Raw genomic sequence first — 72,089 nt, 5'->3', positions numbered from 1 at the left:
CCAACTAAAGGCGGGCGTGGAGTCAATGAAGTTAACAGAGGCACGGAGGAAATGAAACCAACGGAAAATTTTCTTGGAAAGCGTGCACCCAGAAGGCGGGAAGATCTTTTTGCGATGGGTGGACTCGCACAGCGATCAGCAGCACGACCACATATTTGCGATCGCTATTTCTGCCTGAAGAATGATAAATGTGTGAGTATTATGGGAACGCCTACTGTATGAGCGTTGTGCAAGAAATGGTCATCAAAACTTCTGGAAATGATGAAACAAAAAAAATACACTGGCTATTCTAGATATACTTTATATTTTCATGCCCAAAATTACGCCCACCTCCCCTCGTGGGAACCCTGGTGTGATGCGACGCTAAGGGGGGTTCAAGCGCATCCGGAGAGCAACCGTCGACCGAAAGACCGGCGGAGAGCGGCACACCGGTTATATCCGCAGCGCGGCCGAAGGAGAGGAGACTGCGGAAGAGGGAGTACTGCACATGCGCCGGCGCCAGTGTGTCTACCGCGGCTATGACACAACACAATCCAACACAATCCACTTTAATCCAATCCAATCCAATCTAAGCCAACCAAGCCAAGCCAAGCCAAGCCAAGCCAAGCCAATCGAATCCAAACCGATGCCCCTCGCGAGAGAGTGTTCGCTATCGCAGAGAGGGGGTGAGTGGCGGAGAGCGCAGCTGGCGCGGCGAGGAGAATGGGGGCAGGGCGGACGCCCACAACGCCGGATGGATGCAGGACAAGGCGAGTGAATGAGATGCGTTCGCATCTAAAAGCACTGCGGTTGTGGTCGAGTGCTGTGATGTACTTCACTGAACTGAGGGTGTCGCTATTAGCAATTTCGACTTACCGGCAGAAGTTGTTTGTTTTCTGGGTATGCGTTTTTGAAATCAGGTCATATTTTGTATACAACAGCTGTACACAAAATAAAGTACCTGCTGTATTGCTCCCGAGAAAAATATCAACGTTGCCACACTAAAAGACACAAATCGTTTATAAAAACGTTGCTGAACGATGCTGTGTTATCCGATCTCTGGGAAACTGAAGTAATGAATTAGGAAGACTGTGACTGAAGACAATAATCTTGCCGGTAGCCAAAATACACTTTCGAAGGGCGTAATATTTTCTATTATAAAGGTCCCCATTAGAAGTTCACATATTCTTAATCAGTAATAAGCAATTTTTAACTTTTGCAGTTTTCCCCCACACAGCCGTGGGGCGAAATGGTGAATTATGTATTTTAGGAGGGACGATGAGGCCGAACAAAGACGTTCAATATTCCTTTTCCGGATGAGCACACATGGCGTAAAAGCACAGATGTTGCAAGAACAAACTTTCTTGTGCGTCACATTTTTTTGCGGTAACGTTGGTTCAATCAATACCAACCGCCTTTGTGTTTGCTCTGCTTTTAATTTGATTTCACCGTGCGGGCTATTTTTTGCCGAATTTATTGATTCACAAGGCTTAACGAGTCACTAACAGAATGTTCGAAAATTTTATAATCCCTTAAGGTAAATATGAGCACTTTCATTAAGGAAATGTCTCCTGCTTCCCAAGGTGGGGTCCGCGTCAGCAAGGACCCCAAATATAATTTTGCCCCGTACGCGTAATTATAATCCCCGTCAGCATTTTCCTCTTTTCAACTCCCTTTCCTTTTTCCCTTCATGTTTCAGGGCCAAGATACTTACACGAGCTACCTCAATCAAAGTAAATGTTTTGTCACAAAATCGGCTGCGATTGAATAACCGAAAATAAATTGGGGCTTTATTTACGGTGCACGCGAAAAAAAATTCAAATTGTTTTTATAACGAATAAATTTTCCAGGGTGCTGAAAACATTCTTTTACTATTTCATGGTACTGTTTTTCTCCAAATAGAAGCACCAAATAGAAGCACTAAAAAAGTGGCTCAAAAATATGGTGTAAACATGGTTTTCTCGGCTCCCCGCAAACTTTCTGGTCTGTGCCCCCAAATCTCGGGTGGGAAGAGGCAAGCTGACACTTGCAAAACTAACCACCAGACGAGGTTCACCATGTGCGCAGTGGGGGTGGTTTATTCTATCCCATTGTCCTGTGGAAAAATATACATTGGGCAGACTGGCGGGTGCCTAAATGAACGTCTGAGGCAGCACCGAGGTACCTTAGGCTCGGGCACGGGAAGCAATCTAGCTTTGCATGTAAAAGATTGCCAGGATTGTGCCCCACGGTTGCACCTCGCTAGCACTATCGGTCGTGGGAAAACGAGACGTGAGCGCGAACTGCTAGAAGCGTATTTTATAAGAAAGAATAAACAGAGTTGCGTTAGTGTTCCTTCGGTCGTTATCACAGAAAAGGAATTTGAATTCTTATCTTTTTAGTTCAGCTCTCCTCGTTGTTCAAAAGTGTGCGCGCGCGCAGGTTTTGGTGTATAAATGGGATGTGTTTCTGCCGAATAAACCAGTTGTTAGTCCAGCGGTGTTGTGTGTGTGCCTCCTCCTCTTGTCCTGCGTTCTGCTCGCTGGTTTCCCCTTTTCTGAACATTATGAACCAACTAGCCCACCAATTCACTCTCTTCAACAAAGTAAACTTTAAATGGAGTGTATGTATGCGAACATTACATTTAGCAACGCTGTGGGCAGCATTAAAAAGTAATCTGAAAGCTTCAGTGTCGTGCGATTTGACAGTGCTCTTGCATCTTCAGCGTGGGCGAATACCTACTGAAGATTATTCCCAACTCACATCCCCGCAGCAGATGTGCTTGAAAAAGAGAGAGAACCGAGGCTGCAGCAGCGATAAACGCTGCACCTCTCTGAAAAATACCACCAGGACGTTCTACCAGCTTCCTACGCAAGGAGCCTGTCACAAACATCAATCGAATAATACACGTCTCTATGCACCGTGTTACCGCTAGCGACAGCGCGTAGAATATAGCAACGGCTGTAGATCGCACATTCATCATAGATCTTAAGCCTAATAGCAGGTTCATATCGAAACCTGAAGCTCCCAGTATCGCCTAAGGAACTCGGATGCACGCAGTGCGGGAGACATGATCAGCTGTTTTGCGATACCCAACATGGCCATCACACTGCTAGGTCACTCTGGTACAACCGTTGCAGATGGCTGGTAATTTGGGACGGTCAATGCTCAGCCAGAAGTAAATGCTGTGAGCACTATGTACTCAGCTGTTTTTTTTCTTCTGGAGACTGCGAAGCTACGAGAGAACCAGTTGCTTCTTGAGAACTTCTGGTGCTTCGAATTGGTGGGTTGGTTGCTTGACTTTCCTTTTGACTTCTCTCTCAGTCCCTTTGTCATGTGCCAATAGAACGTTGCTAATTTTCTGTTCCTCACAATATACACATCACGCGTGCAACTTTGGGTCAGATATTCTAGCGAATGGAGCTAATTTTGAACCGTGTCATTGATTTGAAGGGCACAATTGTACTGTACCTTTATTTTTTGTTCACTGCAAATGAGGTGGCAAAAAACTCACCGGATAATAGAGTGTGACACTCAAATCTACGCAAAGAGCAATGATAGTGAAGAATGTTGAAGCGATCGTTTGGTTTTGTAGCGTATTGCTTTTTCGCCTCTAGAAAGCTCAAATACCTTTTCTTTTGCAGAACAGGACACACAAGAGGAAGCCTCGACTGCGCGTAAGAAGCGAGGTTATCGCATTCACACCCTTGCTGAAACGCACTCCGCATGGGTTGAGACCTCACTTCAGTTTGGCAGATTAGGGCCCTGTAATGAGTGTCACGTCCTGAAGTGTACTCGAGCCTAATAAATTAAGCTGGTTCGTTCTTTTAAAGAACTGGTTTAGTGTCGCTGGCTATTTTTTTCTACAAAAAAATCACTGCAAATGCAAGAAGGTACAAAGTTAAGCAAACGCGTCACCAGAATAAATTATTCACCATAACCGAACTAAGGCAAAAAGATGTTACATACATTACCAAGCAGCCCTCGAAGCTTGATCACACAGCTTCGCAGCGATTACAGTGTTTGCGATAATCCATAAACATACAATTACATTGTTCCACTCCATCCAATCTTCCTCGAGAAAGAAAATGGGTTCTGGAAAAAACAGACCTTTAATAAAACGTTTTAACCTGCTATTTATGTGGTTGGCGTATACTCGCGGTAAAATATTTTATTCTCGGATGTCTTTAGATTTCCCGGAGAGTACTTCGATTCACAGAAACGTTTCGCATAGAATTGGATATTTTCCGCCAGAATTGTTGTTTTGTTCCTGTCAAGAACGAAAGTTTCGCTTGACATTTAGGTTCAGAATCTTTGTTACGAGGTATGTAGGCCGACTTGAACAATTTATTGAGCTTCTATTGGATACAATTCATGCTCTTTCTGAATGATACTGGATGCACCTACGCTTTTTTCTCGGGTTATTCGGAGGGCATTTGAAAAGAGTTTTGATTTTCTTTCTGTGCTCGCGTGGCTCCCGAAAGAACGTTTACTTCACCTGTAGCGCGAAATACTGCACATTAAACTAACGGAGAAAGCGTTTTCGCTTGGCGTACGTAGCAGTTCATGTAGACAACTGTCTTTTTTATCAAAATAAATGTCATGCTCCAAAAGCAAATATACAGGTAAACTTTTCCAGAAACAAACAAAACAACAGTTGAAATTATTGCAGTAGTTTTTGTACTCACAATGCCAGAACAAAATTAAGGTAATGAATTCTGGCAGGCGAGACATGTCTATCATAAGGTAGGTAAAGGTAGTGTATTCTTGACTCCTTTTTTTGTATTTAATCGTATTACTACTCTCTCCATTTTGGGGATGTCTTGCACTGTGCCGGAAATGGTATTGATTACTGTGAGAAAATGAAGCTGGCACCAACCAGTTAACACGTGTGTAACCGAGCACAATGGGTGGTCTAAAAAGGCAGCATCGTATAGACCCTGCAGCCGCCATTTGTTTAGACCGAACAACAGTTTATTACGAAATATTACGGTTTAAGGAGCAAACATGTACAAAACCTTATGTGCACTGATGTACTTTCAATTCGAGGTTACCGGTGTTGTTACATACACACATACAAACTCAGTCGAAGTGCCGTGCATGAAGAGCAAAAGCTGAGAGCCGCAAGAATTTTAACAGCATGTATTCAGAGACTGTCATGCGTTTGAGGAACCTTGCTGCACCTAATTACCGATACTTAAAGAAAAAAAAGTCCACAAATCTGGAAACTGCTGATGTAATGCCGGAGTTTTAAGAAGATTGCAAGCATACGTTTGCGACTACGTATTAGTGGCTGCAGTTGTTGGAATTGGGTGATTCAGTGAATAAGTAACACACCGCCCGCCTATATTTACCCTAATTGCAATTTATTATCTCTACAATCCATTGCAACATAATAAAATTGCATTTCACTGATTACGCCGCAAGGTTGGTTATACTTATTTTAATGTGTTGCTTGACGGAGTCCCTCCACGGCTCAGTGTATGACTAGAAGAAGACTAAGCACGCATTGTGCCTCTGATAGCTGTGTACCTGAAAACAAAATGGTGACAGGAATACTTCTTTGACCACCACGAGAATGAGCTGCGTTAACAGGCGCTCTTTTTTGGAACAGTGCTCAGTCATGCTTACGTGGAAATAGGCGTGAAAGCTCTGAACTTTTATATCTTCCGCACCACTGCTGGACACCAAGAAAACGTACCTTCGCAGAACGTTTCTCTGGTCATTAAAATTTTATTTTATCTCAACGTTTTGTTGACTAGTCGGTAGTGATCTTACGTGTTTTGTTGATGTTATTTCCTTCGTCTTACTAAACTGTAGGAGCCATTAAAGAGCAAGGCCTCACGCTTGTGGAGCCGGTCGCCTGCGGGACGTGAAATCAAACTGTACTGCTCGAAGCCAACGTGGGGTCAAAAGACATAATAAATACTTTACTCTTTACCTTAAGGTAGAACAAACCTTGCGTTCCCGTCATATTCGGTGAGCTCTAAAGAAAAAACAAAAAGAAACCTTTTCTCGCTCTTACCGAGCAACCCCTATGAAACAGGGCATTGTTTGGTACCTAACGTACTTTAAAAACTGTGTGTATTATGCCAGTTAACATCAGTGATTTGCATGTAGGGTGCCCGCTTTTTTGAAATACCACGGGTTACGCAGGATGCTAGAATGAGGAAGCGGGTTTGTGAAGAGTAAACACTTTATATACGCACTTTGAAAGCCTGCGAGGGTGGCATCTCTTTTGAGGCACTCGTCGTCACCGCGAGCTTCGCGTGGCCGGACATTGCTAACGTGCGGTTTCTGAAATGTCAACGCCAAGCAGACGTATTTTTTGTCTTTCACAGCAGTATAATAATATAACCACGCAATATGTCCCGCTATCGGGAATATAAGAGCAAATTCCTGACATAGAATAAATTGGTGCGCTAAAGCATTGTCCGGTAGGTAAATGCAATTTCGATATTTTTGCAGCGGTACAGAAAAGGTCATGGCCTAAGAAAGACAAAGGCTTCAGCGAGCCAAGATTGGTTTGTGTAATATCTTGTACATTGGGGAAGAAGCTTGGGTACACTCCGTGTTTACAGAAAAAGAAAAGCAGCTACTCACCTACTGAATTCGCTCAACTAATTTGAGGAAGATGAAGAATAACCGATAAACCCAACGTGTGTTTTTAGCTCCCGAATTGATTTTTCCTAATCGTACTTTGAAACGATGCTATGTAACCGGCAATTTAACGCCCGTGGTCAGAGAAAATTGCACAAAACACATATTAAAATTTCTAAATTGGTACTCAGCAACCATTTTATATTTTACCCTCATTGTTTATGTAACTTTCCCCAAATAAACAAATATTTAAGTAAAGAATACCGTTTTGGTTAGCTCTGCTGCGGGATATATCGGTTTGTTTTAAGACGTAACAGCGTTTTATAATGTTTATTGAAAACAAAACGAGTGTAGCCTGCGAGGCCGCTATTGGAAAACACGTCAGCAGAGGAGGCCAGAAAGCAACCTCGCACAATAAAAAGGAGGAAAGGATGAAAGTAGCCTTAACTTACAAAGAGCGCAGTTTGACGAATACACATCAGGAAGCAAAAAACGGACGCGGCGCCATATTTGCTTTTTACTTAACTTCGCGTATTTTCTACTTTGCTATAGTTTAAATCCGGGTAACACCGACACGTCCGAGTTTCTGGTCATGTCATCTAAACCAGTCCCAAAACAACAATGAACCAGCCTTGCTTTGAAGATGTTTTTTTTTCACTCCCGAACGGCCTTTAACACAGTAGACAATGTCTATGTACGATTTCGTGTACAAAAAGTATTCACTAGCGCGGATTCCGTTCTTCAGCGCGTGACACATGTCCGATGGAGTGGTCCGATGCGATGCACGATTGGGCGGCAATATGGCGTCCGCGACTAGCCGCACACGTGTATTTGAGACACAAGCTCCGCTGTGTCGGTGCGGTGCGTCGTCGGCGTCGCTCCGCCCACTGTTTTTGCCCCGCGGTCGCCTTCATATTTATGTGCATGTCGGCTGATTTAGATATGTGCAAGAGAAATGGCTGGATGAGAAGAAAAGATTGATCAACATGCAGTAAAAATAATTAGTTCTATTACGCTTAACACGGCATTTGATATGTAAAGCAAAGCAATGTGGAAACGACAAGGATTCTGCTCGACAATACTGTTGCTGCCGCTGGCAACATGTGTCTACCAGGTGCCTGGGTTGTCGCTGTTCATACATTACACGTAACGCGTTATCACTCTTTTCAATTCTACATGTCGGCGTCCGCTGGAGCTCTTTGTCACCGCCAGCTTTGTTCAGCCATGAGCCATCAAACCCACCAAGAAAAACAACTTCGGAAAAAAATTGGCCGCGTATCTGCTGCTTTCGTTGCAAACATCGACGCACGACGAGAGTCGACTGACGCCCCTGGCAAGTGATGCACCCCTTCTCTTTCCCGCTCAACTCTCATGCTGTTCCTCTGCCGTCTCGTCCGTTCCAATATAACACGCTAGAGGTTTGGTCAAGAAAATTTAGATTCACCGCGTTCCACTGCTCCAAGTCAGGCTCCTCGATGCCACCGCCGCAGTTCGGCGGAGCAGCACGTGAATCGAGGCGCCCTACTACAACGTTTATAAAACCACGTGGACCTAACGCACGAGTGTTCCAAGCAGAACGCCAAACCTATCCAGTGAAACCTTTAGTTGCTGTGGCAATTTGATTTTTTTATAATTCCGCGTGGTAGCACGGGCAATGGGCAGGCAACGGTTTTCTGAAGTTGATTTAGTATTTTATTTGCTATCGCAAAAAGCGAGCATCTGAAATATTGAACAAAGGAACAATCCAACTATCACGCATGTAATATTTTTGGCCCTATTTTTGCGTAATCTCCTGTTCTTGTTCAACAATGTTGACAAGTATGAAAATTAACACCAGATTTAGACGCTTGGATTTGGCTCTGACATTATAAGACTATTGCGCAGCATGTTTCACTTGGCCGGATAGCTGAATCGAGTGACTGACAAATAGACATACAAACAGACAGACCAAACTTTTCCCGTTCAAGTAGCTCAAGAACGACTATCATCTTTAAAAAAGTGATGGGACAAGAAAAATACGCTGCTGCGACTGGTGGTAAGAGCCCCGTCTTCCTACTCATGAGCGAGTGAGCGGACAGCATCCCCCACGCTCCTCCCCTCAGAACACTCGGAACTGCAACTGCTCCTACGAGCACCCCTTCATGGTCTACTACGAAGATTACGCCGGGACGGCATTGTGACGTGCGGCCTCTCATCATGCCTCCATTGACTGTGGACGCAGGACGGTCCTATGAGGAGAGTGACCGTAAATGACGCCACTGGGACATCGTGAGGCTCGTACGACTAGCTCACAACTATTGAAAACCGGTTCTGTGCTACCGTAGTCACGACCAGTCACATGCCAATCGCACGCTCTTTGCGCTGTTGAGTATCGTGCTCTTCGCTGCTCAGGATACCCATAATACATTAGCTAAGTAAGCATACGTGTCATGTTTTGCCATTCTCGTGTATAAACTGAGCATATTATAACGAGCCCAGAGAGGTAATAAAAAAATCAGAATATTTCTGGTATAGTTGCGACCGGGATTTTGCAAGACTACTGAAGAAGGGAAATCTGAATTCATTTCCTGCACCTGGGGAACTCGAACAGCTACGCCTAGAAGTAGAAAACTCAAAAGCAGAAACATGTGACGTGCCAAGTGTATTTTGTGCACTCCTAACTCTGGCCGTTTCCGCCCGAAATTCCTGCTGAATAGGCCTAGGGCAGTTTTACGGTATTGTGCACGGGCGATGCTCCGCTAGGCTTTCTCCATCGTATACAGGGCCAAATAAGACGTCCCATATTAAGGCGGGCTACTCGACTAGCTTCTGCAACACGCAGATGTCGAAGAAATTGAAGAAAATGGTGGAACACCAGGAGCCGTCTGGTAATTCACAGATGTGGTGCGCAGTGCGCAAAACAGTGCGCAATAAAGATACGTTTCGCTAAGAAAACCTCAAAGCTTTCCTATTCAAGCCCTGCCAGCATGCTCAAGTGACATAGGCAAGGTTGAATGCACAAACTATCAGAAGCTCCAAAGACATAACAAAACATTTTTCACCTTCCCGCACAAATATTTGTGAAGTAATCATAAGGGCATGCAAAATTGGATTGCCTAAGAGAGACTGGGCTTTTTTTGTAATCAAAGACCGGCTGTACGGAAATCAAGTTTGAGAAACATTGTACCCGCGAACTGACAGTCAATCGTTGCTGTTGGAAATGCTGAATTTTTGAAATACAAATGAAAACCTATCTCAGCGCAAGCAGTAGGTGTTCGTTTAGTTTATATTTCATTGGAATTGTCCTATGCTGAATTTTTGAAATACAAATGAAAACCTATCTCAGCGCAAGCAGTAGGTTTTCCTTTAGTTTATATTTCATTGGAATTGTCCGCATTGCCATGAAAGCACACGCAGAACTCACGTATATATAACCTGTTGCTATACAATACGTGCTTACCGGTTAGCGCAGTTTTTGTACGCGTGTATATCTCAAAATTTAGACGAAAGCTAAAGCAGGGCCACGGATACCATCCCCTGTCCCTGGCGTCATCGTTCGCATATTTTTTGAAATTTTGGGCTTTACACGTTTCTGTGGAATACGACTTGTCAGCATTATTCAGCGAAATTTATGTCAAAACGATCCGACATACGAGATTCGAGCGCGATCGATCATCTACTCTGAAAGAAGAGCAGACATCTTTGTTGTATACAGTGCCCGTTATTTCTGTTCCTTTGAATATTTTTATTTCGTACCTTAGTTTAGTTTTTGTTATGATAATAATAATTCTCGCCATGGTAACTTCCCCGCCTGCCGAATATTTGCAAGTAAAATAAACGCCCCTGTAACTAATCTGAGCTTTTCCCTAAGTGCCTTGTCCATTAAGTAAGGGTGATAAAATGCAATGAAATAAATTTACTGCAACCATAACGTGGGCAGAAGCATTGAGACATGAAGTGATCCCCCCGCGTCTTTTCTTGCAGTAAATGTGACTATATTTTCTGCACTAGTAATTTGGTAGGGAAAATTTGCTAAAGCCACGAATATGTTTTACGTAAATAAGCACAACAAAAGCATATCTTCCAGTAGAAAAATCGTTCACCGTAACTAAGTATACAAAGAGTTTTCCGGACAATAAACTTGTAACCACTGTATCATACACAAAAAAATGGCAGAGGCTTAGCTGAGCTAACCTTGGATATGCAAAGCAAAAGTTTGGCGTAGTCTGGTTTGCCCTTTGTTTCGCTTGGTTAAACCTTTGATTTAGCTGCACTGCCGACCACATCTCAAGCCGTTCGGTTCCGTCCAACGCTCACGGAAGGAGGCAGGGCGAACGTGGCGGCCGCCATGACGCGAAACCAGTCACGTTGCCCGAAACGACCCAGCGCCGCATGCATGGGAGGCTGCTTGGGTGGTTGGCTGCCTCAGCCGCAGCGGCGGTGGCGACCGCTGTCGGCGCCCGCAGGCGCCAACAGAGGGCCCGGCGGATCACGCGATGCGCTACGAGGGGTGCGTCGGCGGGGGTGTGTCTCCGGTCAAAAGGTCATTTCTGCACTCTCCACAAAATCGCTGGATGAAAGCGGTAAAGCTTTGTTTTAAAAATCAATAACAACAAAGCTTGTACAGGCAATGACGTAGTTTTGTGGCGTAATGCTTTGGCGCCGCCTGAAAAGCGCCAACTCTTCAGCCTGCATAAAACACTTCCGCGAGGCTTGATTACGCACCGGGAGTAACGCGATCACAGATTTGATTAAACGCACTCCAGAGGATCGGTATTCCCGAGCAAGCGTTGACAGGTTGAGGGTGTGAAATGGGTGTCCCGTGTTCGGACGTTTACTCGAACCAAAGCCATGTATTGTTTGGCTGGTTTTCGAGTACAGGTTTTTATATCGCTAGAAAAAAGCAAGCCGGTAAAATGCTGTAAAAATTTGGAGCGAAATTCGATTCAGTGGGATTTGCTAGCCTGAACATGTAAAACACAAAAAATGCCCCGTGCATAATGAGGAGCCCTTGAAGCTTGCTCCCGGTATTTTGTCATTAGCTTTTACGGGAGAACTCAGCTGGAATCCAGGAATAATATGTATAAGACTTTGCCGCGCTCTCCAATATTTCTCCTGAATAAGATTACTCTGTAAATGTGAATTTTACAGGAAATTAAGCTTTTAATTAAAAGTCTGAGTCAACGCCTCGGGTGGATGGTGCTCTCCCGATAAAACCAATTTTGTTTTTAAGTGGCTCGCCTTTTAGTAGTGTATTTTACTTGTGCAGAAAACGTGCGCCCCATCGATGCGATCTTCCCGGCGTTGCTTAATTTTTAATGCGTAATTTAAAAGTATAATATCACCCTGAGAGGCTTCATTTCTGACTCTGTTGTACTATAGTACAAGTGCGTTGAGTTTATAGAATTTGGAGATGGTAGTGCGCAGATGTAACGTTTTTTATTTTTGATTGTTGCTGCAGCTACACTGTTTTCTTCTGCTATTGGGAAGACATTTTCAAATTTTGTAAGAGCGGAAGCTTCGGCGACTAGGTAAAACGTTGCATTGGTGGGAAGCACGAACGATCTGTGTCGCGAGCGCTTCGCGTCGTGAACGTTTTTATTGTCTTCTCTTGCCCCACTGTAAGCTTGCGGCTCCCACCACGGCTCTTGAAAGCACTGAAATTTTTTCTTGGTCTGCTTGGTGTCTACGTGGAGATTTTTCTTTTCTTGGGTACGCAAAAATCTCATCCATCTAAAAGCTTTTGGTTCATGTACGTAGCAGTTCCTGTGGACACGGATATTCTTTTCTGAAATGAATATTGGTACGTGAGGCAGGAAAATGAAGAGGCGACAGATGGGTGTTTATGAAGTGATGTATTTACGAGGTTACACAATCGCCGCGCACTCGCAAGCTCCCCGCTACAAAGCTTCGTTCTCTTTGGACGTTTGGAATATGGCACCATGTTCCGGCTCGGGTCATGGTCATCATCTTCTGGCATAGCCCCGCCGTCAAGAGTGAGCGTACAGGTGGTGGCCGTAGTAGCTGGGCGAGTGTGATGAGTATGAAACACACCATGAGAAAATACAGTGAAGCCGTCATTGGCGCCACAGATGAGGACAGCGAAAACTGCGAACAGCGACCACAGAATCCTGGCCAAAGGCAGGTCCGAAGCCCCTGAAGAGGCACGGGATAACAGGCCAGGGGCACGGCATCGTCGCCTGCTCTTGTTGCTGCGGGTCGAGACTCGGCTCATATCGGCCGATGGAGGGCAGGAGACATGGGGGTTGGCAATGGTCATGTACATGACTCACGTCGGCTGGGGCATGCCGACACAATCCAAGGACCTTGAAATGACCGCTTCAGGCGACGTGACGGGGAGAAGCTGTGAGGCAAGGATGTGAACCAAGACCGCACCTTACCAAAGACGTTACATGGCAGCAGGACAATGATGAAGCGAACAATGGGTACTTGTGAGGACAGGCATTTACAAGATGCCGCGGATAGCAGCACGTGCAGAAGCCATGCCCCACACACAGCTTGCTTTTCTTTGACGGTTGAAACATGACACCACGTTCCACCTGCGTCGTCGTCCTTGTCTTGTGACAATATCATGCACTAAACGCATATAAACATGTACCAATTCCTAAAAAACAAAACAAGATATAGCGCATTTCAACAATTGCTTTCCTTCAGAGAATATTATAAAAAATAATGTCAATTTTATTCGGACAAGAGGGAATTTGCGTATGTTATAATAGAAAAGTTACTGTATTACTAGACCTTTTATTTTTTTCCTTATACGGAGAGCTCATGTTGAGTATGGGCTTGCAGCGAGTCGTAATACTTGTTATTTACGGTTGTAAAAGTGATTTTGGCCCCAATTAGTTACAAATGTGTAGTTTATGGGCACACCAGTTTGAACTGGTGTGCCCCTAATGAACACCATTAATTAATTTATTCAAAATCATCCCCACATCATCCCCACCTACATCATCCCCACTAAACCTACATCATCCCCACTAAAATTAGTGTTGAGGAGGGGAAGCCAAGAGTGTTCCAAACGTACAAACGCAGTGGTCATACCGACCGTTTGCGTTCATAAATATGAATCAAAAGCGGCGGAGAGCCAGATGTACTGTTTAGATACAACACACCAGAAAATGAAAGTAAGGAAAAGAGTAGAAAAGCACAAAACGACAACAAGTACCATAGCAGAGATAACAAGATGGCCAGAGCAATAAACAAAAGGAAGGAGCAGACGGCATGTTATTATTCAAATGTAATTTTTCAATACGGGGATGGTGGGTGGGAGATACGGACTATTTTCTCTGGCACAGTATTTCATTCTTGAATTGCTGTTATGAAAGAAAGCGTGCTTACATCGTAATCCTAGAGTGTTTTTTCAGAATTTGTATTCAATAATTGGTACCAGGGGTGTTGGCCCTTTGGCTGTTTAAAGATATGTCTTTGTTGGTGCCAGGTCATGAGTTCTGTTTATTAAAAATAACTGGTTTTAAATATTTACGCCTGCGTGTGAGTAGAGGTCACCCCTATCCCCTGTAGATTAAAGCTGATTTTTCAAAAAAAATCCTGGTTGGCCATCACAAAGCAGGATGTGAAAGTATGTATTTGTTCAATTACATCAACATTTCTCTTTGTGTAGGGGTCCCATACACTCGTTGCGTATTTCCAAAATGCGAAGCGCACAAGATACATTCAAATTCTCAATGACAGTATGACAGTTGGGCTAGTTGGTTTATGGATGATGGGCACATTGCAATAGCGTTAAGGGCGAAACCAAGAATAAAGCAAAACACAGGACGAATGCTAGATATGTCCGAGGATATCTAAAATTGCATTTTCAAAAATTAGGCAGACGACTAGCTTCTATTAAAAAATAAGAAAGTAATGATTTCCGGATAGGTTTACCGAAATAAAATTTCCAGGAGTTTGTACTATGACGCTGCAGGCGTATATGCGCTGGAACTATATTGGACTACAACTAGTGACTTATTGTGGGTGAGCCTTACCAGATTACATTTGGTTCAAGTGAGCGACATTTATTACGACTGGCCTCACGAAAAACAGTTATTATCGTGGTGCCACTACTTGGTGTCTGCTAAGCTAGTAATGTCACGATAGATACAGCAATCTATGGCGTAAATGCTATAAGGTATAGCTCAAACATTGTTAGGTAGCGCAGGAAGAAAGACGAAATAAGGCGAGACACGCAGGACGGCGGTCTCCTTCTTTTGTGTCCTCTTCTTTTATCCGCTCTCCAGCGCTACTTAACAAAGAATCAACACCATCTTCTCCAACTTTCAATTTTACTGCAGAAAGTTAATTAATTGAAGCCCTTATCAAGAGCAAAATAAGCCGCGAGTCTCAACCGATCTTTGTGGGACACCGGACAACACGGACATAGTTCAAGAACTGATACCTTCAAACCCAACAGACCGTTTCCTTTCGAAAAGCAAATATTAAGCCACTTCAGCAGTTCACTCGGCTTGTTGACTGAACACAAATTTTGTTGCACAGTGACGAGGAATGCGGAACAGACTGAAATTCTATGCGAAAACCGAGAAATATACAATAAATCTGGGTGCCTGCGTGTATGAAATAGGAAATGTCACGCGAAAATTCAGAAGGCTCGAGGCGTCAATTCGAGGCCTCGACGGAGGAGTCGCAGCCCGGCGAACAGCCGGCTGCGCCGTCGCCAGACAACCTGCCTCTAGACGTCCTACAGTAGCTGCGTAATTTAAAAGCAACATTGCCGCAGCGCCAACAGCTTGAAGATGTCCTCTGCTAGTACGCGGGCATGTTCCCGGAAGAAGCGGGAAGAACGGATTTCGTGCAGCACCGCATCGACACGGTGGACGCGAAACCATGACGGTGCAATTGAGACCAATGACGGCCCCTGAGACAGCCCTTTTGACAAGGATTTAGACAAGATGCCGTACACCAGCGTATTTCGACCATCCCAACCGCATGGGCGTACCCCGTGGTCCCACTCAGTGAGAAAGATAGTTACATGCGCACCATGTGTAGACTACCAAACATTAAATGCCATAACAGAAAGTTATGTCTACTTGTACCCGTCTGTAAACTAAATAACGTATTCCGTAGCAGCTGGGAGTTATTTAATAACTTTGGATTACTCTCATGGCTAGTTACAGGCTGCAATACACCCATAGGATCTGCCGAAACAGAACGTTACACGTCACAGAGGGTTATTTGAGTTTATGATTCTGCCATTCGGTCCTGGTTAATATCAACGGATGAGGGATATTGCTCTGGAAGACAGGAACCACAAATTAGCTTTCTGCTATCTAGACGACCTCACAGTATTTTCACTCTCGTTCGAAGAACATGTAAACATTTGAAAACAGTACTACGGCGGATGCGCTGGGCCGGGCTGACTGTCCATACCGCTAAGTTCTGTTGGCCGAAAAAATGTCACCTCGCTCGGGCACGTTAATCGCAAGGGCATTCCGGAACCCGGGGCCCTTTCTGCAGGCAGTAAGTACTCCACTATTTGCCAACTTGCGACGTGCAGGGCGTAGAAAGGCTCCTGGGCATGATAAAATTTTATCGGCAGTTCTTTCCCCACGGCACCAACACTTCGCACCTGCTTATCGGCATACTCCACAAAATAAGTATATGTGGTGTTTGGCGACGGCAGAGCTGAACGTATTTGAAACCTTGTTAAGAGAATTAACTGAAAACGTGTCTTTGCAGCTCCCCAGCTTAAACAAGCGCATTCTTGTACAATGAGACGTAAGCAAATTCCGATTAGGGCGGTACTGCTACAATGGTGGGATTAAGTATTGCTACCAGGGCTTTTCGTTCAACTATTTCGTTCAACTCAACTATTCATTCGCTCAAAACAATGTGTAGCGATTGTGTTTGCGTTAAGCAGTTTCACATGTTTCTAGACGAACGCCGTTTCACTATTGAGACTGATCATGGAGCACCGCGCTGGTGTCACAAGCTTCAAAACCTAGCGGGGCGACAACCTCTATGGGCCCTCACGTTGTATCGTTACGATTACGTCACAAAACTCAAGAAGGGTAGCAATAGGACAATGGCTGACCCGCTATCACGAGCTCCCTTTTCACTGATACGGTGGTGAAATTGAAGTAAGCATGATGGTTGGAGCAGTGCAGACTTACCGGGGCCGACCATTTGGTATCGTTCCTGAACAGGGAAGACCTGGTTACGGCCCAGTAAACTGGTGATCTTGGTAGCAAAATTATGTACACGTTCTGAATGGTAGATCTTCAGCAAATTTCACAGAAAGACACTGTCGATGGCTACCTACTCTGAAACCAAGTTATTCTGTTTCCAAAATCCCCCGGGGAAACCACGACTCATCTCAAACACCTTTCCGAGTTGTGGTTGCCGAAATTTACGCAGGTTGTTCATCTTCAATTGCCATGACTCCCCTTTTGGGGATAGTTTGTCTGAAAAAAAAAATAACTTCGACAAGTTCTGCCGCACAACAGCGTGGCCGCGAAACAGACAATATGTACTTAGGTACACCTGCTCCTGCTCCGTATGCCAGAAATCCAAACCGCGCGGAGGCCTTCAGCTGGTCACAATGACGCCGTCCAGAAGCACCGCACCATGGCACATCGTTGCATCGCGCAACGTAACGGGGCCGTTTCCCCGAAGTGCCCGGTGCAACCGGTTCGGGTTGGTGACGACGGATCACTTCTCAAAATGGGTGGAGTTGGTTCCTTTGAGGCGGCTTACGTCACGGAAGGTCCAGGACTGCCTCAATAAAGTGTCCAGGCGGTTTGACTTTCCCTCAAAATAAATCACAGACAACGCGATCTATTCCTTCAACCGGGATCTCAAAGATGATCGCAACGCCTTGCGGAAGCGCCACGCATGCACCTCGGAATATCACGCTCAAACCAACACTACCGCGTGTGGTGGCCAGCTGGAACCTTAAATGGGTGGTCATTGCGCACAGTGGCCGCAGCAAGGACTGCGATGGTAAGCGCCCCGAGATGGCTTTCGCAACGTGGACAATGACAAAAAGATCTACCGGTTTCAGTGCAGCACTCCTGAATCTTGGCAGAGACCTCGATTTTTCTCTTGACAGTTCCCTTCAACACCTGCTGGAACGGTCTGCTAAGTAGCCCGCGAGATTTTCTGTCGCCTTCCGCAAGCGGCTCACCAACGCTGTTCGCAAGGCTCGCGAACTTATTGACGTCGCCCCACTCGACCAGGCTTCCCAGTTGGACAAGCGCGAACGGGATATACGATTCTCCGCAGGCGGTTTTGCGTTAAAGAGAACGCACCTACTTAGCGATGCTTATAAGTGCTTCACCGCCACACTTGCGCACAGGTGGAATGGCTCGTTTACTGTTACCAGTAAATCAAATCTCTCGTATGTGCTAGAACCGCACGGTCACATGCACGTTTCCGACCTAACAAAGATTTTTTGTAAGTAAAGTTGCCGGTATTTTCGTTGAGCGGGAAGCTCTTCGCGTGCGACACGCCACGCAATGGGATTCTCCGCCACAACGTTACAATCTTTGCGCGGCGAGGTGACGAGTTATTGTTTCTTTTTTCTGCGTGCAGAAACGTTCCGGAACTACTATAGTCGGCCCTATACCTACCACCGCCACCAACACGACTTTCCAAACTCAGCCCCGTCGTACCGGCGCCGGCCGTTCCCTCAGCCGTACCGACAAGGATGACGTACCAAGCCCGTGCCTAAGTGGGTGGCGCTGTCAGCTCCTAGCCACTGGTTGGGCCGGAATTCACTGACGGCTAGAGTGAGAGTATCAGCAACCAATCTCGCAGCACCGTGCGCGCCGGAGTGCCGGAGCCCTTTAAGGTGATCGCTATCACCGACCGTCGCTCAGGAGAGCCGTGACCTGTTTACAGACAATAATTAAAGACCATGCTGTGCAAAGTGTGACGCGTGCTCTTGATCAGCTGGCGCCACCACTGCGCCGGAGCTTTGCACAGAGATCGGGTACGAGCATCCTGTGCCAACCCCTCGCACGACGCCAACACCATACACGTGTTGGATGAAGCTCTCTTTTCTTATTTTCGTTACCTCAAAGGCCCCATGGAGAAGGGGCATTACATGAGGGGTGGGTAAGGTACACACACGCAAAAAAAGAAACACTAGTACAGTCAATAAAAGAACAAAAAATACAAGGCATGACTTTCAAAGCAAAATATAAGTTGTAGAATGTAAAGATAACATAGCACCAGGGTCAATATAGCACAGTTTCACATAAACAAAATGAAGTCATGGCAAGCAGTTTCAATTTGATTAGTTCAGAGTAACTTGTTTGTACCACTTTGTCAGGCAGATTATGCCAAAGTTTTGCTCAGGTTATAAAAAATGAGTTTGCAAATGTGGTGGTTCTAGGGCGGGGATATGATAGCTGAATTGAATTATTACTGCGGCAAGAAGTTTGTGGGCGGGGGGTGATGTACTTAATGGGTGAGAGGGAATGATAGTATCTATAAAATAAGGCCATTTTGGCGAGTTTACGGCGGTTACTCAGAAGAGTAAAGTTGGCGCGTTGTTTTATTCCTGTGACACTTGTGAATGAAGAGAAGTCAGAATATGTAAACCTAACGGCGCGATTTTGAATGGCTTCCAGTTGATCGATGACGTACGTTTGGTAGGGGTCCCAGATTGCTGAAGCGTACTCTAATTTGGGGCGGATGAGTGTGGTGTAAGCCTGTATTTTGAGGTGCGGTGGGGCATGTTTTAGGGTGCATTGTAGATAGCCAAGAGATTTTCGAGATAATAATGAAATGTGAGCGATTTGAGTACACCATGAAAGGTCACTGGTCAGGTGTGTTCCCAAATACTTATATGTGTTAGCTGCTCGTAGGATTGAGTTATTAAGAGTATAGTTGTAAGTGACTGGTTGGTCACGCCTGTGTAAGGAAACGATTTTGCATGTAGTGACATTGAGAGATATTTTCAAATTTTTGCACCATTTTTCTACTACCAAAGGTCTGCTTGTAATTTTGTTTGGTCTTCAGTGTTATTGATTTTACTGTACAAGACACAATCATCTGCGAATTGGTGGATCTGTCTGACAATATTGCATAGGAGGTCATTGATATACATCAAAAAGAGGAGAGGGCCCACGACTGTGCCTTGTGGTACAGCTGAAAGAATGGGGTGTGTGAGAGAGGACGTGTTGTTAACTAACACAAACTGTTTTCTGTTGGCAAGACATCGTTAAGCCAGGGTCCAGATTAAGCTGTACAAGTTTGGCCATTAAGTGGTAATGTGACACCTTATTGAACGCCTTTTCAAAATCTAGGAATATGGCATCTGTTTGTGTATTGGTGTCGAGGTGTATGTGAAGATCATGTATGAACGCGGCAAGTTGAGTTTCACATGATAGCCCATTTCTAAATCCATGTTGCGCAGGGTGTCAGTACTGGTTTCATTCAAGGTGGTGGACGACGTTCGTGAATATGATATGTTCCATTATGTTCGATGGGACGCTCGTTAACGTATAGTTCGATAATTGAGTGGGGATGCTCTACTGCTGGTTTTGAATACTGGGGTGATTTTTCCGATTTTTCAATCAATGGGGAGGTAAGCCGAGAAAAGGAATTGCCTAAATAGCAAAGCTAGAATGGCACTTGTTAGTATTTTTGTGTTTTTCAATATTTTACTGGTGTTATTGTATATACCAGCAGCTGATCAAAGTTTTATAATATTGATGATGGAAATTATTGCATTCACAGCTATTGTTATCAGTGGCATGAGTTCACTTTGAGCGCTGTGAGTAGTTGTTGGAAAAGAGCCGTGTTGTTTTTTGGTAAATACTGCGCAAAAAAACGTGGTAAGATAGGTTGGCAGCTTCACTATTGCTGAGTTGTTCGCCAGAGCTGTGTGATAATGACCTGGAGAACGACGGGTGGATTTTTGGTTTTCCTGAACTGCTTCGGGTTTATTTTGAGCATGTTTGGAAGCGTTGTCTGATAAAACCCCTTTTTAGCAGTGTGAGTGGCCTTATTCACTTCTTTATCAGCGCTATGATAAGATTGCCATGTGTCCGCTGTATTTCTTTCTTTAGCTTTCGTGAAAAGACATTTCCTTTTTCTGATTAGCTTTTTTATAGCAGTGATGAACCATGGCGCAGACTTCTTATTTTTTATTGTAATTGACATGATGAATTTGTTCGTTCATTCATTTAGTTTGTCGCGAAACATTTCCCAGTTTCTTTCCACGGGACGGCTATAAAATTCGTCTTTGTATAGTGTGTAAAATTCTTCAAGTTCAGTGTTATTATGCTTCGTAGTTTCCGTGGTCATACAGTTTAATGTGTTTGGGGCTGGCTTTTTGAACTTTAAACATTAAGGAAAATTCCGCTAGAATTACTTTGTGGTCACTTAATTCTTTGAGGTAGTGAAGGGATTGAAGGCTACTGGGGTCGGACATTAGGATGAGATCTAATATGGTAGCGGTTTGTTCATTTTGTCTTGTAGCATAGGCGATCACTTGCGTTAGTTGGTAATGTTCAATGCAATTAACAAATTCTCTGCATTATCTCGAGCTAGTTGGGCAGTCATTAGTACAATTTATATTTGGATAATTAAAGTCTCCAAGCAGTATAAATCTGCACGGGGATACTTTTTGTGCAGATCGTTTGGAGTACCGTTAAGGCATCTAACGAAATCCAAGTCCTGCTTTGGTGGTCGGTAATACACGCCTAAGATTATGAGACCTTGCGGATGTTCGCATGATAGTCAGAACATCTCTAGAGGTGTGTTAATTTCGATTTTACTCTGACGGATGCATACTTTAATTCCTATCATTACACCGCCCCCTAGTTGTACTATACGGTCACGTCGATAGATAAGGAAGTCTCGTAAACACGGGGGCACTTCGGAGTCATCTATAGTTGATGATAGCCAGGTTTCTGTAAGTATGACTATGTCACATTCTGATGTTTGAATTAGGTCGGCAAGGGATTCGCGTTTTTGGATGATACTACGAATGTTAGTTTTAAGGACAGAGAATGAGCTTTTGTTCAGGTTACTGTCTGTGGCACGACGTTTCGTGTTGTGGAGACGTGGTAACGGGGATGAAGATCTTGCAATATTGTGGCCTAGCTAGGGTGACGAGCACTCTTCAACCTTTTTGTGTGTGGCTTCATAACGATACGTTTTGGACCCGATTACAAGCTTTTTATATTTAAGTTTAAAGACTGCACCCTGCTCGCGATCGAATCGAACAAGTTCTCTTCGAACAAAGCCGGTGGCAGTGCCGAAGTCTTCTGCGATGCTATAATTTGTGCCTTTTGGTTTGGCGGCGTTGGATAGCACAGTTTCCAGTGTCTTGAAACATGAAAAATTAACAATTATGGGACGGTTTTTCTCTGTGACGATTTTAGCCAGACGGTGTACCCTTTCTTTTTCCTTTGGGTTGATGGTTACATTCAGATTGGTTTCGCACAGTCTGATCACGGCTTTCTCACTGCCAATCCATTTATCTGATTCCTTCTCTTCGATGCCTTAGAAAAGTAAGTTGTTGCGCCGCGACCTATCTTACGCGTCATTGATTCTGTCATGGATATTAATTATAGCTTCGGTGGTTTCTGTGGTAGTTGATATGACATTTGCAACGTCGGTTCGAATTTCCTGAATGGAAGAGCATTCAGTTTCTGCTTTTGCGATTCGAGCAAATAAATCATTAAGTCTCTTTTCTGTATAGGTTAAGCGGTTGTTGATATTGCCACGATGACATGGTATACGGGACTCACGTTTTAGCAAGCTGCTGCCGCCGCCAAGCGGCTGCACGGCTTTATCAGCGAGGGGATCGGCCTAGTTGCTCTGTTTTCTTTTTCTTCTTCTCTCTTCTGGCCTGCAGCTGCTGGCTGTTCTGATCGCCGCTCTTCAATCATTAAAACCCCCTTCCACCTGGACTCGGCTTTGTGATGTGACATTTTGGTGAGGTGCTGGGTAGCTGTCCATGCACTTTGATCCGGACGATTTCTTCGCTACTGGTTCGGCCTCGGTGGACGCAACACCCTTCCACAAGACCAGCCGGCGCCTGCGTGGCCTTCAGACTGAGTTCGGCCACCTTGCTACGCCAACCAGGGCCCCGCCGAGCAGGGTCATGATCGTTTCAACGGCGAGCCAGACAAGTATGCAAGCCCCGCCAGTGGTGCTCCATACCCCGCGCACTCCGAGACATTCTACGGTGAGAAGTTTCAGGACGCCGAAGATCGGCTGGACAGCTTCGAACGTGTGGCGGCGTTCAACGAGTGGGACGAGGTGCGGAAGCTCAACCATGTGTATTACGCCCTCGAAGAGAACGCCAGGACGTGGTTCAAAAACAATGAAGCTTCCATGAAAACGTGCCTGCATTTCGGGGGAAGCTGCTCGCCACCTACGGTGATAGCGAGCGGAAGGAGAAGGCTGAGCTCGCTCTCCAGGTGAGAGTGCAGAAGCCGAATGAGACGGTTGCCATGTTGGTTGAGGACATGTGTTGGCTATTTAAGCAAGCGGATCCTAGCATGCCCGAAGAAAGGAAGGTGCGCCATTTAATGCGCGGCGTAAAGGAACAGCTGTTTGCTGGGCTTGTGCGTGATCCCCCGGCCACCGTAGCGGACTTTACCAGGGAAGCGACCACGATGGAGCACGCACTGGAGCAGCGCTTTCGCCAATACGTTCGGCAGACGGACCCGGCAATTTCAAACTGCCATTCGCTGTCCACGGGTAATTGCGGCACAGCAGACCTCCGAGAGATTATCAGGAGCATCGTGCGGGAGGAGCTGCAGAAGCTCCACGTCGCCGGTCACCAGCCAAATGTCGACGCCATTTCCGACGTTGTCCGCAACGAAATTCGCCAGGCGATGCAAACCTCTACTTCATCGCAGAGCACTCCTGCTCCGTATTATGAAGCAGCCCCTCCCGTCATATTGTACACTGACATGCCACGACCAACTACCCCACGGTCCGCACTTACCACCCCAGCCTAGGCCGCTATTTCAGCGGTATTCCGACGGTGCTCCGCGAACTGAACCAGGCCAATACGCAAGGAAGGCTACCATTTGGCGCACGGCGGACAACAGGCCTCTATGTTATCACTGCGGAGCAGCCGGACATTTTCTTCGCCATTGCTCATATCGCAAGATGGGCCTACGGGGGTTCTCGCAGATGCTCCACGACCGCGCTACGGTGAACGTCCCCACGACATCCAAGAGTACCTGGCCGCCCCCCTGCGCTCTTCTCCGCCCGCACAACGCCGTGAGTCTCGGTCGCCCTCGCCCCGACGCTTCACGTACCCTAGACGTCCATTCTCTTCGGGGACGACCAACGGCCGGACCCCCAGTCCTAACCGGGGAATCTAAAGACATTATCCTCCGTAGGTTGGACCGCCGGCGCTCAGAAAGGTCAACATCCTCCACGTATCCCACAAACCCGCTCACCCGACTTGACACCAACGATCCATACCGACGACTTCACCGGAGCCTGTTCAGAACCCCGCTCTACCTCAGCGGTCCCCACCGACGACTTGACCGCAGCAGTTCCGTCGGCGCGCCATCACAACAGTAAAATAGTTTCGGCCGATATTGCAGTTATGGTCGATAGTCATCACGTGAGGGCTTTGGTGGATACTGGCGCCGATTTTTCCGTGATGAGTAGCGAGCTAGCCATCAAACTGAAGAAGGTAACAACACCATGGGATGGTCCACAGATCCGTACGGCTGGTGGTCATCTGGTAACGCCGATCGGTGTATGTACCGCCAGGATCCAGATACGTGGCGTACATTTCCCTGGCTGCTTCCTAGTGCTGCGGGAATGTTCCAAAGAACTAATATTGGGAATAAACTTCCTCCATGAGTACGGCGTGATTATTGACCTTCGAGAGCTACTCGTGACGTTCTCCACACAGGGAGCTGTCCGAAACGAAGGGGAACTACCCAAGGCGGCGTCACGCATTTGCAACGAGTACGTAACAGTACCACCCCGAGCTAGCCTGTTGGTCACGGTAGAATGTGAAAGCGACGCCACCTGCGGGATCGCCGAAGGCAACGTGTCCCTCTTACTAGACCGGCAAGTTTGCGTAGTTCGAGGACTTGTGCAGCTCCGCGACCATCGGACCGAAGTTCTGATAACCAACTTCGGTAACGCACACCAACGCCTAGTGAAGAAGACTGCCGTAGCCCACCTGGACGAAGAGTATGACTTTACCGGACAACCTTCGCTCTTTGTGATGAAGGAAAATGTTCAGCAGCACACGTCGACAACGGCAGCCCCTCAGGCCGCTTCCAACTTAGGCATTAGTGTGGAGGTTAACCCGGACCTATCGGCAGACCAAAAGCACCGACTCCACAGCGTCATCTCTTCGTTTGCTGACTGTTTTGCTCTTTCGTCGAAGGTCCGACAGACAGCGGTCACTAAGCACCGCATAGTGACAGAGGAAGGGGAAAGACCTGTTTGTCAACATCCGTGCAGGGTCTCCCCAAAAGAGCGAGGTGCAATACGTCACCAAGTCAAAGAAATGTTGCAAGACGACGTTATACAACCGTCGACGAGTCCGTGGGCGTCACCCGTGGTTCTGGTGGCAAAGAAAGACGGCACTCTTCGATTTTGCCTGGACTATAGGAGGTTGAACAAAATTACGAAGAAAGACGTTTAGCCTCTCCCTGGGATTGACGACTCCTTAGACCGACTACGCCATGCCAGGTACTTCTCCTCCATCGACTTACGCAGCGGGTATTGGCAGATCCAAGTGGATGAGCGCGACAGCAAAAAGACTGCATTTATCACCCCAGATGGGTTATACGAGTTCAAGGTGCTCCCGTTCGGTCTCTGCTCTGCCCCGGCCACTTTCCAAAGAATGATGGACAGTGTGCTGTCGGACCTAAAATGGCAGTCCTGCCTAGTTTACCTGGATGATGCTATCATTTTTTTCCAGACCTTCGACGAACATCTCGATCGCCTGCATGCTGTGTTTAACGCGATCCGTTCAGCGGGATTGTCGCTCAAACCGGAAAAATGTCACTTCGCATTTCAACAGCTCAAGTTCCTCGGCCACGTGGTTAGTCCTGAAGGTGTCAGCCCCGACCCTGACAAGACGGCGGCGGTGAGCGCATTGCTGATGCCAGCTGACAAGCGCGCCCTGCGCCGATTTTTGGGCCTCTGCTCTTACTACGGGCGCTTCGTGGCCAATTTCTCCAAGATAGCCGCGCCCCTCATTCGTCTGACAAAGGACGACGTGCATTTGTTTGGGGCCCTGAGCAGACCAATGCTTTCGATGAGCTGAAGGCGCGCCTGAAAAGTACCCCTATTTTAGGACATTTTGACGAAGACGCCGACACCTAACTTCACACCGACGCGAGTAACGTCAGTCTCGGTGCAGTCCTAGTTCAGTGGCAGGATGGTGCTGGACGCGTCATTGCTTACGCAAGTAGCACGTTATCACGCGCTGAGGCAAACTACTCCACGACCGAAAAAGAGTGCTTGGCCGTGATATGGGCAGTCACGAAATTCCGCCCGTACTTATACGGCAGGGAGTTTCGAGTGGTGAGCGACCACCACTGCCTGTGTTGGCTTGCCAACCTAAAAGATCCGTCAGGACGTCTCGCGAGGTGGAGCTTGCGGCTCCAAGAGTTTCACGTGACGGTCGTATATAAGTCCGGAAGACGCCACACCGACGCTGATTGCCTATCACGAGCCCCCCTGGAGCGAGTTACTGCTGAACAGGAAGATGATACACCCTTTCTCGGAGCGTTGGGACCATCAGCCCTCGCCGAAGAACAGAAGAAGAACCCAGAACTTCTGCCGCTCATTGAGTACCTCGAAGGTCACAGATCGCGTCCTCCACGGCTCTTCCAGCGCTCGCTCTCATCATTTTTGCTGCACAACGTAGTCCTTTACAAAAAAGGTTTTCACCCTACAGAAACCACCCACCTTCTTGTTGTGCCAGCAGCGCTACGTGACGACATCCTTCACGCCTCCCACGACGACCCTTCGGCGGGGCATCTGGGTTTCACCCGAACACTCGCAAGGCTTCGTCAGAAGTACTACTGGCCAACGTTGGCTCCGACAGTCAAGCGCTACGTCAAAACATGCCGTGACTGTCAGCGGCGAAAGTACCGCCGAATACACCAGCTGGTTTCCTTCAGCCTGTTGATCCACCAAGCAGGGCATTTAAGGAGGTCGGCATGGAATTACAGAGGCCATTCCCTACGTCATCATCTGGGAATCGGTGGATTGTAGTCGCTACTGATTATCTTACCCGTTATTGCGAAACCAAGGCATTGCCCAAAAGAATTTCGGCTGAAGTTCCCAATTTTTCGTCCATAACATTGTGCTCCGTAACGGCGCCCCATCAGTCATCATACCCGATTGAGGCACAGCGTTCACCGCAGCACTTACTCAAGATATAATGAAACTGTGTCATACCGACCATCGCAAATCCACTGCATATCACCCTCAGACAAACGGGCTGACGAAAGGCTGAACAAGACCATCGCCGACATGATTTCGATGTACGTTGATGTTGACCACAAAAACTGGGATGACATACTGCCGTACGTGACCTTCGCATACAATACAAGAGTTCAAGAAACGACAAACCACTCCTTTCCGGTTGGTCCACGGCCGTGAAGTGACAACTATGTTGGATGCGATGCTGCTTCCAGATGAAATCCATTTGGTTACTCCTGACGCCACGGAATACGCTAGCCACGCCGAAGCTGCCCGACAACTTGCGCAACAAGGCATCCGTCACCAACAAACGATTTATGCCCGCCGCTACAACTTACGGCACCGACAAGTAACTTTCCAACCCTGGGACCAAGTCTGGGTGTGGAGCCCTGTGCGACTCCGAGGACGTTCGGAAAAACTTTTACGCCGTTACTTTGGGCCCTGCAAATTGATACGCCAAGTAAGCGCAGTGAACTATGAAGTTCTTCCCGAAGGAACACTACGGTCAACGCGTAGTAGGTAGTTCATGTTGCCCGGATGAAGCCGTATCACTCACGTTACAGTGGCCGCGAAATTTTTGCGTGTTCCGTCGTGCTGTTTTGCTGTTTTTTTTTCATTCTATCTACATCAGGTAAGCATCGAGACGATGCTTTGAAAAAGCGGGCCACGATGACATGGTATACGGGGGCTCACGTTTATGGCAAGCTGCTGCCGCCGCCAAGCGGCTGCACGGCTTTATGAGCGAGGGAATCGGCCTGGTTGCTCTGTGTTCTTTTTCTTCTTCTCTCTTCTGGCCTGCGGCTGCTGGCTGTTCTGATCGCCGCTCTTCAATCATTAAAACCCCCTTCCACCTGGACTCCGCTTTGTGACGTGACAATAACTTTTAATTCAGAAATGATTGAATCCTGGCCGGCTTCTAACTTAACTAAAAGTTCCTGAATCGTAGGCTCGGTTGAACTATGGTCATTAGATGAGCTACGTGTGTTGGCACCGGGATTTTCTTCGACGTCTCCGGAGAGCAGCACAAGGAATCTAGCATTATTTACAAACTGGCTAAACAAGGCGGCAAGACAGTGTGGGGTCGGCAGTTGCAATAAACATCGATTGCTAGATTTCTTCGCAAATAGGAGTTCGTATGTACGCACCTGCAGACCGAACAGTAGCGGGGTTAGGCGTTGCTGCATGTCGGAGCAGCTGCTGAGCCCACGAACTCTGGATCCAGATGTCCGCGCTTTTACACCAAAAAGCAACGTTGATGTCGATGTAGGTGGCGGCGGCGTCAATTCTTTCAGCACCAAGGGGGTGCTGACGCTGTTTTCATTCCCCGTACTCCGAACCCTCTGCATCATCCGCGGAGTGGAGATGCTGCCATTTTTTCTTCTCCCTTGATCTCCTTTCTCGACGTTGCTTAAGTTAAACAAACAAGGACACTGATTGTTTGCTGCCTGTCTGTGCGCTCGTTTATTTATACTCTCATCCCTTTTCTCCAAGGGGGGGGAAGCGGTGATAGTAGGCCCAGAAGCGCGACTCGCACGCGTGCAGTTAAAACCAACCGGCGACGAGTCAGCTACCAGCGACGGGGCTATCCATGCACGGTATTGAAATGTGTGCAGCTCAAGTAGGGGAGCGGGGCTGCTCTGTGCGTGCGCGAAGTGGATCGCACTTGAGTGACCAGATCAGGGGAGAGAATATTGGTGGTGAGATGTTTGAGTGCGCCCCCTGGCCCTAACATCACCTTAGGCACTCGTGCCTCTCGTCTGCTTTTGAGGGACAGCAGTGCTTGCGGAAGAAGATGCCCGCGTTGGTGCCTTATTCCATTAAAATATATATTTACCGTAAATCAGTTAGTGTGCCAGCTTCTGACACCTCTCAACAATTTCGCTTTGTATCCCGCACAAGTTTCCAACACACGAGAAGAGGTACACCAACTTCGTATTACACTAAAGCCTGCTTATATCGAACAGCACAGAGATCGTAAAATAGTTTGATATAGCAAAAATTCGATATAAAACGTGAAGCTAAAATACCTATATGAGAGAAATACTGCCGACGGAGTCACGAGCTAACGCTGAGCTCGTATCACCCTGTAGTTCACTATTGATACGACACTTTCTCGGAAAGAATTATTCATTTGTTGGGGCGGAGGAACTGCGTGAGTGTAGCCTGCTTCTTGGAGCACAACGTGTTGCTTGTGACTGCTCGACATTCGACAAGCACAAGGCAGCTGCCCTCAATGTCACTGCAGCATCGCCGTAGCAGGGCCACGGCACCGGCAACTTCGGTCGTGCTCGGAAGCGGTGCGGAGGCCTCGGCGTCATCGACAGAGCGGAGATAAGCATGAGTACAAGCGAATAAGGGCGAACCCAGCGAACCGAGCAAGCACGGGCAGCGAGTGGCGAAGACTTAAAGTTCCGTGACACCGCAGCCCGCAGCACCCAATGTGGCGCTTTCGGCTCCAACGGCATGCATGCGTGGAGCTGAGCCACTCTGCCACGGGTAGTTTGGACGCGTCCAAAGTCGCGTGGAGTCGCAAACGACCCCGGTGCCACCGCTGCGCGCCGATGTATTGCGAGAAAGCCTACTGCATGCCTTAGGAGAGTAAAAAATCCCGCGTGGGAGAGTTCGATATATCTATTGTGAGCAAAATCTCTTCGATATAAAAAGTTTTAAATCATTGTAATTTTTACCAGAATTATGCAAGGGTTTGATATAGGCAATAATTAGATATATCCAAATTATATATAAGCGGGCTTTACTGTAATAACTTTCTTAGTGGTAGCCTGTCATTTCGAGCTTGTTTACGAGCTCCAGTGCTCGAGCTCCTCGATAAGAATTCAAAATGCCTAGGCTTCCATAAAAATTTGAGATGCTCGTATGAAGACTGAAGAGTGTAATGCTACGCACCAAGCAGCGGGTACCCTACACGAGCATCGCTTAGACGGAAATGAAACGGCTGCCTTCTATTTCTCTCCTTATTGTTAACTTGTATCAGATAAAGGTTTTTTTCTGCGGCCAACGCATTATTTTTCTGCACCGTCACAGGCGTCTTCTGAGGAGGTATAGGGGCGTTTGGAAGGCCCACACAATTCCTGTGGATATATTCTTCCGGCTGCAAGCCATACATTCCCTTCTTCATAAATTGGCATTCGTTATGGACGCTTCAAGAAGATGCACGTACGCAGCGTGCATTGTTTATTCCCATGCAAATGCAAAGAGAAGGTTTGTGCTAACCCACCGCGAAACGGCTGAGACAACGTTCTCCAGAGTACTTGAAAGCGGTTTTTGTGCCAGAATTTTTTTCGTAACAAGCGTTATCCTACCGAACTGAATATAAAACCGAAATGTTATGGGATGACTAAGTTGTTGAATGCTCGATATTGTCAAGAAGTCAAAGACGACGCAGTAGTCTTCAAGGAAAACAAGTTTACCGGAATGAACTTGTGCTTACCAAACAACTCAAAGAATACACAGGCGGCGAAGCACCATTCAACAAAGTGACGTGTGCAGGCGACCTCCAGTGATTCGAATGCCGCGGCGTCGGCTCCGCAAGAATTTATCTTTAGGCGCGATTGTTTCTGGAACCGTCGATTTACATCCATAACAAAGAAGATTATTCTATTCTGTTCACATTAGTTCGGAACGCTCTGCCCATCAGAAGAGATAACACTAGCGGCATAGAAAGAAAGAATGGAACACGGGCTTCCCTTGCCACACAGATAACAGATAACTCAAACCGGCGCCGCTGGGCGGTAAAAACAAAACACAAATAAACAAACTCAATACATGGTTCGCGGCATTACCCCGCTCTAAGAGTGTATCGACTAGATGCTATCATAATCGTCAGTACGATCAAAGATAAAAAAAGTCCGTCATCGTGCGTAGAAAGGTTTAAGTGAACCACGTGGACGACTTCGGGTCGCATGCCTCGTCGTGATGCGCCGGAATCACCATCGGGTATCACTTCGTATGTAAGTTGGCCAACACGTCGTAGAATCTGGTAGGGTCCAAAATACCGCTGTAGAAGCTTCTCCCTCAGTCCGCGTCGTCGAATGTTGTCCACACCCACACACGATCCCCTGGGTGGTACTCGGCGTCTCGGCGTTGGAGGTTGTAGCGGCCGGAATCCACCAGCTGCTGGTCCGTTGTACAAACTCGAGCGAGCTGGCAGGCCTCCTCCGCACGCTGAAGGTATCCTTGGACGTCGGCGTTGAGGTCGTCGTCTTTTACGTGCGGAAGCATGGCGTCAAGCATAGTAGTCGGCCGCCTTCGTAGACAAGCTCGAACGGTGTCATCTGTGTAGTTTCTTGGATAGCCGTGTTGTACGCAAACGTGACATATGGGAGCACTTCATCCCAGGTTTTATGTTCAACATCGACGTACATGGACAGCATATCCGCAATCGTCTTGTTCAAACGTTCCGTTAGTCCTTTCGTTTGGGGGTGGTACGCCGTCGTTCTTCGGTGATCCGTGTTGCTGTAGCTTGACATTCCTTGCATCAGCTAGGCAGTAAAGGCCGTACCGTGGTCCGTACTTAGAACATCAGGGGCTCCATGTCACAGCACAACTTGACTTGTGAAGAACTTTGCGACTTCTTGGGCAGTCCCCCTCGGAAGAACAGCTGTCCCCGCGTAGCGCGTCATGTAGTCTGTCGCTACGACAACCGACTTGTTCTCTGATCGTGACGCGTATGACGGGGCCAAAAGGTCCATTCCAATCTGCTGGAAAGGCCTCGATGGGACGGCGATCGGCTGCAGGAGTACGGCGGGTCTTGTAGGCGGCGTTTTTTTGTCGCTGGCAGTCACGGCAGCTGCGGACGTAGTGGGTGACTTCATAGGTAAGGCGGGGCCAGTAGTACCTTGCCTTTATTTTTGCAATAGTGCGAGCTGTGCGGAGATGTCCGGAAGGCGGGTCGTCGTGGCAGGCTTCCAAACTATCGTCATGACCGTCCGCGGGGATGACAAGAAAGTAATTTGTTCTTGTTCCGGGGCTGAAATTCCTCACGAGGACGGCGTTTCTCAGGCTGAATGCTGGTAAGTTGCATTTGAAGGTTCTAGGAATGGCGATGTTGCATCCCTAGAGGTAGTCGATTATTACCCGTAAGTCCGGGTCGGCACGCTGCTGGGCGGCTAGCTCGCTCTCCGTAACGACTCCGAAGATAGCGCTGTCTTCCTAGCATTCTTCTAGTGGTGGGTCGACGGGGGCGCGGGACCGGCAGTCGGCGTCGGAGTGTTTCCTGTCAGATTTGTAGACAATTGTAACGTTGAATTCCTGCAGGCGCAAGTTCCACCGCTCAAGACGTCCAGAGGGGTCCTTCAAATTGGCGAGCCAACACAGCGCATGGTGGTCTGTCACAACCTTGAGTGGTCTTCTACACACGTATGGGCGAAATTTTGAAATCGCCCATATTATAGCCAGGCACTGTTTCTCAGAGGCAGAGTAGTTTTTCTCCTCCTTTGACAAACCACAACTGGCATAGGCGATTACCTTTTCGCAGCAGCTTTGCTTTTGGAGGAGGAGTGCACCCAAACCTAAATCACGGGCGTCCTTGTGCATTTCCTTTTCGGCGTTTTCGTCCAAATGAGCGAGCACGGGCGGGCATTGCAGACGTTTTTGCAGCTGCAGAATGCTTTTTCTTGGTCGTTTTCCCAGCTTAAAGGGGTATAGGTAGAGCGACGGCGACCGGTATAGGTAGAGCGACCGGTATAGGTGTAGCGACCGGTATAGGTAGAGCGACGGCGAACGGTTGAAACAGGTTGGTCCACGGCTGGTGTTGGAAATGTATTCGTCGATCTCAGATGGGGGATGGCCAGGTCGGGGGAGTGATGCGTCGACGGAGAACCCTCGCAAAACCGTGGCTCTTGTAGGGGCAGTGACGGTAGATGTGGTTGACCCCTCCGCAGTGGTAGCACAGCGGACGATTGTCGGGCGTTCGCAACACGTCGGTCTTCCTTGGGGCGGTAGATTTCAGCGGAGGTGGTCGGTCTTGCGACAGGGGACGACGGCACAGAGCTCCGCGACGATAGGTCGCAGGTGGGCGAGGGCGACGGACAGCTGCTGCGTAGGCCATGGCTTGCGGCTCGCGAGGTGCTGGTGGCATCGTTGAATTTCCCAGCGCTTGCCGCACTTCTTCTCTAATGACGTCGGTAAGGGAAGCGACTTGTGGGTGCGGCGGCGTTGGGAGCAGTTTCCGCAGCTCCTCCCTCACAATTTCGCGGAGAGCTTCACATAGACTATTGGCGGGAATACGCAGGCTCTCGCCGCAATTCGCATTGGCATGCCAACAAAGCTGTGGTCATACCGCATAGCGCGCATTTCGAGGGCTTTCTCAATGATACTGGCTTCGGTCACGAATTTGGGGACAGTTTTGGGCGGATTGCGGGCAAGTCCAGCATAGAGCTCCTCCTACACACCACACACTAAGAAGAGTAACTTCTTTTCTTGCGCCATGCCAGGGTCAGCACGCCTAAAAACTCTCTTCATCTCTTCAGCAAACACAACAACGCTTTCGTTAGGGTGTTGAGTCCGCGTTTGCAGCAAGACCTCGGCCCTTTTTTTTCGCACAACCGTGGTGAACGTCATTAAAAATTCAGTTCTGAAATCTGTCCAAGTCTCTAGGGAGCTCTCATGGTTTTCGAAACAGATACGTGCTGACTCCTCCAGGTAGAAAAACACTTGCCTCAGTGTCTCCGCGTCATCCCATTGGTTAAAAAGGTTAAACAGCCTGACCCGTTCGACTTGCTCCAACCAGTGTTCAGGATCTTCTGAAGGTGACCCATGGAAGGATGCTGGCTGAACTTGGTTGCCGGAGAACGAGGGCAGGATTTGAAGCTGTGGTCCTATTGCGTGCGTTGATCATGGTGGTTTTCACGACGTCTTCTTTCTCTACGTTATCCGGAAGCAGTCCAAACTCTGGCTGCTGTCGGCGGCTGGCACGAGTGAGGCTTGCTTGTCGGCTTGACGAGGGCGTAGGGTGCATTAACCCCGCACCTGCAGCAGACGTGACGAAGTCAAAGACGACGCAGTTGTCTTCAAGGAAAACACGTTTATTGGAGCGAACTTGTGCTCCCCTAACTCTAAGAATACACAGGCGGTGAAGCAGCAGTCAACAAAGTGATGTTTGCAGGCGAGCTGCGGCGATTCGAATACCGCGGCGTCGGCTCCGCAAGAATTTATCTTTAGGCGCGATTGTTTCTGGAACCGTCGATTTACGTCAAGAACAAAGAAGCCTATTCTAGGCTGTTCACTTTAGTTCGGAACGCCCTGCCCATGAGAAAATATAACACATACGGCATAAAAAGAAAGAATGGAATACGCGCTTCACTGGGCACACAGATAACACCGACCGGCGCAGCAGGGCGGTTAAAGCAAAACACAAATAAACAAACCCAATACATGGTTCGCTGCACTATACTCGCTAGCAAACGTGCAGGCAACCAGCGCAACAATACTCGAAGCCGATGGATATGTCCAAGCAGCTCTTAATTGTTTTTCCACCCCTTCAGCGTACAGAACAGATCCTAGCCTACACGGGAAGGCGTTCTATGAATTGAAGGAAATTACACTTACTCTCTTGTCTCGGGCTGAGGAGAATGACAATTAACCAGTTCAATTTTACTGTTTAATAAAGTTTTCTCGTCATCCTTCCCCTCCTGTTGAGTGCAGGTTTACTATAGCCCATATCTGAATATTTACAAAATATGGTCGTTCGAAATATTCCGAAATAACCCTACAGGTGTGAACAACCATAGTGTGACTGAATTTTCACCATACACGTGACTCGTTTTGTTCAATAAGCATGCATACTGGTAAAGGAGGCCTGGCATAAAACCAGCCCGCGCCCATACACACAGTACGTTGTTTGAAACTAAACTGATATTTTCGCGCCCCGTAGAGCATTTAGGCATAATTCCATGCCATCAAAATGTATAATGCTGCGATACAACAGTTTCGAGCATTCGGCAAGGTTCAAAAACTGTTTTACCTTACAAAAAATTGCTGGAAATTGCAATGCCTTCTACCAAATTCGACAGCCCTGAAGGCCTGCAATTTCTTTGGTCTTGCATTTCCGCTGTCGTCAGTTATTAGACTCTTGCTGTTCCCTTTGTTCGAAAAAATGCTGATTAGAAAAGCTGACGCCTAGCTGGAAGAGTTAGCTTGCCAGGCCTGCTTTGTGGTCGCGCGCGGGTAACGTATTTCTGAATGCGAATCAAAGCTAACGCGTCTAGCCCCATTTCAACAGCATAAGTGTGTCCGGAGATGGTGTTTTGCTGCATATTCGGTAGTGTTGCTAAAAAATGGCACGCCCAAAATGCATGGCGAAGATGTAGACGCGGCAATTTTGGAACGCTGATAAGCACCAAAATAACCGCCGCTGCTGGCTTGCGTGCCAAGGTGGCGATACTTTTATACCTTATATACTGAAGCTAGACAGTACCAGTGCCGCTCGAGTAACATGTATTAAGTACCTTTTCTTTCTGTTGCTTCTCCGGGTGTTGCTTAATATCCGGTTTTTGCTTAATTAAACCGAAACCGTCCTTTAGGTTTCGGTTATGTGCGTCGTTCCTTCAATGCCTTGTTCTAGGAGAAACAGCAAAGTTGTTTGGCGGAACGTTCTTTGCAACTGAACCCATTAGCTGTTGTGCTTCAACACGGCTGCTGTTAATTATTGCCTTGTGCATACCCTTGTCGCATCACTGCATGCTGAGTTCAATATTGGCAGAATGCTTCCTCGAGATCTGGCACAGCTGACACCAATTTGGTATATGGATTCTTTTCTGAAGCGTCTCGATTAAAGTGTCTATATGCTGTTCCTTTTTGTCTGTCTATCATGATGCTTCCGCAAACCATGCATTGGGTTTGTTTATTTTTGTTTTCCTTCGTACGGCCCTGCTGCGTTGGTCTGTGTTATCTGTGAGCCAAGGGTAGCGCGTATTCCATTTTTTGTGTACCTCGACGGTGTTGTGGTTTTCGCCCAAACTTTCGACGAACACTCTGCAAGAGTGGAATCTTTACTCGAGGTCATTCGAACGTCGGGGTGAACACTGAAGCCTGAAAAGTGCCGCTTGTTTTACGAGGAACTTAAATTTTTAGGCCATGTCGTCAATGCCTCGGGCGTCCTGCTGACCCGGTGAAAACGTCTACCATAGCGAATTTTCCACTACCGAAAGACAAGAAGGGCGAGCGAAAATTTCTCTGACACTGCGCATACTACCGGCGCTTCGTCGCAAACTTCGGACGAATGGCAGAGCCACTCACGCGCTTCACTGAAGATAGAACCCCTTACAGCTGGGAAAACGCCCAAGAAAAGACATTCTGCGAGCTGCAACAACGCCTGCAAAACCCTCCCGTGCTTGCTCATTTCGGTGCAAACCCTGAAACAGAAATGCACACGGACGCCAGTGATATAGGTTTGGGTGCGGTCCTCGTCCGAAAGCAAAGCGGTTGCGAAAAAGTAATGGCCTCTGCCACCCCTGGTCTGTCCAAGGAAGGGCAAAACTACTCAGCCTCGGACAAAGAGTACCTCGCATATATATAGACTATGTCAAAATTTAGCCCATACGTGGATGGTAGACCATTCAAGGTTGCGACAGACCACCATGTTCTCTGTTGGCTGGCCCATTTGAAGGACACCTCTGGCCGTCTTGGGCGATGGAGCTTGCGCCTTTCGTAGCCAATGAAGCTTTCGTAGCTTATAAAGATGAAGGAACAGGTAGAATAGCAACAAATCAGTCCTGGTGAAATAACGTGTTTATTCCACATCTGCAGCGTAACAAAAGATTTTCAAAATCTTATTCGTATATTTACCGTGAAATTTCATATATGGCATATTACAACTCAACAAACATATCTGAGGTAATCAAACACTGGGCTGTTTCCACGCATTCATATACAACGCAGGGAAGATGGGTAATAAAACTCAAGGGTGGAGGTTGAAACTCTCATATCCCCTTCTTCTGCGCTGCCTCATATGGGCAGGTATAAAATACACACATTTCTTGTAAACCCCTTTTATGATGCAGAAGTTCCTCCGTGAATTTTCCAGCAATTTTCACGAGACTTTTGTCCAGAGACCACAGATAGCAAGCACTAGAAAAGCCAGCAATTATTCTTATAAGCGTTGGTACCCTCCACGCTAAAGTTATCTTTCATAAGTTTTCTTTCCTTCTCGGGGCATAGAGGTGGCTCTTTGGCGCTCGGATACCACTTTGCTCGGTTTTTCTCCAGGCTTTTGGGTTGCGCACCTTACGCCATTTTCACGCTTCCGTTGGTGCGACGCATGGAGAACCACAAGGAAACCTTCACGTCGCTCCCAGGCACAGCCATCGGCAGGCGGAATGTGAATTTGATGCTTCGTACTTGTTTCGGCTTAATGTCCCTGCGACGGATAATAGCTCAGTGCTCTCACGCCGTTCCTTGGCGTAAGGTATCTTGCGGCCGCATGAGAGCAAGGACATTGAGAGCGTCTGGCCAAGTTTTGACGTAGTCAGCGACAGCTGTTATTAATAGAATTCGTGCAGCGCCCACGGTATCCTTCACTGCTAGGTTTACTGAATTAAGTTAGTTGTCGTCTTGGTTGTAAATGGCTACCACCCGTTACAGTGTATTAGACTGCCTGGTTTTTGGCATAAAAGTAAGTGATTGATTGATTTTGGAGTTTAACGCGCCGACGCAGAGCAGGCAATCAGGCGCGCCGTAGTGGAGGGCTCCAGATTAATTTTGACCACCTGGGGATCTATAACGTGCACCACAATCTCGTACACACGGACGTTTTTGCTTTTCGCCTTCATCAGAAAAGCTGCCGCCGCACCCGGGAATCAAACCCGCGGCAATAAAAATAAGTACTGCATACAACGTTACAATGGACGATTATAGGTTATTTACGACTCAATATTTATGCACACGGAGTCGTCAGAGACAGTCAGTATAGGCCTTTTTTACATTTCAACCCGCACTTTTGTTGGAGAAAAAGTAGCGATCTTTTACTTTGGGCCCTAGGCGGCGTGCCGTGCAAGGAGCTAAACAAGAGCAACACGTACGTAGGGTTGCGGCAGTGTACACAATTTTTCATTTGCTCTGTGCCTGTAAAACTGTTAGACAAAATGTGTTTGCACGTGTCGCGCTTTAGTCGGGCGGATGAGAAGGATTCAATAGACCATCGTATATGAAAGCAGATTTTTGGCGTTTTTCGTTGCAGGTAAAAAAGAGCCTTGACAGTGACCACTAAGCACATACGACTAGATAATGGCGATGAAAGAGGGTAGCACAGCCAAGAACGGTGAAAATCTACGCGTGTACCTAATCTGGTCTGTTAATATACCTGAAGACACCGTTTTACCAATTGCGAGTGGAAGAACTCATGCTCCAACACCCCCCCTCCCCCCAAACAAAAAAATAACATTCAACAAAAGAAACCATATCAATAAAATGAAATACAAACGAAAATAAAATAACGTGAAATATTTAGCAACCCCTATAAATAAAAAAATTCAAAACACTGAAAATTCGTTGTTCCGAAGTGAAATAAAAAAGCATAAAGTACGTGCATCGAAGACAGCACTGCTGTATGCTATGCCCAACACAAAAGTTCCTCAAAACGCAGATTTGGTACAAATATTTCTTTTTGCCTGCTGGCGCGGCCCTTTAAGCAAGCAAAGACCATGCAAACCACTGGCGGGTTACTAATAAGCCCGTATAGGCCCTTGTAGTAACCGAGGAGGTCACAGATGTTACATATAAAGATAACTTTAGTTTAGTCGGGCGACGAAATATTTAAAAAGGCCATGCAGGAAGAAAAAGCTCGGGCCTTCTCCTCTAACATGATACCTGGGAAGAGGGCGAAACATGGTGTGTATAAAAGCAGTTTTGGCCCCTTGGCGTTTCTCCAAACTTAGATGAAACCTTTGGGGGCTAGAGGTATACAGCTTTGCTGTAAAAGTTACTTGTCTTTGAAGCACGAAGCTCTCGAGCGGGAGGCGCAAATGAGCACCCCGTATTTTAGTACCGTGACTACATGAGACGACGCTTACGAGGGCAGGAGACGCCAGCAGCCCCTAATAGAAGTTTGTTTTATTCAAAAGACTATGTGTTTTGTAGCGTTCGCAGCGCTTGTCCTGCAGCAAATAATGCTTTATTCACTGAGAAAAACTCCCACCTCCCCTCGCGGGAACCCCTGTGTAGATGCGACGCATAGGCGGAGCGGCGAAGGGAACGCGTTTTATAGCGCTCATAACGTTGAGGGGACTGCGTAAGCTGGTCCCAGTCTATGACGACGTTGGCGTACTTGCAAAGCGGCGTGGACTCTAGGTGTTTGAGCCAAGCGTGGATGTTGCTTCGCCGGAGAACGGCACACCGGTTATATGCGCAGCGCGCCCGAAGGAGAGGAAACCGCGGAAGAGAGAGTACTGCAGATGCGCCGGCCCCAGCGCGTCTGCCGCGGCTATAACGCAACGTGCCGCGGCTAAGACGCAACACAATCCAACACAATCCACTTTAATCCAATCCAATCCAAATCCAATCCAACCGAATCCAAGCCAAGCCAAGCCAAGCCAATCCAATCAAATCCAATTCAATGCCCCTCGCGAGAGAGTGTTCGTTATCGGAGAGGAGAGGGGGGGAGCGGCGGAGAGCGGCGGAGCGCGCAGCTCGCGCGGCGAGGAGAATGGCAGAGGGGTGGACAACGCCGACGACAACAACGACGACGACGCCGGAGGGACAAGGCGAGTGAATCAGATGCTCTGCATCTAAAAAATAATCAATCTAGGGTAAAAGATTGATTCTCTCTCCAACTTGAGTGTTTCGTGACCTCGGCGATGACTTAACCAAGACATGTCTTAAAGGAATGTTAGCACGCTGTTCTTTCGGCAGCGAACGGAACGCCTTGTATATTGTCAGTCCTCCTAGATGGCGCCACCGTATTGCGAGGGACCGGTGTGCGCCCTTGCTTTGTTTCTCACCCCATTTGCACCTGGCATGTCTTCGTTGTGGTTGGTAGCGATCGTTTCCTGAAGTACTTGCTATGGTCGAAAAACGGGGTCATGTGGGAAAATGTAGCTTACGGCAATCGGCCAGTGTCGTCTGAGACACCTCCAAAGCGGCGAACTGCTGTCCAGCTAAAACAAACAAAGTGCCGGGTACCAACTCCAGCATGCACTGGTGCTTCTTTGTTTACGTGAACTTTTGTAACTTCCATTGTTTGCCGCGCCATTTTTATGCAATACATTAGGCGAAACCAGTTCCTTCAGCAAGCTCATATGTCTTGCCATCTTGCGTTTGCGTTGCCCGGCGGAAGCCAATCGCATAGCTGCCATAATACGTCCTAGTTTCTAGTGGGCGAAATTGGCTAGTCGCGTGAATGGAGATTCTGATTTTCCAAATTATATAGCCTATTTAGGTGAGGTTTACGTTGAAAGGGGGGTAACGTTTGTTCTAATCAGGCAATCTTTCGTATAAACCAAATTTGCCTTTTGTCGGCTTTGGACCTTTTAGTTCGCTCTACTGAGACGATGGCGATTGGCTGTTATGGAGCGCAGATAGGGAATTCAGCTTGAATATTGTTTGTTATCTATTCACGATTCCTGAGCAAATATTCTGGCGAAATTAAAAATATGCATCCGATGTATCTTCCCCCCAAAAACAAAGAATAAACTATAAAATCGAAAAGAACGCGCAAGTAGGAATAAAAAAATGAAAAGGAAGGAACCCTGTGCATCGCTTTCAGTCTGCGGAAAAACTACATAATTATTCAAGTAACGGCGATTAACCTCAATATTATTGGAGATTTGCATTTTTGCCAAAAAAGAAACAAACGAAAACCTTAATACAGTAGCATTACCCTCCGCGCCCCCCCCCCCCCCCCCCCTGCAACTGGCTGTTATGAATACGAAACTCGCATCGGCTGCTCCTAGCCGATTTCGGCTATCAAAAACATAAAATGTAAAAAACCAGGCTAAGAACGCCACGATTACAAGGCGCTTCTCTGAACTTTTGCATATTTTTTATGTAGTTCTGTGCAGTGAGTGAGATATAGCTGGTGCGTAGCAGACGTGCTGCAAATAGGTGGAAAACGTGCAAACATATTTAAGAGGAGTAGCAGCATTACGGCAGATTATAATTTTATTTGAAGCTCCAGGCTGACGTTCTTCGATTTGGCATGTACTCGGGGACGCATCAAATTGTGAACATCCTCACAAACGGGAAAAGAGTTAGGAAGAGGGTTTTTCGTTGGGTACAAACAAACAGCATCGCCCAAAATACCTTCAATTGTTTATGCGCCCGCACGGAAAGCGATCACCCAAGGCATCCACGTTCAGGAAGGGCACTGGAGCTACAAGGGGCACGGCACTTCTCAGGAGGAGGGTGACACCGGACTCAGGTCATGAACCAAAGTAGCGCTGTTTGCTCCTGCTGCGCAAAAACACAGCCGGTTTTTGAGGAGTCCAGTCGGAGAGGTGTCGCGTACATTGAAATAAGAAGGAGGATTTGGAATGGAAACGCGATAACCTTCAGGTCAACGTGCTTATGGCGAGTCCCTGGAAGGTTTGCGACAATTTCTAGTTTCATGGCACAAAGAGGCATTAGCCTTTTTTTTTCTAGAACAACTCACAACGACAGCGACGTTGCTTGTTTACATGTCACTGGGGACAAGGGCTGTTCTGCAGAGCTGCATGAGCTAGGACCATGAGCTGTGTTTCCACTGCTCGCCGCTGCCAAGCCTTACAAATCCCAGGGCTTCCAATAAATAACGTCATTCCGTGAAAAGCGACAGTGTGAGATATACGGGTCTTCAGCTCACTTTATTATGGAAATAAAACCGGGATCGACATACCGTGGGTATCAAATGGGACTTCATAAGAACGTAAGTTTCGGTTAAAAATTTATTAAAGCGGGAAAACCACCAATATAGTATACAAACTACGCAAGAACAACATTTAAAAAAACTTTTTATGGTTTTAAATGGCGCCACAATAGAGTAAGTCAAAAAACAAATATTTTGGGGCGTATTCATTAAAGAAAATTTAAGGTGGACTAAAGACATTACGCAGTAATACTCGAATTTGTTGGCCGGTCGGTGTAATATTTACAATTGCACACTTGATGCCGCTTTGGCTGAAGCGACGGTTATATAATACAATTTTGTACTTTACACTGTGCTAAGGCGCACTGGTACGGTGCACAACAACGAAAACAAGCTACTCCGAGCTAACTCTTCTACAAAATGGAAGCTTCGCCGGTGCAATTACCATAATTCCCATGCGAGTGTGGGAACGGTTGCGGTTCTTGAGCGCGTTGCAATGCTTCGAGCATTTATGATATATAGTTTAAAGGTATTGTGCACCATAGCAAAAGGTAAAACTCAAAATACCATAACCAGCATTAATCACCCGACACTCACCGAAAACGAAAAATAATTACTGGAAACAAACTTTCTTAGTTAAGCCGACGGAAATATTAAACAAAATTTAAAGTGTTGTAAGTATCAAAGTGTCGAAAAAAACATTCAACAGGCATGTTCAACAACCATCGCTCCATGATTGCAAAAGCGCTATTTGAAAACGAAGACGAAGGAAGAAACACAACACGAGGCGGTACTATCAACTGAAATTTATTGGGAAAAACGAACATACATATATACTAGAAAGACGAACAAGAATCTGCGTCGCCACCAACACATTGGCAGCAACAATAAATTTCAACCATTCATACATGCATGACTGAATAAAACATCGACAGCAGACCGCGGAAAATAATCACAAGGCACGTGGAGTACATACCAAGATTAGGCACAATCAAACCGCTTCCAAAAATGCAAACTCGATATCATATTACTGTAAAGATGGCTGGCTGACACAACTAGTGCCTCCCTTATTAATTTTAAAAGCTTCTATGATCTCCCTTGCGGATCACTGTAAATGTTTATCCATGACGTGTCCTCTAGTTTTGGTTTACACTTTTTAATGAATGTAACCTGCAGGATAATGATGAGGTTGCGTTTCGTAACAACAGCGGTATTTCTGTCGAACGTTTCCTGTTATTGCTAGCATTGTATCTCAGTTTCACACTAATTCAGTGGAGGACAACGTATACGTCCAGAACGAAGGTATATGTACTGGGTCGCGCTTTGATCCAGTTCCGTGAAACATATTCTTAAGTAAAGTAGATACAGCTGTTGATACTGAACTAGAGGATATGAAGGTAAAGCTGTTTAGGTTTGGGGACGATTACCTTGTTTTGGTAAAAAATCGTCCTTTTGAAATCGTGCTTCCGGAAGTGATAAAAACCTTCATTAAAAACGGATTCGGGCTTGAGTACACTGTTGAGTTCCAGAGAAAAGCGAAATTCAGTTTTTAGATCTTGTGAATAAGCTTACGCCTTTCCACACCTGCCGGATGTACAAACCTAGGTCGACTTAGCCCTTGCTGAGTTACGAGTCGGCTCATTAAAAATTAGTAAGAAATTTTAATTAGTAAAGTAAAAATTAGTAAAACAATTAAATTGTCTTATTCTATGCGTTCATTCAACAGTAGTTTAAGATCGTTTTTGTTTAACAATCTTTCCGAATAATAAAGACTCGTATAGTAGTTATTCCTGTTTTTCCAGATGTAATATTGTATAATTTCTTGTTCTAGTGCTTCCATATTTTATTGGCGTGTTACACTGATCGGAACCTAACTGCGAAATTTAAGTACTTGTGCAAAATATTGCTTCTTCACTGTACAGTAATTTAAGACTATGATTGCTAACATTCTTTTGTTTTTTTTTCTGATTAATACTTTTTGAGTTTTCCCTGTTTATAGTCCTCAAACCTTTTTTTTGTGAGATAATATTGCAGAATGTCTTGTTACAGTGTTTGAATATTCAATTAGCGTGCTAAACTAACTCGTACCTCGACTGCTTACATATTTTTTAACAATATTTTCGCATTTATTAACAGGAGGCCTCCCCGACAGTTTAGCTTTGGGACCTCCTTCTGTACTAATAACTACGTGCAATGTGTATGTACCGAAAAATGTTTAACAAAATCCTTGAATACAACCTTGAATCCTTGAATAGAGTGGCAACTTCCTGCATCAAATCGGTATTGACAAAATTGTGCAAACATTTACTTAATCAAAGCGTCGCCGCTCAGTTAAACCGCCTAAGAGCGGCCGGTTATCCGGAGGAGTGTGTCCTTTTATCGTGTATGAAAAGAATAAGAGGGAAAAAAGAAAGGCAGAACGCAGGACACGAGATGCGGACAACGGAGGGAAGGGTGGCGACAAGGTAGCGGTTATAGCGTACTTGCATAACGTTTCACATCGACTAAAGAAAGTGGCGTCAAGATATGGGGTGCGTGTGGTAATGTCGGCGAAAAACAAGTTGGCAAAAATTTGCCCAGCAGTGCAAAGGGTGATAGAAAATAGAGGCGCAAAGAAGGCTGTAACATAAAAATGCCACAATGTTTGTAGATTGCGAAAAAGCTGTTATCTACAGCACCCCGTTCACATGGAGAAAATAGTACATTGGCCAGACGGGCCGGTGCCTCAACGTTCGCCTTCGCGAACAGCACAATCCCTTGAAAGGGGCACCGTACACACATCTGGCAATGCACTGCAAACCGTGCACAAAAAGTGCAAACCAAAACTACAGGACACAAACGTCATGGATAAACATGCAAAGCGATCCACAAGGGAGATCATAGAAGCTTTTCAAATAAGGAAGGGCGGCACTAGTTGTGTCAGCCAGCCATCTTTACAGCTACATGGTATCGACTTTGCATTTTTGGAAGGGGTCTGATTGGGCTTAATCTTGGTATGTACTCCACGTGCCTTGTGATTATTTGCTGCTGTCTGATTTCGATGTTTTACTCAGTCATGTATGTATGAATGGTTAAAATGTAATGTTGCTATCAATGTGTTGGTGGTGACGCAGATTCTTGTTCGTTTTCCTAGTATATAAGTATGTCCTTTTTTCACAATATATTTCAGTTGATGGGAGCGCTTCGTGTTGTGTTTCTTCCTTCGTCGTCGTTTTCAAGTAGCGCTTTTGCAATCATGAATCTATACCAACAAGCCCAACTGGCAGTTTTTCTAACCATTGCTGAGTGACGTGTGGTTTCTTGAAAATCTTAAACTTTTTCTGTGTTTTGTTTTTACTGCTAACAACACCGACTAGAGATTAATGAGCATTTTTTTCCTATGCTTTTTTATGCTTACTTTTATGCTTTTTTATGCTTTTTTATGGTTACTATGTGTTGAAGAAAAAAAACTTTTTCTTAATGTCCGTTGCGTGCACCTAACACACACTTTTCTATATACCGTATTTGTTGCCTCTGCCTCTCAGGCACATACAGAAACACTCTCTAACATTTTCCTGATTCCACACCATATTTCCTATAATTACGTTTGACTGCCAGGAAGTGGGGTCACCTTCGATGAAGTTTATTTTCTCAACCTGTATTTCGAAGTAACTTGTTAGATGCGACAGCATCTCATTTACTCGCCTTGTCCATGCAGCGTCGTCGGCGTCGTTGTCGTCCGCCCATCCCCCATTCTCTTCGCCGCGCGAGCTGCGCTCTCCGCCAATCATTTTCTCTACTCTCCGATGCCCCTCTCTCGCGAGAGGCATTAGATTGGATTCGAATGGATTGGCTTGGCTTGGCTTGGCTTGGCTTGGCTTGGATTAGATTAGATTGGATTGGATTTGGATTGGATTTGGATTGGATTGGATTAAAGTGGATTGTGTTGGATTGTGTTGCGTCATAGCCGCGGCAGACACACTGGCGCCGGCGCACGTGCAGTATTCTCTCTTCCGCGGTCTCCTCTCCTTCGGGCGCGCTGCGCATATAACCGGTGTGCCGCTCTCCGGCGGCCTTTCGGTTGACGATTGCTCTGCGGGTGCGCTTGAACCCCCCTCAGCGTCGCATCACACCAGGGTTCCCAGGAGGGGAGGTGGGCGTAATTTTTTTTGTGACAAAACATTTAAGTTTTCCCCAAAAAGTGATCTTCCATAAAAGCCGTCGGCAATCACTGGTATTTTGTTTGCTGTATAGTTGTTAAAGTAGTAGCTTCTGTAGCGAAATGCGGGTTGTTTAGAAGCAGAAAAGTTTTGTTTTATCTGAACATTAACCAGCCAAAATTGATTTATTCCTATTTAGAACACGCTAAAAACTTGGCTGTAAACACAAAAACCTGTGATTTTTTGTTTTAACAAGTAGAGGACCTAAAAATCTGACATAAAACAAAAGACGTATTTTTATTATAATGAGCCACACCGGTCCGTGAACAAGGCACGCAACATGCAACCGTGAGCGTTACACATTACACTCAATAGTGGCGTTTTGGTTTTAAGGAACGGTGGGGGAAAAGTTATAACAGAAGAAAGTGAGACCCTGTAATAGCATGGCGCCGTATCTATAGCGTGACTGTATTGCATGCCAGTGAATTTAGAGCGTATTTTATTTAAACGAAGTTTTTAAATGTAGTTTTTCAAACATAACCATAGCGCACCATTATTAGACTTCTGTTTCTTCCTATGCCGAACAGCCAAATCATTTGCCGATGAGCTTTACTCCTTCATAATGCAATAAGCAACAAGCAAAGAACAAAATGAGCGGCACACAGCCACTCACATGCTATTCAAATTTAAAGACGCCTCCTAGAAGAAAACCACGTGCAAATCTGGCACACCAAACCTTTAGGCGGACGCCACAAATGCGTTCACAGTCATCCGCCAATCCCGGTTTCTGGCTGCTGGCCGGCGAGGTGCAGCCCGTCTAGATCGAAGAAAGATCAAAGCGGAGCTGATAGGAATGAGCAACTCGGAACCTTCTGAGTACTCTACTCAAGACGCCCTTCAATTGCAATACCCGCCGCAGTGGCTCAGTGGCTAAGGCGTTGCGCTGCTGAGCACGAGGTCGCGGGTTCGATTCCCGGCCGCGGCGGCCGCTTTTCTGATGGAGGCGAAAAGCAAAAACGCCCGTGTGTACGAGATTTCGGCGCACGTTAAAGATCCCCAGGTGGTCAAAATTAATCCGGAGCCCTCCACTACGGCGCGCCTCATCGCCTGCGTTGCGTCGGCGCGTTAAACCCCCACAATCAATCAAATCTTCAATTGCAATGCCGTGTAACCTCCAAGGGCATTTGAAAACCTTGCAACAAGGGAATTATTTTCCAAGTACTTCGTACTGTCTAATAATACTAAGTTTTAAAGGTTTCCAGTTTTTATTCAATTCAAAAAGAAAATATACATACATGCATATATACAGACGAGGGTTCCAAAGCCGTAAGGCTCAAACGGGCCGCTCGGTAGTTTATTACTAAGGTAGCATGTAATGGCAGCGAGCAAAATTTACTATTCCCAAGGAATTACGGAAATACATACAACACTTCCAACATTGGCAATTTCAACAATTCAATTTGACAAGTTTATCAAGTGAATTCGCGATACCTACTACCACAGTAACAACTACTATAAAACATTTTCTTCTCGTAGCAAAGAACATTGTACCTACAGTGTTTTTTTATTACACACCTTGGAGTAAAGTTCGAGCAAATACACTGGTGAGAAGAACAAAACATCTAATAGCACCCTAAGAGAAAGGCCTTTACTGCTGTTTTAAATACAATAACGCCATTGATGAATTAGGAGCAAGAGGCGGGCGGTTCCAAAGTTGAATAGCGGTGAAGTGGCAACTTTTTTCGGGTAATTTGTATGAACAATGGGGAATAAAAATATTACGGAATGCAAAATTTTTGGGATTTATATTTGGTACAGAATGAACGTCTATCAACTGAAAATAAATTTGATTGTTTAGAAGCCTAAATATTATGATTGCCAAATTGTTCCTAAATAAGTAATCAATGTATAAGATATTTAAGTGGTTATGCAATAACCAAACATGAGCGCTAAAATGTCTGGTGGTAATCATGCGTATCCCTTGGTTCTGAATATACTGAACATAATTTAACTGACATTGATAAGTGTTTCCCCCGGAGATGACCCCATAGGTAATGCGATTCTGTATAAAAGAGAAATAGAGTGATAACCGTACGGCAGACGAAACGAACTGCAGGGCTTTAATGAGTGAACGAATTCAAATGCAGTAGGTTTTCCGATGGTTGATTTTAAGATAAAACTTCAGGTGAGGATCAAGACGTATGCCCAGAAATGTTGCAGAATCGCTTGCAGGAAAATTTTTTTCCCCAATTGTTAACGAAAAAAGCTGGGTTTCGACATTCTGATTTGAACTGAAAATAATGATTTAGATTTTATAGGAGTAATTACCAATGGGTTCTTTGTACACCAATCTAAAACATTACAAAGAGCGAGATCATGTTTAGATGTTAAAGAGAATATACACTTGTCCGATGCTGAGATAGTTGTGTCCTCCAGATAATATACACTTAGTAAGTGTGCACGGTGTCGGAAAGGTCATTCATATAAATCAAGAAGAGCAGGTTACCCAAACGTGACCATTGCGGTACGCCTTTGTTACTAACTCTAGTTTCATAAAACTTCTCTGCTGCATATATGACGTGATCCCTGGTAAGCTGGTAGCTTTTCAAGAACGTTAGCGACGTACCCGTTATGCGGTACGCTTCGAGCTTACTGAATAAGAAGTTGTGGTTAATTGTATCAAAGGCTTTCGTAAATCTATGAAAACACAGCCAACGAGGTGAGAATTATCTTTTGATCGTTTGACATATTCAAATAAAAATCAGGGCTAAATTAGTAGAGTTTCCTGCGCGAAAGCCGTACTGGCAAGGTTTCAATCAGCCAAATTTGTTTAAATAGATGCCTAATATGCTGGCACTCAATTTTTTAAATATTTTGCTAAGAGAACAAAGAATAGTATTCGGCCTATATTTACGATAATTGTTGTCACCTTTTTGAATACGGAAAATATTATTGAATTGTTTCAACTTCTGGTTGAATGACCCAGACTAGAAGATAAATTACATTTTTCGACATATGGGAACAGAGAGGAATCGAACAGGTGCTTTTATATTGCGCATAGCAAGGCGATCTCAACATGGGCGAGTATCTTTAGGGTGCGAACTTGTCATATACACTTCTTCCGATGTGGAGAAAAAAGATAGAATGATTGCTGTTGCGGCGCAAATTTTCCTGGACGCCGAGTGACTTGTTCAATGTTTAATGGGACAGGAAAAATGATCGCTGAAGGCGTTGGCAGGGACAGTGATTTACGGTGTCATTGAACTTGATTTTTTGTATGGGAGAATGTTGTATAGATCACTTCGAAAAATCCTTTTAAAGCTTTCTTTGTTTCTTCGAATCATGTTTAGCTTGTAAAAAGGCGTTTTCGTAGACACATTTCTTAGCTTGTCTTAATACAGTGTTAAGAAGATTACGATAGTTCTTATAGCGCAAGGCAAGGTTGTTGTTAAAGGGTTTCCTTTTGGTTTATTTTTGTACAGATTATCATTCTTGCGTATGCTTTTATAAGCCCTAGGTGAATTAAGGATTACACGAAAACTTGTAGTGCTTTTTACTTCGTACTGTTGTAGTGAAAAGTTTCGCAGCGTTCAAGAAAGATGACTGGAAACAATAAGAGCTTTGACTTGATCACGCACGTGACACATAAGAGGCCAATTACTACCACCAATGGTTTCTATAATTCTTTTTATGAATGCTGAAGTCAAGTAACATCCCTCTGAAAAACCTGGTTGAGGGTCAATAGTACCCCGATTAGAAAGTGGTCCGTAATTTGACTTTTTACCACCCCAGTTTTTTTATTGATGGCAAGTTCGGTAACACAAGGTCTATAAGGGTTTCGGTTCTATGTGTCGTAGGACAAATGTTAGAGGTAATTAATGATTCATATTCAAAGCCCGTAAAACAGTCTGTGAAGGTGGTGTATGCATTAGAAGTAACGCCTAGTTAGTTAATATTTAAATCTCGCATAATTATCACGTTTTTCTATTCCACGGACAATTTATTGAGTGCGGCATCAATGACACTAATAAAATCAGACATCGGAGGTGAGGGGAACCGCTAAATTTTATCTAACGAAAAATAAACGTTGCCGACCGCCAGCAATGACGAATCAGTTAGAAGCCAAACCGGTTCACAGTTACTAACGTCAATCGATCGGTCGCATCTGCGCGTGCATGTTATATCGGGGGAAATAAAAATGGCGGATTCCCTATGACCGTGGTGGCGATATTGAGCTTTGTGTGCATAAACCCGTACAAATTTGGGTCGTGAGTGGAAAGCCACGTTTCTGATAACCAAAGAAACGAGAATGAATGACACAAAAAAGAGATAAAGTTACAGCTTAGGGTTACATTATGTACACATTATGTTACATTTATATCTTAATGTTACATTATGTAATGTAACATTAAAGTTACATTATGGACACCCTAGGGTGTACATAATGATACACTGTAGTTTTTTTTTTTTCTTCGCAAAATTAAATGCATCAACGAACAGTTTTTCTCGCACAGTGTGTTTTTAAAATCGAGCGGTAAAAGCGAAGCCACCGAAGCGAACAATGTACATTACTCGGCAAATGAAACGCGAACAAGAAAATATGAACTAGATCACGCAATAGCGCGATTTCTTACCATACAAGTCCAAATGACGCTTGGCTTGCCTACAAAAACAAAGTCCGGAAATGTTGCTTTCCAAATATACCGACAGCACGCCAATTATTACACCTGAGCGAATTTTGCGTGTTTTGAGTCATATTTTTGTTATCGCATTTTGTTGGCCGCGTGTTGTACGTGCGCAATTTAGGCAAGAAAAACAAGTATCGGACCTAATGTTGGTTGAAAATGCCTAGTTTTGATCCCGAGGATATGAGAGACAGGCAGCTGTCGCCTCAATGTCGCTTTTTTATTTGACGTAAGTCCAGAGATAGTGCAATCGGTGTTCTTTTTGGAGTTTTATTCCTTTCAAAAATAGCCGCTTGCTTTCAATGTTGAGATGATCGTTCACAAAAATGAACCTGGACTTACCGCCGGACAAACCTATCTGACTGTCCTGTAGCGAGATTTGCGCGCTTCTTTTTGACAAACTGGTTTTTTTATCCCTGCACATTGAGCGCGCTACAATAGCCTTTTCGTTTGATCTGGATGCACACGCTGTGGATGGTGTCGATGTCATCTGTGGGAATAAGACAGCCCACTACGTCGTCCATGTGTTTTAGAATGGAACCGCAGTCCTCACCCGCAGTTAAAGGCACTTTAAATTGTATGTTGTTGATCCCTAAGTATTGCTCCAAATCGGCCAACTTTTCTTCCAGCGCCTGATTCCGCGGTTTCAGTGCCTTCTTCGCAGCAGTGAGCTCATCCTGTTTGGCAACATTTTGTTAAACTTGTTCGCCAAACATATCACACTGCCCACCAACGCGCTGCCCTCATCAAGGCCAAGGTCTCTAAATCTAAGCCTAGTCTGCGAATCAATTTCTTTCGTCAAGACAGCAACGGATCCTCAAAAGTTGATTCCGTTAGTTCCTGCTTCTTTGCTAACTACGCCACGGTCGGCATTATACAGGGAAGGTTGGTATCAGGGTAACAAGAAACAATTCCTATAAACAATCTAGCAAAAGGGAATTGGCAAGACGTATAAAAAATTCAATCAGCAGTGGTTGCAGCGCAGAGTAATATCTACTAAACGGGAAATAAATTGCGACCAACCCGCACGTAAAGCGCTGCATACACGGCATAGTGACTGACCTGTGTTATTCCGGCAGCTTCTATAGGTTTCTGCTTTTCTTGATCTAATAACCAAGTAATATTTCCGAATATATTGCTCTTCCCCATAGAATTTATGGTATTCATCGTTTTTGTCAAACTGTGAATAGGACCTTTTGCTCGGTCAACGAATGAATACCGGCACTTAAGATGTGATGTTAATTCGAGGGCAGCTGCGCCTCGACTCTGCAGTCACCGATAGTGCCTCTTCCCCCAAAGAACGTAGTTACCCTTTGAGAAACACGACCAAGGGCGGAAAACTACAATAACACAAACTATGTGGTATTACCAACTTTGAAGTTGACGAAAGCCTCGCAGACCAAACTTCTTACACCATGATACAATTGAACGTGACTTGCCATACTCGGTGCCTATTTCCCACTCTTAGCAGAAAGCATTTTCTCAGCAGAGGGAATGGGCTCCATGGTGAAAAAAACTGCTCAGTTCATTTCGTAGGTCCATGACACATTCGCCGCCATTCCCGAAGTACTGATTGCTGATGAAGCTATTGCCGTGTGACATTCTTCCATTGTGGTTGTCCTAATATTCCTGGATTCCCTACGCTAAAATGACTGCCGAAGGTTCCCAGCAGCCAAAATTTCTAATATAAGGGTGAAATCAGGGCATGAAGCGTGTCAAAGTACAAGCACGCTCCCCCAAATTTGGTGGACGTAGAGTGTTCTTTTTCGCACAAAATTGTGGGCTAAAAGGAGACAACTTCAAGCAGGATGTCATTGTAATGTGTGTGGTTTGGCATGGCTTTTAGGTCTTTCATATAATCACCCAGCATTTGACGTAAATTTTTAAAATAAATAGCAACACTTGTGTGGCCTATTTTTACGAAGAAAATAAAATCACTTTCCCGCAGCCCAAAATATCTCCGTAGTTTTTCGTGCAATTCACAAATTTGTTGCAAAATACGCAGCTTAATTAAACATAAATTCCGCCTATATGAGCCTAAACGATTGTATTTGGTGCCTATATTTGCCTAAATTAAATTTTCAAGTCAATTATGGGTGGCTTATTCTTGGCTTTTGCGCGCATAAAGTTCCGGTTTGAAGTACTTACAATTTCCAAATTTCCAATCAAATGCTATCCATATAGTTTTAAGTATTTTCACCGGCTGCAAGGCAGAGAAAAAACGTTTCCTAGAATTTGTCAACGTAATGGAGCATGCATATATGCTGCCTTTGAAACAGTTCCAAATCTAGGTTAGTACTCAGGAGAAAAATAGCAGGGGTATCACGATGGCCGGCATTCGACTGAGAAGAGCGCGGGACTTCGAAATCGGATTCTTTATTTCTATTCTTGTGTAATAGGACCGCGTTAAACGTACATTATGGGATTTTAACCAAATACACTTGTTACGCACTCATTTGGACGTTCGTAAATTTCTAGAGTGCATGAAGCTTTTTCTAGTGAAAAGAACCGACAAAGCCTATACATTATTTTTAGATCATATGAAAATCTCTTGTGATGATTACTAACGAAAAATATTTCCGTATCGGTTTCTTTCAAATTAACTAATATACCAAAGAACTAAATATGCGAACATGTTCCACCTTGCAAACATTACATTGCCAACAAAAAACCGTGGCGTACGTGAAAGCGATACAGTAAAGTAGAAAACACACACAAAAATGTTCACACATATCCTAGTTTAGAGTCCCGGCAATGAGCAGCAGAGGTTGCTTGTGTCAGCGAGGAGGCTCAAAAGCCTATAAGTGGCAAAAAAGCGAAAGCAACTGAAACATGAATAACACAAAACTGCACACGTTTTTAGGTAAGGAACGTTATACTCTTCATAACTCTAGCCACCCCACCAGCTAATGACACATGTCAGAAAGAGCAGTGATTTTTTTTAAGGACGGAGTTTTCTTATTTCGAAAATTCCCTGAAACTATTTCAGGAGTAAGCGGAATATTTCAACTTGCAATCACTGACGAATGGCTCCATTACCATGAAATATCGAAAAAAAATTGTGCTTGTATTTATCTTCAAGTTGTCGCATCTTGTCGATTCCTCGCACATTACAACAAGGCTTGCTTTATGTTCGAACTAGTAAGACACATTTGGGAACAATACACACAGCAAAATACGTATAGATGTCAAGGCAAAAGTGATTTTTGTGTGCGATTCTTATCTACGGACAACAAACAATTATCACTGTGGCTGCAACAAGCCTGATATTTCGTAGCTAAACTACATAGCTTGATACATACCCTGAATTCAAAGTGAATATTTGTGCAGTTTTTGGCATATTTCTTGTATAGCAGAGCCTCGGAAATTGTTTGGGTTTTGTGGCCGACGTTTTTGGATCACGTAAACCAAACAAAACGCGTATATAACTCTGTATATAAATATTTTGCTCTAAAAATTGTGTATTATACTTGAAATAATTTATATAAAATGTTTTTTGTTCAGAAACCTATCTTCTGTTAAGGTACTCATGCTCCCGCACATGTTTCAAGCACTTTGTACAAAATGCGTAAGAGAAGCGTCTGTATACTTCCGCACGGAGTGACCTATGAATACCGTGCACTCAATCACGCCGCCATAATTACGGAAAAGTAAATTGAGAATATTCACAATATAAAAGTTTCTGGCACTGATGGCTGAGACTTTACTTCTTCATTATCGCTTTTTGTAGGTGGGTCAAATATGCTTCTCAGTGATAAATAAAAGCTGATATAATCGTACTGTAAGAAACACGACAAGAATGTTTACTTTTGTCTATTTCACCGAACATATTACGATAAAGCTTAATATCAAACCTTACTACAAAACCTATATGATATGTCTTTCTTGAAGGCGAAGGAAAAGAGTACCGTAATTTGAGCTTTCGCAGCAGCACTTCCCAACCACATGTGCGAATGAAAGTAATGGAAAAATGAGTGTGGAAACACCTAAAAACACGTGCTACCACAAATGTGTTATAATTACGCTATCCGGCACCAAAAATAGCATAGTTTGTAATTTTTGTTTTACATTTGGTGCACGCTAATAATTAGTTCGAAAAGGTCGCGATGGTAAGCTGCTTTTCTTTGTGTGGAGCACACTCGCGTTAATAAAATAAACAAAGCACCGAACGTATATCATTTCTCTGAATGTTGCGCTTGTGTGGTATCCAGACTAAAATGAAAAGGCAGAAAACTAAACAACCAGTCACTGAATGGAGCCCCAACTTGCGCCGAACCATGCCTCAAAGCGATTTCAGTATAGCACAACCAAGGTGTTCATGGTCATCTAGTGTAACAGCACATATTCGTGCACTAGGGACCAGGTCGTGAAACATTACATTGTTCAAGCTCTAAACGCTCTTATGTACAACCGCGTCGTATTCATAAATTATTTTCGAACAATAGGTGCACCTTGGCGTGACCACACAAAGCAATCGCTTCAATGTAAAATGCCCCATTCCCTGGTCAGTGACTGAGCACGTCTTGAAGGTTCGCCAACGGCAAGGCTTCGTGGCCTCAAATAACAATGTCGTCGTTCTGGCTCGTAGATGACCGGCCGACGCTTGACCGCATTGCACCAATGGACTCACGAAGGGCGATCCAGCGTCCATGCACGTAGTCGCAGAGCGCTATCCGGAACATTCTTGAACTCGCATTGTACAGAACAAAGTTGATGGCAAAGTTTGTGTAGTACAGGAGCATGAAGTAGCGCTGAAGCACAAAAGGCAGCGAGTTGACCTCCACATCGGTCTCCGAGTGTCTCAGGGAAAGCACAAAAACGTAGATCCGCATCGCGTAGCTTGGTAGGTTGAGCAGCATGAAGACTGTTGAGACTAAGAGCAGCATTCGAGTAACGCTTATCTGAGTGGCATGTGGGATTCCGCCTCCACTCGTCGCTGTTGTCGTGCCATCCACAGAAACCATTGTTGTATTCTGGTTTTTCGAGGATGCCGTAGCTGAAAGTAAAACAATTTGTTTCAGTCGTTTGACGCTTGTGTCCACCACTATGCTGTCAATTGCATTCTTATGTCCGTCTAAGTGTTGTTCTAGGTAATAGCAATATACATTTGGTGGCTTTTGATTGTGCAAATACCTTAAGCCACGCCACTGAGGCTAACCATATTATCCACATGTTCGGTGCCTTGACACGTTCAATTGTAACCTGCATAAAGTGGTATTCATGTGAATAATTTTGTAAGCCCAGTTGAATAAAACATCGATGGTCTAGAACAGAATAATTTCAATGCCTTGTGCGGGTAATAAATACTAAATAAAAATCATTCACAGTGTAAAGCATACTTTCAGCAAATGGAATGACACCAGTTTACAAAATAACGTATGAAATGCTGCCATAATGCTTGTAGGCTTCTCGAATGTATCGACATATTGCGCGGTATGATATTATTGGTACACAGGAACGAAAAACTTGAATACATTTTGTCACCAAGACATATCACTGTAGCAAAAATGAAGAAGGTGGTAATTACGATGCTGCTTATTTATAAATGTCTCACATTATTGTGTAATATTTGAGGAAATAATCCGTTTTGCAACGTATATTACGAGAGTGGAGCGTTAAAATTTTTTCGGTTGGCTGTGGCTTGAGTATTTGTAGTTAATCTCATGGCTGGTAAAAACGTACAATGACATCTGAGGACTATTGTCTTTTTTGAGCAGCATAGCGCAAGACAGTTTTATTGAACTATAACAAAACGTTGCAGTTTCCCAAAAATATTTTGGACAAAAGTAATTTATTTAATGTTTTACCCTAAACCAAAGCGCTTGTAGAAAGTAGCATTTCCGCTGTGTTAGGCCGAAACTCGGCCTTGCGAAAAAAATTATTCTGCATTCAACTGAAGTCAATATCACATTCTCTGTATAAGAATGTTTGCCTATAGTGTGTTATTTTCCATCGCTTATGTAGTACACTCCCAAAAGCTAAACAGGTTTATGTTTAGCTTCCTGAAGTGCACGCCCACTTTTCTTATAATATATTCTTACAACATTAAACGGAAGGACCTACAAAGAAATAAACGTCACCGAAATAAAAAGAAATTCACGAATGACAAATGAAAATAAACTGAGCGCCCACGCCGAGGAGGAATATTTATTAGGTGTAAACTACACCGCGACGTCGTTGCGTTGCAAAAAAAGCATTGGCCTTACTAATAACAGTGTACTTCTAGTGAGGAATGCTTCACAACCATTTGGGAGTGTTGCTTCCCAAAAGAAGAGTTTCGGTAAGTAACGTCAGCTGGTGTACAGACAACTCCACACAAAATACATCTTTCCTTTTTGAGCTCCTTAAACAATCCGCCAAATAACTGCCGCCTTGGTAGGATTTATTTTTAATAAAGAAAGTATCGAATTATAGTTGCACACTTACAGCACCAATATTGTTTTATGGATATAGTGCATTAAGATAACAGGGATCATCTTGCTTCGCTGCAAAAGACGACCACTGGTAATAGCTTATTGTGATTGCAATCAGCTAAGGTTTCCTGCTATCATGTGCTGCCAACCATAACGCTTTTCTAATCACGTAATGATTATCCTATTCAGCTTACGCTTGTTCCTGCCCCATCTATTATTCACTGTTACTAGTAATAGATGAACGTGTAAAAGTTGGCGTGTTGATACATAATCTAGGCACCACAGCGCAATACAACTGCGCACCCAACGCAGTAGTGTACCGCCTGGCCTTCCTGATAGACATGTGGCCACCTTTATATGTGACCAGTCACTTCGTGTTTTACCGTCTGTCAAAGAGGGCTGCTTTTGCTGTTTTACCTTGTGCAACCTTTACTTCTAAACTGAGGAGCTCTATTGCTTCTGTGTTTAATTCTTTCCCGACCGTATCTGTACGCAAACTGAAGTCTAGCGCAAAAAAACTATGTTAACGGTTACAACTTCGTGCCCCTCTAAAGACGATTGTTAAAAGCAAGAGCAATTGTTTGAATATATTTTTTAGGGCATAAAACCCGCAAGGTCGATGTGCTACTAAAGAAGATGGCTTCCGAATCGGGAACCTGGCAGCATTCAGTTGCTCGTTTCTTAGAGCGCCGTCTTATGTTTTATCTTGACGACCCTTTTATTGTGTGTAAGTTAAACCAAGTGCTAGGATATTTTACAAGCAACGCTAACCAGAGCCGCCAGGCCTTTTCAATCGACATAAAGGATCCCTTTCCTTCTTTACCCCATTAACTCATCCTTCAATGCGTGCAACATTCTATTGACAAATAGGTTCCGCTGCCTTCCACAATGCTGCGGAAATTTCACTTGGGTTTTTAGAACTTGCAGCCTCTCACATCATCATGTAAACTACATACCTACATCATGTTTGAAGGGACAACCCATTTGCAAAAAAAGACGTATGCATTGGGCGCTGCATCGCACCTGTTCTTAGTAATTTAGTTCTCGGTCATTTCGATGATCTCATTAAGATCTTAGTAACTACCAAAAATGTTATTAAAGTGTTCTGCTTTGTAGACTTTTTGGTAGTTTTATATGTGACGCGAAGGCTGTTGAAAGTGAAAACAGGAATGGTGCTGGAATCCTTTCATGACGCAGTGTGCCCATTGTCCTAACGCGCGAACACCCAGTCTAAGCGCAAATTAGATTTTAAGACATCCGGTTTCGGTTTAAAGATGGTGGTATCTATTGGAGCTATGATCCCAGAGCCAACAAGCCACTTCTGCCTTTCAACTCGGTGTCCTCAAAGATCGTTAAACGAGCTATAGCCTTGATATGCATTAAGAACAATCTAGGTAAATCTGGCCCACACTGTCTCATGGACGCGTTCAGGCAACAGGCCCAGAGACTGCTGAGTGCCGGATCAGCACATTATGGGGTCGGTCGCAGAGAGCCTTCAGGCAAAAATTCGCGCAAAGGCAAAAACGTGTATTATCCGCGTAGAGCGTATTCATAGGGTAGCTGTGATACCTACGTAAACAATATTTCGCATAATCAGAAAAAAGTGGCCCAGAGGGATAACCTGGATGTTGCCTTCCCTGCCCCTCACAAGCTTTCTAAGCTCTGCAAAAGGACCGACCCCGAGGCAGCCCAGTAAACTAGCGGCGGCCCAAAACATCAACGACCACTTGTTGAATGTGCAGAAGGGGTGGTCAACCAAATTGTATTAACATGCTGAAAAGTGCACGTTGGCAAATCTGGGAAACACGTAATGATAGGCTGAGGGAGCACGCGAACACTGTGGAAAATTCGCGGGAAAGGACAGGTGTGGAGGGCTTCCTGGCAAGCCATTGTTTGGATTGCAAGAACTGTTTTCCACAATTACAACACACTTTCATTACTGGACACTTTAAGTGACGCCTGTCACGTAAAAGTATAGAATCAGAACGGATCCTGACGCTGGGTGAAGCATGCGGCAGCATGGCCTCTATCACCCTGTCTGAGAAAGAACTAAATTTTCCAACCATGCACACATAAACCTTAGGTTGCACGCCAAAATATATTGTCTCTCAAAATAAAACCAGTTGATAGTTCAGCCCAGTCCCTGTCAAGTATCTCTCTCTTTCCATGTCTTTTTGCGCTGTGTTGCCTAGAGCCTACAAATACATTTGGTGTCAGTTTCTTTTCATTTCCTCTCCATTGTTGTTTTTTCAATCTACATCTTTTTGTTCAACCGAAATGAAATCTTCTCCCCCCCCCCCCCGCTTGTCACCCATTGCTCCTTTCCCTCGTTGGATTCCAATCCGGGTTCTGCCTTTTCCCCAACGCTATCTACCCTGTAGAATTTCGCTCCGCAGTCACCCCACCCTTTAATCCACTTTATAAATTTTCAATCTCTATCTCTTTCCCTCATCCTGCTTTCCTCTTCTTTCTCTCTCGCCGCTAATTTCCTCTCATGTTTTCTGGCGCTCCCTCGCCCTCATTCTGCCTTCTTTTCCATCTCTTTGTTCCCACACTTCTACCTCAATCGACCTTGCGCTCCTTATATATCCTTTACCACCACTCGTTCGGCTTCGTGCGTCTCTCTTGCTCACCATTTTCAGATATTTCTGTAACCAATGATGAGCTCACTGACCTGAATCCCTGCAGTACTGTTTTCAATTTCTTCAACTTCCTCTCTTCTTCTCTAGTACTATGTGAGGCTGTATCTTCCTTGTTATTTTGCACAACAAACACTTTCCTTCTTTTGCTTTTCTGATCCCTTCAGCATCACCAGATTTTTTTCTCTTCCCTGTTCTTGGTTTGTCGTGTCACTTCAATTGCGTCCGCAATAACATTTTGTTGCCTAGTTTTCCCTCCGCTTTTTGTCTACTATATCACGTTTCGTGTTCATTATTCGTGCAAGGATTGTACATGGGGGAGCTGTTAGTTAACGCGTCGTTTTATTGTTCCAATGAGAGCCACACGTTTGGATGACTTCTGCGCCGTTTTTGCTTCCGCTTTCCTCTTTTCAGTTGCTATTCAACTGTTCATACTCTTTTCGTTCTGCTATGACTACTTCCACCTTGCCGTTGGTAACTCCATCCCCAACAGAATTTCAATTTTTTTTGCTCTCTGCGGCTGTTGTCACCTCTCCATATTCCGCCACTTCAGTCTCACGGCCCTCCGCGTTACCATCACTTAATCAGCCAGTCGAACTCTGTCGTCGCCCGCTACACACTTTAAATTTCTTTCGGCCTTTCTGTACTCTAGTTCTATGACTCCCGCTATCTCCTCGAGCCCCCCCCCCCCCCCTCCCCGCTTTCTTTCTATACTCCCTGAATCCTGTTTAATCACTTGACGAACAATGCCAACCAAGTCTCTATCGCAATACCAAGCAAGATCTCTACTAAACGTCTAGAGGATTTAGGGGATGGGAAGACAATTATAATGTTCCGCTTTGCATAGTATAGGAAAGAGTATCATGTGAGAAGTTTCTTACCGGAGGATTTCTTATAATCACTGTTGTGGCCAGATGTGCGACGCTGCAGCCTGTAGCGAGCGTAGAACAGGTAGATTGCTCTTCCAATCATAAAGTTCATGCCAGCGATGAGCACGAAGGGCACAATAAACGTCAGGACAGTATCCACAATGGTCAGGTAGTAGAGAACGCTGTAAAATAATAGATAAAGGCGGGATGACCATAAGAAGATATATAAGAGCGAAACTTCATATCGGTAAATATTCGTAAAGCCGTTACTTCCGAATCAGGAACACTCACAATTTCCCCATCGAAATTTCGCATCCATGATTGTCTTTGCTACTATGCTCATGACATATTTTGATGCCCTGATGGCTTGAAGTTTTCTTTGTTGCTAATACCCTGCTCTGCCTCCCATAAAAATTTTTTCCGTATTTTTGATATATACTTTTTATCAGGTCATATAGTTAAAATACTGCCCTTTCTTGGACAGATTGCTTAGGGGTAGTTATATTACACCTACCCTGCAGACCGCTCGTGTCCCCCATTATTTAGAGGTTCTAATATTCTCAACCGGTCACTCTCAACTCAAGGTATAGTACATTTTGGCACTCAAGTTTATTATTTTGCGCGTGTTGCCGTCCAATACGCCAGTGGTTCAATCATTATCTTTCGCTTCCTTCTTCGTCTGGTGTGCGACTAAACAGTCGTTTCTCAGCTGTCCTTATTATTGTTTTCCAATGTTTTTTTAGCGGAAGTCTTCAAGAATCGCTCATGTACTTGATCCCACTATTTGTTCTCGATGTCTAACGTTTTGCACTGTTACACACAGGCAGCTACAATACGTCTGACGCATAAAAAGCATGGGGCGTCCCAGTCCCATGCCAGCGGATTTTCTACGTACATTCAAATAGTACAAAAATGTAGCTGTGTTGACGGCAGCCGCCATGTTTTGCTTTTGGCTCTTCGGTGTCTATAAAACTTGCCTTCCATTTCAATTTTGAAATAAAGTTGTTCGGTTCAGTGTGTTGCCTGTGCTGTTTGAACAAACAATTCAAACACAACATACGTGCCAAAAGAACATTTTGCAACCTATACCCTGTATGACTAAGTAAGGCGACAAGGCCGAGCAACAATTGCTGACGTTGGAGAGTTCACATTTCGGGGGAGCAGTACTGTTATGGCACAGGTGGATGCAGATATTCTAGGTATTAAAAAACCAGCTGACAAACTAAACGGGTTCAAACTGTGTTTTCTCAAGAGTTCCATGTGTCTTTTCTCCACACATTTACCGTTATGAATGCTTTAAAATGCCTTAAAAATAAAATAATCACGGGGATCTTTCTTTATACTCGTATTATGTCAACAGGTCTGGCGATTCATGTAAACGCCCAGCGAAGCAGCTTGACTTAAAGACTTCAGCAGCTATAATCTTATCATGGCTGATAAACTCAATATGATTGCTTTTTTTAAGAATAAAGAAACTCTTTAAAACAAATGTCTTTATACGTTTTCTTCAAATATATTCTATTAAATCGCAGCGTCGTTAAGATATCAAAGTTTGCTCTGATGCAGGTGTTTCCTACAATTCTAAAATAAATTTCATATTAACGGGCCCAATCTCTTCTAGGATTAGACCAGATTTTGAAACAAATCATGCTTTTTATAACCTTCAACACATGGTTAGCCAAGACAACTCCATCGATCAATTGTTTGTTGCTTACAAGTGTGGTCAATGAAAAAACAGAGAATTTCAAGATGTTCTAATCACATACCTGATTAAAAGAGAGTGGGGCTTTTGAAGTTACAGCGCTATTGAACTGACCAAATTTACCTCTGCTAATCATGAGAAGTCCGATCTAGCCTACGTAACACCCGGTGTCCCGCGGGGGCTTGTCTATCGCCTCTACTGATTCTAATTTATATAAATGACTTTCCCTAAATATCACGTGAAAACTCAGACTTTTTGCTGACGATTGCGTTTTGTACAGAACTATTGCCGCCACTAGCGATCATACAACCTGCAAACTGATTCAGACAACATATCCCTCAGGTGTAACAAATGGCACATGCCACTAAACTTAAGTGTAAAAAACTGCCATTCACACGGAAACGTGTCACATCTAAACACACCTATCATATCAACTCAGTTTCAATCAGCGCAGTCACTTCATACAAATACCTCGGCGTGCTCTTGACCTCATCTCTAGCTTGGGCGACGCATATCGATACCATTTTCCATGAAGCCTCTCCCACGCTCGGGTACCTTTGGCGCAATTTAAACATTGTTTCTCCTGAAATTAAAAAAAAAAACTTGCTTACCTAACCTTCGTGCGACCGAAACTAAAATACGCCTCATCCATGTGGCATCCATCACAATTCACAAATATATATAAGCCTCCAGATTAAAGCCATTCAAAACCGCGCCGCACGTTTTATCACCTCGCAATATTCCCACCATATCAGTGTCACCCCGCTCAAGCTATCGCTCTCCTAGCGACTCTTCACTCGCGCCGCATCATTGCCCGCTTATGCCTCATCCACAAATTCTTTCACTGGCCAGAATCTAGGCACTCTTTACTGAGGCGTCCTCACATAATTTCAACCTGTTTAAGTCACAGTCGTCTGATAAGCCCCATCACCGGCAGTACATCGGCATTTACTTCATTCTTTTTTCCTAACGCTGTAACACTAAGGAACGCGTTACCCGACGACATCGCCACGTGCACTGATAATAAACGTTTTAGAGATAAACTAGAAACAAATATGCTAATTCAAGATTAAACTACAATGTCTACTGCTGTAACACATATTTTGTGCATATGTTAACCTTCAAGTTCTACTGCTGTAACACATATGTATTGTTCAACTTAATCATTGTGTGTGCTTCGACCTATTGTTAGCTCTGTAAAATAAGTAACACTTGTTTTGCGATGTTCCTACCTTAGCCAATGTTTGGAACTCTGGTGCTCTAGTGCTTTTGTGTTTTTCGTGGTCTGTGTTTGTTCTCAGCAATATTTAATTTTAGTTGTATCTCTGTGAACACTGTTTCATGACACTCCACGCCCCCCCCCCCTGATGTAATGCCTTGGGGCCTTTAGGGGTATAATAAATGAAATGAAATGAAACATGTCAAAACCTGGCAAAACCCCTGGGCCAATTGCTAAACCTACATACATTTGTACTAACGTATAAATTTCTATCGTTTAATAGGTGTCTATTAAGCGGCATAGGTGTATCTGACACCGTTAAATTAATAAACAGGACTTGCTAATCATCTTCCAACACCCGCTAAAATTTGAAGCTTTTTATGCATGTTGACGCAGGATAGTGCCTCTTAAGAAGTTACGCCATTGGTTGCAACTAAAACTAGACCAATGATTTTGCATTGGCGGCCAAATTAGGCGGCTTTACGGATTCAACCATTGGGGAGATCTTTTTGATATAGCAAGCCACCCGGCGGTCTGTGCCTAGAAGCCATTGGTAGCGAAAAATCGTTTTATTCTCTTCCTCAAATACCTACATAGACCCAATAAGCCCAATAATTTGTTCAATTATAGAAAATGTTTGTCCAGATACTTAAGAAATGAAAACAATGATGAAGCTTGCTGTAACTTGTGCAATGCTCGAACCGTAGCGAAGCTGGAAGATTTCTTTCTATACCACACTGAAGGACGCAAAGCGACGCATTGCATCAGGTTTTAAAAAGTTTGTTGACATGCGCCGACGTCGCGTTTCACTGTGACAGTCGTAGTCATCGTCGTATCCATATATATATCGGCACCTTCCTCACGCATGACTCGTGGGCCCGGATGGTTTTGTCCACAGGCTTTCAATTTTCTCCCAAAGTGAAAGGCGTCAGCACGCAACAGCAATAGCGGGGATGGGCTTCGGAAACTGGGCGCCTGTCGCGCGAGCTGTCTTGTGCTCCCCGCTTGAGGTGCAGACGCGAGTGGACTTTCTTAGTATTTTTTGCGAGCGCAACGCGCAAGCCTGGACGGCGCAGGGCGCTCTTCGTGATGCGCGTGATGATGCGCACGGCACGCGTAACTATGACCGAAGGTTTTCTTAGGACGCCGCGCACGAGACACATTACGGTAACCAACAATGACTCTGTTGTAAATAACACCTACGCGTCCTTATTCTACTCAAAAAATGTGAATATCTACAACATCGTGAACAGTGCTTACTTTTCGTACTCAGCATGAAGATTGCACTCCGGAAACTCTCCATCGTGCACGCCCACAAAAACAAGAAGGTGCGCATTGAAGACAGCACTCATCAACGCCGTGGCAACAATCACCATCCGCGGTCGTATGTTTGCCGAGCTTGTCTGCAGCTTCCAAAGGGGGTAGCGGACGGCCACGAAGCGCTCGGCAGTGAAGCTTACGGTCAACCACACTGACCAGCAGCTGAATGCCGAAGAGAGAAAGACCAGTAGCTGGCACAACCCTTGCTGGTAGACCTGCAAAGAATATAGACATTCGAAAAAAAAAATGTATTCACGTGTACTCGAAATGTATGCGCTACTTGATTTATGTAAAGAAGCGATGGCAATTTTGGGTATTTCCGCCCTCAATGCAGATGATTTTTTTCCTACTCTACAATTTCCAGAAAGATAGCACGAAAGAACAGCCATATTAGCTGCTACCTTCAAGGTATCAACAAACAAACATCACCGGAGTTCCTGCCAGCGCCTTTTTTAATGGTGCGCTGTGGTCTGGCTGTGGGGAAACTACTAATCTGGTTACAAAGTGAACAGTTTTAAGTCTAAATGAATATATAAAATAAATTGCGAAACATGGGGCACCGCAACAAAAGGTAAGCAAACCTAATTGACGATCGAGGGCTCAAAAGGAGCGCTTAAATATAAATGCAGATTGAGATAAATGCAGATTGAGCACCCCAAAATACTTTGGGGATATGTGATGCAGTACGAGATGTTCATGTTTTTCAGTAATTTCTAATAATAGTATATTACTACTGGTCGGGTATTTGCGTTTTACGTACAAAAGGGGATGGCTTGCGTTCCTTCTTACGTTGCCCCTTGGAGTACAGATACATAATTTTCTGTCTTTTTAGAGTTGTTTCGCGAACGTTGAACTAGGATCTGATACAGCCGACAATGTTCGGTAAACCACGCAGGTGTTTATAACGTTGAAATGTTGGCACTTCCTTTCCAAGGCTTGTTGAACTGGTCTGTGTTAGCTCAAAGTGATTAGTGAAATCCCATTGTCTAACCCATGTGTGATGACGGAAATTACTGACGTTTTGTGTGTGAAATTTTGCGGTGATAGAGCTCACTTTTTTAATTAGTTCCCATGATAATTCCTCGCCCAACATTTTTTTCTTAATGGGATCACAGTGAACAATGTGTGCAGGATAGCTGTAAACATTTACTCCTTTCAGCACCTGATTCCCTATTTTTCAACACCATTTATTTATAATTAGCATATAAACATTTTCGGAGTAGTTTTCAGCGCCACTTGTAAGCTACAGGAGTTCCCTAATCACGTTTCATAAGTGTCAAAAGAACTGACCTTACAGGACGACATTACCACAACTGCTCAAGGACTTCCGGTTTAGCACTAACTGAACATCTATGAACAGCCACAGCCCTTCCAGGAAGGCTAGTTCCTATTTGGGAGACATTTTGCCACGTGTGCACTTTTCTAATAAGGGCGTGCTTGTTACCACGCAACAAATACATGTAACATGCTGGCAAAGAGGGAGCGTGGAGCGATTGCCTCTCCCCAAGGCTATTTGAACCTGTTTTCTAAAAACTCACCCATTCAGTCAATCTTCAAATGGATTGGTAGACGGAGTAAATATTCGGGGGCAGGTTGCAAAATTCACGGAAGGGGATAAAAGGATATCAGGGCAGAGTGGGGAGGGTGACCGGTTTCATAGTCTATGCGGCAGAAACGCAATGGTCGTCCCCTGCCTTTGGGGCCATTGCAAGCGAAACGAACAACTTTATACTCACGTTTATGCCTCGTTCACTGAGCCAGGTAAATGAAAGAACAATGAGAAATCCAGAGTCCGAGGCAGCCAGGGCTCCCATGTATAGGCTAGATGTCCGTTTCCTAAGGTGGGTGAAGAGGAACGTCAGCAGAGAGAGGACGTTGCCTATGAGACCCAAGTAGATAACTATTGGCATGTAGGCTGCGTTGAGTAGATCTAGGATGTTAATGGCAACCGACAAAGGTGAACGCATGGCGGAATTCCGGTTTTGTCTTCTTGACGACGAGAAATTTCCAGAGCGGCGCCGTCCTCCGTAGGCTGATGTGGTCGCTTCTATGAAGGTGTCGGCAGTCATGTTGACTATGACTGAAGCAACCTCATATATCGCTTCGCTCGCATTGCTTCCATGCCTGGCTGCTTCTCTGTCCATGGCCATAGACTCCAGAACAGTCGTGGAGGTCATCTTCAGCCGTTACCTCGGTTCGCCACCTACGAAAATTGACAGAGAAAATCACAAACGTTGAGAGATTCGAATCCCAAAAGTTACAAAAATGTTAATGACTGCTATTGTAAAATGATTGAGTGGGTGTAAGCAATTTTCTTCCTCGGATAATTTTGTTGAACACCACAAAAACTCCAGTTTAATCATTTCCTATTTTTTTAGCGCATGCATTGCGAGAACCATTCCAATGTGTTGAATACTAGTTCCTAGAAATTTCCTAACAAGAGACTCTGCGATACTTTTTGAACTTTTTATAAACTCTAATGCTTTCGGAACTTGGAATCACATACACTGCTTAGATTTGGACGTGGCAAACTACTAAGCCAAAAATGTTTTTTATGCCTTTCAAATAACTTTGAAACTGGCTCGAACGTTTTTGTTCTTTTCCGGTTGCCGCCCTTACTTTAGCGCTCATATTACGCCTTTAAAACGGTGTAGCGGTGTTTGGCCGGCTTTCGTTCAGTTGCAGCAATAAGCGCATTCGGAAAAAAATATCCGCAAAGACACAGCAAGAACGGAAGGGGGATTTGCTGCACGAGCAAATCACGTGGAGCCCCTCCGTGTTGGCGATAGCTATAGCTGTCACAGAGCTTCCAGACACGAAGGAATCATTGAAAGCATCGAAAAACTCACAGAGTCCCTTTGGAACAATCGCTTTACATGGCACAACTAAAAAGGCGTGGTTGGGAAATGAATACTCTTCGAGATGTAAACACATAAGATAAATCCCTCAGCAAACGTGTTTAACACTTTTTTGGTAAAAAAGTGCTGCTGGAACAAACATTTCAACTCTGGAACATTAACGACAACGCACTGAGCGAATGCACGTCGTATATACCACGTACAGCATGTGAAAATGCCGGATGATGGAAATAATGCCGCACATATGCTCTCGCCTTTGGTGCGTATCAATTTTGATAACCTAATTCCGAAGTCGTACACCCGTGACTACGAGAGGGTGGTAACATTTGATTGTTGATGGAAAACAGGCGTTTTTAGTCCGCAACTTACGGTACCTTATTTTAAAATGGATTTCATAATCGCTTTGTGTAAGCTGCATAATTCCTAAATAAACATTTTGATAGGTATTCTGCGATTCGTTTTCGTGTTGTGGGCCTAATTGTACCGTGGTAGGCATTGGTCTTAGTTTTTGCTGCTAAGCAAGCAATGGCGATTTGAAATTTTCAACATAGACCCCCCATTTTTTTAAGGTGGTTTATTCGGGATGTTTACTGTTTTCTTGGTGTTTCATTTGCAAATTCATTCGGTGGCGTGCTTGAAATTCGCGAAATGAGCTTTGGTGTTACGACAAAAAATCACTTCGACCGCGTCCCAAAAATTCGGCTCCGAAAAAATCGCTTCAGTGCTACTAAATTACACATATGTCGCAGCGCCAGAAAACCTTCTTTGACAAAAACTCTGTTATGAGCCTCATATAAAAACTTTGTTGGATACAGCACGGCAGGTAGGCGCTGTTCTGCGGCATTGTAACACTGCAAGTTGTACCACTGAATGTACCACTGTGTCACTACTCGCGTTTGCACATCACTGAAGATACCAGACCAACCACATAGAATACAGTACAATTTATTCCTAATGTGTTACGATTCGTGTGCTATTATACCGCAGTTTTTTTTTCATTGCTTTACTTTTGTAGAAATAAACTCATCTTTAGGTCGACTTGAGGTAAAATAAGTGGTTTGGGCATAGCAAATTCCCCCTTGTGGGTAGGAGCCTAAAACATCAAGAACGTCAAAAATATCATCTTCAAGTACAGGCAGTACTTTCTACTGTTGAGACACTTACGTGAGGTCATGAGATGTTATTTGGCGCATGCGTATTGCTCTTTGTTTTCTGTGCACACACACGACCAGGTATTTTAGGCAGAAGTTAAAAACAAAGCCTTCGTTGGAACATTCAAAATGCGCCTTTACACAGCGCAATCCCCTTCTAAATCACCCACAATATATTCGGCGGCAGGAAATTTATGCTTAGCCATACGTATTAGCTTCCACCAAACCAGAGTCCAAAACGAATTCCTGTTATTGCCGATTACACACATTGAACTGCCCGCACGGATAACGAAGGTAACTCAAGATTTGAAGACGAAAAGTATTATACATCCATGCCCATCATATCACCGTTACCGCGGCGTCAAAGACTTCTGAAATAATGTGTCGATGTGAGCTAGTTGGTACTTCAGCATGGGAACAGGTGAAGCGCAAGGCGCAACTGGAGGAAAGAAAATAGACAGGAAATGGGAGCATTAACCAATGAGCTTTATTCGCTCCGAAAGCAATTATAAAGGCGGAGAGCCTGAGATTCCAGCCTTTTTTCTCGGCCAAGACGCTCAAGGAAGAGACGCCTTTAAAGGTGATAATTTCCGAGTGTGGCACTTGGCAGCGTCTTTTGGGGCAGTACCTACAGCGATACCTCAACAAGCTCTGAGTACATGATCCTTACTTGGTCCGGAGCCCAGCTAAAGTGTCGGAATTCCTTCGTGGCTTGCCTTCCATGAATGTGAGTGGCGTTTGGTTCGACGTCAAGGATCTATACTACTCCCTGCCCCATGAATAACTTATGGAAGTGGTTAGCGAGGAGATCGACAAGTACGGGTCTGTCCCCTTTGAGAACGACTGTGGTGTGAGCGTCGATGGCTTACTTGAACTCCTGAGTTCTTATCTGCAGTCTTCAATTTTGGAGTTCGAGGGAGCCTATTACTAGCAGATGCAATGAGTCTGCATTGGCTCTTGCCCAGCCCCGGCACAAAGTGACATGTTCATGGCTCGTTTTGACCGGCGGTTGGAACACGAACTTGGTGGCCTAGATGTTTTGCGCGTTTTCCGGTTCGAAGACCTTGTTCTTTTCAAGTCGTCAGCCAGCACATAGAACGAAGTCTCTGCTAGACGGGTTTTGGCAGTTTTCGAAGGGACGCTTGACAACCTCACACTGACAATGGAGGTGCCACTTCAGCTTCGCCTGAGGTTCCTCGACCTGAAACTGACGTTTTAGGAGGACTACGTTTGCTGGGTGTACCCTCCCCGCTCCCTGAAAGCCTTAATTCCGTTCGCCTCGGGTCACTCCAAGTTGGTCAAGCGGGGCATAGCGGTCGCTGCCTTAAGGAACACCCTTGTAAGGTTCTGCCAGCATTAGATACGGGAGACTTCTGTCTCGCATGTCGGGAGACTGTTCCAGGCGGTCTTACCTGCACCGATGCAATGCGGCTTGGCGGAAAAGCTTATAAATAAGCAGCACGAAGGAGCCAGCCAGTCGGACATCGGACTGAAGCAGAGGGAGAAGATTTCCGTCATCCCATACTAACATGGGATATCGCATCGCGTAAAAAAATGCAGAGCGTGCCGGTGTGATCGTGGTCTTCAGCACTGCCAACAAACTCGGAACTATGTGCCGCATAGTTAACCGCTGCGGACTTAGGCCTCCTGTCTGCAGCAAGAAGCATGCCACTACGATTTTGGAGTGCACAAAACACACAGTGTATCAGATCCCCTTGAAGTGCTGCCATGTAAACGTTGAACAGATGGGGCGCTGCCTCAACGACCGGTTGCGTGAGCATGCGGCGATGCTAAAGACGGAAACAGGAAGCAATGTGGCGCTTCACTGTAAGACAGAATGCAAGAAAAGGGGTGGCGTACCAGCGTTCTCAGAAAAGAAGAACGGGAAGGGTTCGAGGCCTACATCATAAAACCGATGGGCGACCGATGTATCAGCAAGCCTTCAGATCACCTTCTTTCAAGCGAGGTAGATTATCTTGAGGAATTAGTAAGGCGGGTGCTGCAGGTGTAATTGCTCTCGCACGTGGTGTAACTAGCATTGCATGGTGTTTTTTGTGCCTTTATGATCGCTTTCAGGCGAATAAAGATCAGTTGTTAGTGCGCCCCTTTCCTTTCTCTTTTCCTTCCTCCAGTTGTGCCTGGAGGTTAACCTGTTCCCATGTCAAAGACTTCATCTTTTTTTCACATCTAGCATTCTTCCCAAAACACGTAGGCAGCAGTGCCGACATTTTCTACATCTAAACTGAGGTTTCTTTCCCGAGCTTCGAGCTAAAACACAACAAATTTTAATCCTAGTCTGGCTAACCATGGGCGCATATGTCGTTCTATATTGGTTTTATGAAGTTTGTCATCAACCAGTGGCAATGCATTCCTGCACTACACCGTTTTGCGGTCTTCAGCGCATTTTAAATTTTAGCGTAATTTGTGGTACGTAAAATTGTCTACCGTGATTTCTATAAACGGGCAGCAATTCATTTTCTCACAGTGGTGATGTCATAGGCAGTTCAAGATGTAGCCCAAAGCCTAAATTGTTGTAGCCCAAAGCCTAAACCTGCACCAAGGCCGTTCCAGTGAGGGCAATGACCAAGCGTGTACGGATTACTACTTATTTTCAGTAAGCATGTGCAGCTCATTATGATCCAGGAACATTGGAACACGATTTGCAGAGTGTTGAAAAAAATGTGCCTTTGTGATGCTGTGGACACTAGATTTCAAACGATTTTTACTCAACATTGCCGGGGGGTGCACAAATATTGATTGAAACACCATTTATCAAAGCCCCGTTTCATTGAAAACTTAGGCAATAGGCAATGTTTATCTCAGGACGACAAACATGTGTCTAGTGCTAAGGGAGCTTATTCGCAACAGCTTCGCGAATTCTGTCATTACCCAGCTTCCCAAATTCTGCAGAGCTTCCACCGGGCCAGAAATTGTTAATTTGAGTTGTTTGGCATATGCGTAACGATGGAAAAATGTATTTCCGCAGTTTTCAAGCCTTTTATCCCGCAGCTCAAAGGTGTTTCACAGAAGTAATGGTGCCTAAACTGGGAAGAACTGCCAAATTTAATATATTCAGTATTGTTAGGTCCGTGCCGCCTGTTCCCCACTGCAATTTCCTTACAGTTGACTGTCCCAGCACTAAGAATACAGAAGACATAGAAGCGATTCTATTACGTCAACAAAGGTTTAGGGCAAGAAGGCAATATGGGCAAATAATCGGTGAACACGAATACAAAGATCCCAAGTATAGAAATACAAGGGAGAAATTCTGTACTAAGTAAATACAGTCGAACACGGATATATCGAACTCCAAGGGGATCGTGAAAGAATTAGATA

General features: G+C 45.0%; 1 protein-coding gene across 1 annotated transcript; it reads right to left on the bottom strand.

Annotated features, from left to right (window-relative positions):
• Nucleotides 1-51,943: 51,943 nt before the first annotated feature.
• On the bottom strand, nt 51,944-66,941 carry LOC144142086 (uncharacterized). The gene is made up of 4 exons (XM_077673509.1): nt 66,481-66,941; nt 64,685-64,959; nt 60,516-60,685; nt 51,944-55,578 (listed from the first exon to the last, which is right to left on the bottom strand). Exons 1-4 carry the CDS (start codon nt 66,919-66,921, stop codon nt 55,139-55,141), a joined length of 1,326 nt encoding a protein of 441 aa, XP_077529635.1. The 5' UTR covers nt 66,922-66,941; the 3' UTR covers nt 51,944-55,138.
• Between the last annotated feature and the right edge of the window lie 5,148 nt (nt 66,942-72,089).

The sequence above is a fragment of the Haemaphysalis longicornis genome, unplaced genomic scaffold (assembly GCF_048455015.1).
Source record: "Haemaphysalis longicornis isolate Haplotype H1 unplaced genomic scaffold, Haemaphysalis longicornis Haplotype H1 scaffold_6, whole genome shotgun sequence".
NCBI classification, from domain to species: domain Eukaryota; kingdom Metazoa; phylum Arthropoda; class Arachnida; order Ixodida; family Ixodidae; genus Haemaphysalis; species Haemaphysalis longicornis.
The sequence above is the reverse complement of the archived record's forward strand: the minus strand, read 5'-3'. Positions and strand labels throughout refer to the sequence as shown.

What these genes read in the sequence shown, in the direction of transcription:
- LOC144142086 (XM_077673509.1), bottom strand. Translation starts at nt 66,921, where the DNA reads ATGACCTCCACGACTGTTCTGGAGTCTATGGCCATGGACAGAGAAGCA. An exon ending in TCAGTGAACGAGGCATAAAC is followed by an intron (nt 64,960 to 66,480) that starts GTGAGTATAAAG and finishes TATTCTTTGCAG; the next exon opens with GTCTACCAGCAAGGGTTGTG. An exon ending in TGATTATAAGAAATCCTCCG is followed by an intron (nt 55,579 to 60,515) that starts GTAAGAAACTTC and finishes TTTTACTTTCAG; the next exon opens with CTACGGCATCCTCGAAAAAC.